Source organism: Benincasa hispida, chromosome 5 (assembly GCF_027475165.1).
Source record: "Benincasa hispida cultivar pf3 chromosome 5, pf3_genome.v1.1, whole genome shotgun sequence".
Taxonomy (NCBI): Eukaryota; Viridiplantae; Streptophyta; class Magnoliopsida; order Cucurbitales; family Cucurbitaceae; genus Benincasa; species Benincasa hispida.
The window spans coordinates 52,881,263-52,953,351 of NC_143482.1; the positions used below are offsets into that span (position 1 = coordinate 52,881,263).

At 31.4% G+C, this 72,089-nt stretch overlaps 4 protein-coding genes and 2 long non-coding RNA genes across 13 annotated transcripts; 2 read left to right on the forward strand and 4 right to left on the reverse strand.

Annotated features, from left to right (window-relative positions):
- The first annotated feature begins 1,905 nt into the window (after window positions 1-1,905).
- On the forward strand, window positions 1,906-5,611 carry LOC120078396 (Cell differentiation, Rcd1-like protein). 7 transcript variants are annotated; one of them, XR_016529794.1, is made up of 9 exons: window positions 1,907-2,295; window positions 3,234-3,327; window positions 3,411-3,500; window positions 3,715-3,757; window positions 3,942-4,048; window positions 4,348-4,443; window positions 4,562-4,752; window positions 4,862-5,078; window positions 5,218-5,611. XR_016529794.1 is itself a non-coding variant. In XM_039032668.2 (9 exons), exons 1-9 carry the CDS (start codon window positions 1,961-1,963, stop codon window positions 5,320-5,322), a joined length of 1,131 nt encoding a protein of 376 aa, XP_038888596.2. In that variant the 5' UTR covers window positions 1,908-1,960; the 3' UTR covers window positions 5,323-5,611. The 7 variants fall into 7 exon arrangements, 5 of the variants coding, with proteins under 5 accessions (XP_090170243.1, XP_038888596.2, XP_038888594.1 ...); XM_039032668.2 differs by having other exon boundaries at window positions 1,908-2,295; window positions 4,862-4,931; XR_016529795.1 differs by having other exon boundaries at window positions 1,978-2,295; window positions 3,256-3,327.
- An 828-nt stretch (window positions 5,612-6,439) lies between these two features.
- LOC120078397 (uncharacterized) lies at window positions 6,440-8,929 on the forward strand. The gene is made up of 3 exons (XM_039032670.2): window positions 6,440-6,881; window positions 7,236-7,259; window positions 8,339-8,929. Exons 1-3 carry the CDS (start codon window positions 6,674-6,676, stop codon window positions 8,683-8,685), a joined length of 579 nt encoding a protein of 192 aa, XP_038888598.1. The 5' UTR covers window positions 6,440-6,673; the 3' UTR covers window positions 8,686-8,929.
- A 1,256-nt stretch (window positions 8,930-10,185) lies between these two features.
- On the reverse strand, window positions 10,186-19,149 carry HPL1 (hydroperoxide lyase 1). Its single transcript, XM_090313812.1, has 3 exons — window positions 18,535-19,149; window positions 13,265-13,646; window positions 10,186-10,966 (listed from the first exon to the last, which is right to left on the reverse strand). Exons 1-3 carry the CDS (start codon window positions 18,949-18,951, stop codon window positions 10,320-10,322), a joined length of 1,446 nt encoding a protein of 481 aa, XP_090169938.1. The 5' UTR covers window positions 18,952-19,149; the 3' UTR covers window positions 10,186-10,319.
- Window positions 19,150-32,405: 13,256 nt separating this feature from the next.
- LOC120078149 (uncharacterized) lies at window positions 32,406-33,479 on the reverse strand. The gene is made up of 4 exons (XR_005481928.2): window positions 33,225-33,479; window positions 32,974-33,042; window positions 32,751-32,881; window positions 32,406-32,665 (listed from the first exon to the last, which is right to left on the reverse strand). It is a non-coding gene; the product is annotated as an uncharacterized LOC120078149 (long non-coding RNA).
- A 445-nt stretch (window positions 33,480-33,924) lies between these two features.
- Window positions 33,925-36,678, reverse strand: LOC150036230 (uncharacterized). Its single transcript, XR_016529900.1, has 3 exons — window positions 36,083-36,678; window positions 34,956-35,217; window positions 33,925-34,200 (listed from the first exon to the last, which is right to left on the reverse strand). It is a non-coding gene; the product is annotated as an uncharacterized LOC150036230 (long non-coding RNA).
- Window positions 36,679-49,309: 12,631 nt separating this feature from the next.
- On the reverse strand, window positions 49,310-52,873 carry LOC120078059 (Ubiquitin fusion degradation UFD1 family protein). Of its 2 annotated transcripts, none has more exons than XM_039032251.2 (3): window positions 52,475-52,873; window positions 49,962-51,263; window positions 49,310-49,841 (listed from the first exon to the last, which is right to left on the reverse strand). In XM_039032251.2, the coding sequence occupies exons 1-3, from the start codon at window positions 52,655-52,657 to the stop codon at window positions 49,614-49,616; spliced, it is 1,713 nt and encodes a 570-aa protein (XP_038888179.1). In that variant the 5' UTR covers window positions 52,658-52,873; the 3' UTR covers window positions 49,310-49,613. The 2 variants fall into 2 exon arrangements, with proteins under 2 accessions (XP_038888179.1, XP_038888180.1); XM_039032252.2 differs by lacking the exon at window positions 52,475-52,873 and adding an exon at window positions 52,105-52,462 and having other exon boundaries at window positions 49,962-51,229.
- Window positions 52,874-72,089: the final 19,216 nt, after the last annotated feature.

Genomic DNA, 72,089 nt, shown 5'->3' on the forward strand with positions numbered 1-72,089 from the left:
AATCTTTACATGTTAAGTTTAATTAAAGTCAAACATCAAAAGTAAGCTTTATTTATTATACTTTGTTGTAGAAATCTTAATTGGAATGTTGCATCTCTTGAAAAATTGAACTTTTTAAAACTTGAATATGCATAATAATTAATAGGAAATAAAGCTCACATCATTATTCTTATTAAGAGGCCAAGTGTAAATAGTATAATTTATATCCTTAAAATTTTATTTGATTTTTCCTTTGCAATATATATATATATATATATTAGGATCTTATCCCAATAAAATGTTGCTGATCAAGTTTTTTTTTCCCTTAAATACAATTTCCCTCAAATTCAGTCTCTACTCCTTGTTTGGGTTATGGTATTACAAGGGGAATATATAATTTACATATAATTCATAATTTTTTGTTTTTTAAGGAGTAACAAAGAACTGAATAAAAAAGTACAAGGTTACATCACGAACCACACACAACGAAAATCACTTAGAGTAAGGAGTCTGTTTTGTGAACAACATAATGAGCCAACTCATTTTGACTAAAAAAAACGTGAGAGAAAGGAACAACACCAAGTTTACCACCTTTTTCTTTTGTCTCAGCAATAAAGAAAGAGACTTAAAAAATATCGTCAGTTTCCTCGTTCAATTACTTGCAACCTCTAGACAATCGGATCCAACAAAAATATTCAAGAAGAAAAGACATGAAATACTTTCAAGTCCAGAGCAAATGGTCATGGCTTCAATATTAAATCAATAGTATCAACAATAAATACAAATTAGAAACAAAATATTAAATGTTAGTAACCAATTAAAATCTTGTCAAGTATATATCTGCCAAATATATATAAGCTTTAAATTATAAAAACATATCATTAAAGCTCTATTCGATAACTATTTCATTTTTTTTAAAATGAAGTCTATTTTCTTACGTTTTCTTACAATGGTTTGCATTTTTATAAGTACACGAGTTGAATTCTTAACCACTTTCAAAAAAGAATAACAAATTTTTTGAAAAGTACTATTTTTTTAGTTTTCAAAATTTGGTTTGATTTTTGAAGATATGGATAAAAAGTAGATAAGAAAACAAGAAATTTAGAGATAAAAGTGATGTGTGTAGCCTTATTTTTAAAAACTAAAAATAAAAAAATAAAAAAAAATTAGCCAATATTTTTTTGGAAAAAATGTTAGTATTACGCAAGTATTAACCATACTGGAAAATTTTAAGTATTACTGAAGTATAGATATTCTATTTATTTATTGTTGTGGGGTCCACCAACATTAAAAAAGATTATTTATAAGAGATCAAAAAAAAATTATTTATAAAGACAAAATTATAGTGTAGATAAAGAGTGTTCATTTTTCATTGTCTCTCGAACTAAATGATCAAATTTTGAATCTCTCATCCCATGTCGAGGACAAGAAAAAAATAAATGATCACTTTGTCCAACTACATTTAAGAATTATTTACAAAAGAAAATTTATGAAAGTCGAAAAACCTAAAATATTTATTTTTATTATTATTATTATTTACAATATGTGAAGTGAGAGAGAATTAAATCTATAATCTCAAGATGGATAATATAAACTTATATTAGATGGATAATATAAACTTATATTAATTGAGTTATATTTATTTTGACTCAAAAAATTAAAATTGTCATTTAATAATAAAAAAATAAAATAAAAGATAACTATAGATAGATATTAGTAGAATTTAAAAAATCGAAAGTATGAATATGAGTATATCTCAATTATTGTTAAGAATATACTCTCTCCTGTTCTATATAGTTAGTTTAAGTTTAAATTTATAGAATATGTGCATGAGTTTTTAAAATGTTAACTATGGGTAAAGAAATTTTTATTATTTAAAATAATTATTTCACATATTAAAAAATAGTGGAGCAATAAATATTTGAGGTTGAATAGCCGGAGAAAACACTGGGTGTGAGGTGACAGTATAAAGGCAAAGAATATGCAGACAACGAGAGAATTAAGCTTCTTCAAAACCAATCTCCACATTTCAATTTCACTTCCTCACTTTCTTCTCTGTTTTCTCAGTTTTCAATTCCCCATTCTCACACTGAATTGCCCAAATTCAAAATCTATACCCATTCCATTCCCCCAATCATGGCCAATCTTCCTGACTCTCTGTTCGGAGAATCGTCGTCTGCAGAACCAACCACCGCGCCGGAACCCGTCATTTCTCATCCTCCTCATACAGACCTATCCAACGTCTCTGTCCATGAACTCATTCTCGCTCTCAATCACGCCCATACTCGTGAACGTGCTTTGCAGCTTCTTTCTCAGGTACCCTTTGCAAATGCCGATAAATGATTGAACACACTGTTATCTATCCGTTTAACTTTTTAGGTTTAAGGGTGATTTAACATGGGTTTAGATCAGGATATCATATTCTAGACTTTTTCTCGCTTTGGGATCAGAGCAAAGAAGAAAGAAAACTCATGAATTCTTAGTCCATTCCTAAAAGCAAAGAGATCATTTTACAGTTGACCCAAAATTTAGGTTCAAAATGAAATTTGCCCCACTTTTTAAAACATATGTTTTCTTTTAACTTTTTGCTTGTGTCATCATTAGCGGAAATGGCCGAAATGACATGATTGTGACATATGTTGGGCTCTCGACTCTTGTTCTCGTTACTGTACATCTTCACAGTCAATCCTTGTTTTGATTCTCACTACTCTTTCTATTTGCTCCCTTTTAATGGAAAAAGCGAGAGCAAAGAGCAAGAGAAAATCAAGAGTAAGGAGCGGAGAAACCTAAACTTGAAGGAGCGAGAGGAGTGAGAGTACCGAGAGCAATATCTCAACCTGCATGCATAAGGTTTCATTTCGGTAATTGCATGCTGCTATAATGTAAGTAGAAGGTAAAAAGAAATATACTTTTGAAAAAATGGGTCAAATAATATTCCAACCTTCTAAAATGGATCATACATACGAAAAGCATAAACACAAAAAATAACTTTTTGAAAGCTAGTTTTTGTGTTTCCAGAACTTGATTTGGTTTTTTTTAAATATTGGTAGAAAGTGTATAACAAAACAAAAAAGCTTGTAAACGTAAGTGGTGTTTATATACTTGATTTTAAAAAACCAAATGGTTATAAAAAGGGCCTAAATTTCTGTCACTGCATTGGTTGTTGCAAAAATGTTGGGAAAGAATTTATTAAACATTAAAATGCAAATGTTGTATTCTATTCTTTCCCCAATGATTCAAACTCTTCAGTGCAGATTTTTCGTTTTTTCTCTTCAGAATAGGAGCATGTGTGACAATTTGGCTGTTCTGATATGGCATTCCTTTGGTACTATGTTTACCCTTCTGAAGGTAACTCTCAATTGTGGCAATGCCTTTATAGAACAATCCCTATCTTCAGACTGATTCTTTTTGGTTGTGCGTTGTAATTGTAGGAAATAATGGAAGTTTACCATTTGCTGTCCAAGCCTGACCTTACAGAAAAAGCTTCAACTAGGGTCTGTCATGCTCTTGCTCTTCTTCAGGTTATGATCTCACCTTTGGTGTTAGATATGAAGTTGAATGAACAAAGATTGTTTTGTTTGTTAGTCATTTTGACTAGTATAAAATTGTGTTTCTCAATTCCTCTTCTGATACATGTCATTTAGAAAATGCACCTTTTCTCCATGGTTGAACTCAAAAATCAATTGTTTCCAATTTTACCTTCCTCTTGTGAAACTGTGTACTTATGTTCTGCAGTGTGTGGCTTCTCACCCAGAAACAAGGATGCCATTTATGAAAGGTAAAATCTCAGCAAAATGTTTTACATCTCTGACTTTATCTGTAGTTCTTCTTCCCTCATGTACGAGGCGTTTTATATTGGAGTTTAGGCAGTAATCAGTGGCTTTTTGAATTAGGTAGCATTGATGGCCTTGAGTTTTGCTGATCTTCCAGGGCTTCTGATTGAATGTATATTTATTTTGCAGCTAAGATTCCACTCTATTTGTACCCTTTTCTTAATACCACCATCAAGGAAAAACCTCATGAATATCTCAGGCTCACAAGCTTAGGAGTAATTGGTGCACTAGTGAAGGTAGTCACTGGTTTCTTTCCCTTACATTTTGTTTTCTGTTCTGGGATGAACATCAACACTTGCTAACAAGTACCACGATGGAATGATTACTTTGAAACAAACTAATGAGTTCAAAGACAAAAATGACGTGCACGCACACTCGCAAAGTTCCATTCCGAAGAAAAAAATTATCATTCAGTTCACATATCAAAATCAAATTCTTTATGTAATATTACATGGTATGCTTTTCTTTGTACCTATGAATTTCGTGAAAAGGTCAAACTGAAGATATGCAATCGTTTGGCCTACTCTTCTTGCAGGTTGATGACAAGGAAGTTATTTACTTCCTACTCAAAACTGAAATAGTTCCATACTGTCTGCGATGCATGGATGTGGGAAAAGGCTTGTCAAAAACTGTGAGTACCGCAAGACATGATCGTTAACCGAGTTTCCTATATTGCTTTCTCAATGATGTCAAGCACCTTTTATTCATTTTATTACAAGGTTGTCACTCATAATCCTAGGATCCTCCAGGTTGCCACGTTTATTGTTCAGAAAATTCTAATGAATGAAGAGGGATTGAGGTACTGCTGTATCATAGCTGATCGATTTTTCGCAATAACTCGTGCCTTGGAAACAATGATGGAAAGACTTTCCGAAGAACCCTCGCAACGGCTGCTAAAACATATTGTTCGCTGCTATCTTAAGCTATCTGAAAGTCCAAGGTTAGCTAAAAGATCCTCTGAAGGCTTTAAAAACTTCATAATTTGATTAGTTTTTTACCATTACCCTTTGTACCACACCATTGATTTTTTGCTTGAATTATCAATAAAGGGCTTGCCTGGGACTTGGGAGACTCCTTCCTCGGATGCTAAATGACAGTGCCTTTACCGACCTCCTCCGTGTATGTTTTGCAACAATAACAAAAGTCCTTCACTACTAAAATAGAAACTACTGCTATTTGTCACCATTTGTTCCCTTGATAATTTCTCAGAAAACAGAACGTGTATTGTTAAATATCAATCTGAGTGCCTCTTATATATCACTGGTGGTATAATTCTGTATTCATTCCTATCATTTAAGGTTCTTCAAGTTGTTGCAATTATAGATATCAATTCCTTAAATCTGATCCTTAGTTTATCACATTCTTTACATCCAGTTCTGGAGCTTATGCAATTATTACTTTGCAGGATGATCCGACTGTCATGAGCTCGTTCAAGCAGTTGCTTCGCAATGTACATGAGAATAGGTTACGAGACAATGAAAGCAAACAAGGCAATCCGAAAACAGGCTGAAGTTATGTGAAAACTTTGCCAATTCTACTGCACAGGATTACATTATATATACATAGCTGATGGCTTTAACAATGAGTCAGTTCTTCCATCTTTCACACATATCTTTACTATGTTTGTAGATCACATGAGTTAATATAAGGGGCCAAATGGTGAGTACATGTTGTAATTTGAACCACTTAAATCATAGTTTTAGGCTTTTTTTTTTCCTTCCACAGGCTTTTGCTATTTATTTTGAATTCTCTCTGTTAATTACAAAATGAAGGGGAATCTCACCTTCACTTTCACAATCTATCTTATTGTCTAATGGAACTTTGTGTTTAATTTGGATTTTAAAAAAAAAAAAAAAAAGAAAAAAGAAAATGGCTAAATGGAATGAAAATATTCTTAGCACATGCAGCCACTTTTTCAAATTATAATACATTTGTAAATAGGCAATTTATTTGGACATATTTGGAATGAGATTGATTTTAAAACAATTAAAATTATTTTGTTAAGTTTAAAATTCCTATCAAACAAGTTTTTTTTATATATATAATTTAAAATTAATTTTAGTGGTATGAAAATTGCATTTAAAAGTATATAAACAAATATAAATTGATAATGAATGATAAAAATATATATTTAAAAGTGATTTTAAAACTGATAAAAAAAATGATAATAGAAATTCAAATATAGGTTACAAATTCTTCAAAATTCATTTGGAATAAATTCAAGATTTAAATCATTGGATGTGATTACCAATTTATTTTTTATTCGTTCGAAATTTAAATTTTAATATATTATCCACCAAAAAAAAAATGCTTCGAATTTTTTTATCATTGTATACCTAAGGACATATGTTTACTCTAATATAATAATCTAATATGGCAACCATATTATGACATCACGACCTCATTAAATAATTTTGAGATTATGTCGGTTAACATATTACTCAATATAGAAAAATTCTTGGTGGAAAAAAAACGGTAACAATACAGACATTTGTGATGTAATATAATCAACACAGTTGAATTGACATGTAAGGTGTTAAAAAAATATCAGGTTCGAATTATTTAAAAAAAAAAAAATTGAAACTATTATGAATAGATTAAATTTAAATTATATGATAAAAAAGAGTAATGTTACGCGGAATTCCAGCAAATCTAAAAAATTTTAAAATGTCATATGATAAAAAAGATTGAGATAAAGATAAAGAGGCATTGTTTTCATAAATTTGTAGAAGAGGGAGTTTAGATTAGATTGCGATATCCAATCAAACTCTGATTCTTCACTCTGTTCGTAAATCTCTCCAATCCCCACTTTTTTATTTCAACTAATTCAATTCACTCTCTGAAAATCTCTCCTTCCTCCGATGGCAATTCAACACAGTTCTTGCAATCCCTCACTCATCAAGTTCGGACTGGCTTTGATTGCCATCTCCATTACCGGTTACATTCTCGGCCCTCCTCTCTATTGGCACTTCAAGGAAGGTTTAGCCGTCGTTAGCCACTCTTCTTCTTCCTCATGCCCTCCTTGTTTCTGCGACTGCCCTTCTCAGCCTGTCATCTCAATTCCCGAAGGTATCTCTTTATTTCTTCTTTCTTATGCTCAGATCCGATTAGATCTCTTCTGGGTTTCCTCTAATTTTGCCCGAGGTTTGTTAATTTTCCCGTTCGCTTGCTTAGATCTCGTTCTGGGTTTTGCGTTTTTGTTGAGTTTCTTCTGTTTTGATGATTCTGCTCCTTGATTCTCGTTATAATGTGGGTTTTGTGTGGTTTTGAGCATTTTGAAATAGCTTCTGTGTATGGGTAATGGGCTAATTGTTTATCTGATCATAAGTGTGAGCTTATTTCTGAATTGAAGTCAAGTATGCTTTTTAATTTTCCTTTTTTGGGTAATTTGTATACTTACTTTGGTTACTGTCTGTTGTGCAGAATTGAGGAACTCTACCTTTGCAGGTTAGTTTCACTTTCTTTCTTAAATGGTTATAATGTTTTTGCTTCATCATTACAATTGAAAAACAACAATTTTCCTAAACTTTGCCATATGGATATCAAAGATCTTAGTATCTTAACCCTTTCATGATCATGAATTAGTTTGCATTATTCTAAGAAAACCATTTGATGATTTTTCCTTCATTTAAAGGTTCTTCAAAAATTTCAGGAAAATATACTTGTCGGGGTAGGCTCTTGCCTCTTAGGTTTTCGTAGGCCGTAAATGATGGTTGTGGAGTTGAAGTGGAAAGATCTTTGTTTGAGATAAAACAGCAACATAAATGGATTGAGGAGCATGAATGATCTGTAAATTACTTTTTTAATATGTTTAAATCTCAAGATTCATAAGTGTCTCTGAAACTAGTATGTGATGAACTGATGATAAGTGTGAGGCCAGAATCATGGTGGATTTGGATAGCTCATTGTTTACCATTTATATGAGGTTTCAGGCTCAGCTCTTGTAGACATCATAGCTTTTTGGATTTCTTTCCGCACATTTCAATCTTACTCCAAATGACATTGATGTCACCTTCCGTTCAGTATAGTTAACTGTTAACATAGTCGTAGATAAAAATATGACATGGAAAAAAGATGGATTAGATATTTTTCCTTCGATTGACTGATAAACTTCGACTACTGAACCATATTCTAATAAACACGAATATTGATATGACACGACATGAACACTACGACACACCATTTTTTTAAAATTTAGGACACTTTTATTAAAACATACATTTTGAAAATATATATCATTTTTAAACAAGAAGGAAATTCAAAGTGAACGAGTTTATTCATTTATATACTTAAAGAACATATAAAATTAGTTTAATGTATTTTGCCCTCAAATTTTATTATTTTTGTCATATTTGTGTCGACTTAGTTATGTAACAGTATTTGATGCATGTTTACCAAATATGTTTGTGCCATTTTGACTTTGTACTACTGGTGTCTAACATATCTATTGCTCTACCAAGTATCCGATATGTGCCAGACACGGACAGGCTTGCTTCTTAAATTGTAATTACTCATGCATTTTGCAGATTGTGTTAAGCATGACCCAGAATTGAGTCAAGACACAGAGAAGAACTTTGCAGACCTATTGTTAGAGGAGCTGAAGTTAAAGGAAGCTGAAGCTTTGGAAAATCAGCGGCGTGCTGATGTAGCTCTACTCGAGGCGAAAAAGATGACATCTCAGTATCAAAAAGAAGCAGACAAATGCAATTCTGGGATGGAAACATGTGAAGAAGCAAGAGAGAAAGCTGAAGCAGTATTAACTGCACAAAAGAGACTAACAGCTATGTGGGAGCAAAGGGCTCGCCAAAGGGGATGGAAGGAAGGCACTGCCAAATCTCGTACTCAAAAACAAGGAAATATTCAAACTGCATAAAGAGAGCATCCAAAACAGTAACACTTCCCCCTATTCTGCCTTTTTGTTTTCATATAAATATATATTTTTTCGGGTAGTAACTTAAATTTTACTCGACGTCGCGTCAAATAGATCGAAAGGATTATTACAGGTATGTTTAGCAAATTGAAATGATGATTATTATTGTTAGTTAATCATAAGAAAACGTTCATTAGTTGAAAGCAACTAATGTATTCTTGAAGAAATTGTGTTTACTTATTTGTCATCTTCACTGTCAATTTTTAAGGTCCTCTCTCTGACGACAGAAAATTCTTCTGGATTTGCACAAGTTGGATTTATACAAATATTATTTTGCTTTGCCATTGAACTACCCTGGTTGGGGGATTCATTGTTGAAAATAATGTCTTGGCTGCAATGGTGTAAAACCATGCCATGCCAAGATCATTAGTATACATTCTGCTACTGAGATCGGTACTAATTTGAAAACTACGAGTTCATGTCTCGTTTAGTAATCATTTGATTTTTTGTTTTTGAAATTTATGCTTGTTTTCTTCCAATTTTTTATTCATGGTTTTCATATTTCTTAGTAAACAATTAAATTCTTACCTAATTATCAAAAATAAAAACAAATTTTTTGAAATTCCCTTTTTTTAGTTTTGGCTTTAAATTTGAAAATACTTCTAAAATGTAAACAACTAAAGATAGAAAACCATGGATGAAAGTGATGTTTATAGACTTAATTTTCAAAAAGAAAAAGTAAAAAACCAAATGATTATCAAATAAAACCTTAGTTTTTAAACTTTTAATATTTGTGTCTATTTGGCCTCAATACTATAGATCTTTGAACTTTTAATCTTGTGTCTAATACGTTGATAAAATTTAAGAAGTGTTAATAGGCCCTTAAACATATGATCTTGTGCTTAATAGATCCTTAAATTTGTAATTTTATCTATTAAGTATTTGACCTATCCAATATCTTTTCAAATTCACAAAATTAATAGATACAAAATTGAAGGGTAATTGCCAAGAAATAGTATAAATTTTTTCACTTTTCACAAATAAACCATTTTCTTTCGCTTTCTCATAAATCAAAATAGAAAGAGCTAGATAAATATTCAATTCTCAAAGTTGGGAAAAAGAAGCAAAACAATAACACTTAAAATGAAAAGTTTTGTAAAGTTTTGTATTGGCCTCATGAATATATTTGACCAAAGAGAGTATTACTTGCGAGAAAAAAAAAAAAAAAAAATATTTTAAATGATAAATGTTAAAAATATTTATCATTAATAACAAAATATCATAATCTATTGCAGATAGATACTAATTTTAAATATTTTGGTTCATTTTTTTATATTTGAAAACAGAAAAAAGAAATTATCCAAAATTAAAAGTTCAGATTCTCGTTAATATAAAATTGAAATTTATATATTAAAGATATAATTCATTTTTTTAAAAAAATAAAATATATCAGACAAAATTGAGAGTTAAAAAGTTAGACCATATGCACACAAAAACATAAAATTTAGTTAATCATTGATTTTATTGATTTATTTTACCAAATCTTCCCATTTTGGCTCCTCACAGTCATACATACGAAAGAAGCCAAGAACAAGAAAAGTGCACCACTCTCAATTTACATATATTTTTTTTCATTTTCAATTAGCCCTTTGGAAAGCTGTAATCGAACCGCCCTCCCCTGCAATCGAATCATACCGTCGAAATATGTATGCCACAAACACCACCGCCGTCAGCACCACCAAATCCTTCCCGGCGCACTGCTTGTTATGCTCGCTCGGCATCCCCGTCTGCGGCCCGTTCGACCAAAACAAATAATCTAGCAGCGCCGCCCCTTTCTCCCCCCGGAACCGGTCCGGCTTAAACGCCTCCGGTTCTTCGAACACCTTCGGGTCTCTCATCACCAGCGGCTGATACCCACAAAGCAGCTCCCCTTTCTTGATGTTATATGCTGAATTGTAGGAACTTAGTTTGAAATCCTTTCTGGCTCTCGCATATTGGGTCGGAACCGGCGGGTCGAGCCGGAGTGTCTCGTAGACGACGGAGTAGATGAGGTCCATCTCCTTGACCGACTCGAATGTCAGACCGGACCCGGATTTTGCCCTGACTTCCTCGAGGATTCTCTGTTGTAAACCGGTTTTGTCGTTGAGTATCCGGTCGAGTAGAACCGGGAATAAGAGACTGAAACCACCGTACGCGTTGAATCCCATGGTGAAGATGAGATTGTGAATGGCTTCATCCTTCGTCAACCCGAACTCGGAAACGCCTCGCTGAACCACTTCTTCCCCTGTCACGAAAACAAGAAGGGGTAAATTCTATGGTAGGGTTGGCAAAATTTCCCTTCAAGGTGGGGAATTTCCGATTTGACTGGGGATGGGGTCAAATCAGGAAAATTTTTTGAGGCTCGTCTAGGGACGGGGACGATATCCCACCCCAACCTCGACCCCAATTTGATATATCTATATTTTTAATATTTTATAAGTATATATTTATAATATATAAAATAACTTATTTATCCGTATATTTATATTGTATAGACTTATAGTGTTGTGGATGCCAATATTAAATATCTAAATTCTAAATCTAAACCCAAAAGTCAAACCCAAATTTTAATCAAATTTTAAATAAAATTTTTATTAAAAAAATGGGAATCCCCGGAATTAGTAGGGGATTTCTCGCGGTAAATGGAGAATGGGGCCCCGCGGGACCCATTTCCCTGACAGGGGCGGGGATGGGAGAGAATTTCCCCCACAGGACTGGGGTCGGGGGACGCTCCCTCACCCCGGCCCGCCCCGACCCCATTGCCAACCCTATTCTAGGGCTTGGACATGGATAACCCACACTCTAAAACTCAGGTAGTTTGACTTACCAAAATGGATTATTATGTACGCGGGTTGTGATCTCGCTCTAGGTACTCTCGTTCCTTAGGGTGTAGATTTTCTCACTCTTATCTCTCTATTTCCTCCTACAACTTGTTCTCCCTCTCCTTTTAGACTCTCTACTCTCACTCTTACCTCTTTATTTTCACTTTTTGTATTAAAAGAGAGTAAACAAAAGTCAAGAGACTGAAAATGAGGGAGAGAGGAGCAAGATTTGAAAGCCTAGTATGCACGTACAATAAGATTATTTCGGTAATTTATATTGGTGATACCAGTAAAAGGTAAATAAAAAAAAATAAAAATAAAAACCTTAGGAGACATTTGGGGCAATGAGTTAATTATTATAGTTGGATTATGATAGTTTTTGTTTGGGTGTAAATTATTTTAGTTTGGTTTATAATAGTATGTGTTTGAGATGTAAACTATTTTAGTTTGAGAAATAAATAGTAAGCACGGTAGCAAATAATAAAAAAAATGATGAATGTAAAATAGTAAAAACTATAATAAATAGTAAATAGTAAATACTATAATAAATGGGGTTTTGAAATAGTGTTACTGTAGCTAATTGGAAGTTTTAAAATAGTTTTACCAGAGTTCATTATTTTTTTTATGATAACCCTTAACCCAAATGCCCCCTTACATTTTATGAAGTGAGGTAAATTTCATTTTGGGCCCAAATTTTGGAGCAGTGGTACAATTATCTCCAATTCTAGGTTTAATCCTTCCACTTCTAAATTTATATTTGTTAGACCTCTCAATTTTAGAAATGTCTAATAAGCTTTTGAACTTTCAATCTTCTCCTTAATAGATCCTTAAAACTTCAAAGAATATATAATGTCCTTAAAATTAATGTTAAATTATAAATTTAACCCTAAAGTTTGAAGAATGTTAGAATTAATTTTTTATAATTTATAATTAGAATCTAGTCCCTATGGTATGATAAAGTCCTCCTAAACTATCACTAAATTGTTTTTTATGGTAGTGACAATTTATGCGATCTTTATCAAACCATAGAAACTATTTATAAGATTTAACAAAATTATAAAGATTAAATTTACTTGGCCATTTATTAAAAAAAAATATCCCTATATTTTAAAATATTGTAATGTTTTTGTTGATCTTTAATCAACATTTCAAAACAATCCTTAGTGTGAATTAGAATTTTGAACAAAAAATACGGATTTGGATTGGTGGAGCAACAACCTTAAGAACAAAAATTTGGTTCACCAGCGAGATTATTTTCTTTATATATTTTAGCTTTTATATATATATATAAAATTCATTAACCAATCGAAATTCAATTAAACTTATAATTAACTTTTAATTTAAATTCTATTTTGGTTCCTGAACCTGAGTCTTATTCTATTTTATTCTCTAGACTTTTAAAAACATATGTTTTAGTCTCTAAATTTTTAAAAAAATTTATTTTGGTCCTTATTGTTAAAATTATATCTTTTTAGATAATAAATGAAATTGCATATATCATAAGTTGAGTAAGATGAAAGTGAACTAAAATATTCAGTAAAAAATTGTTTTACCACTTAATTCAAAATTGAAATCTTAAATTTTTTTAAACTTTAATAATAAGTATGGACGTAAATAGATGAAAATAAGATTTGATTTTAAAAAGTAGGATTAGAAAGACGGGTTCGTTGAAATGAAAGGGTTAATTAATTAGGAGTGATTGAGAGGGAGAGGGAGAGTACCTTCTTTTTGGACGAAATCATAGAGTCTTTGGTAGCGGGAGGCAATGGGGAAGAAGGGTAATCGGAACGAGTGGAGGAATATTTCTTCGAGGGGCTGTAGAACGCCGATGTGGATGGTGGGGCCAAGCTGGAGGCCCAGCCAGATTATGACGTCCATGTAGCCTGATTTCGCCACTTCCGGTGATTTTGCAGTGTCGGCTCCGGCGAGGGTTTTGGAGAAGAAATTGAAAAGTGCTGGTTGGAGAAAGTTTCGAAAGCTGGATTTTTTGTTCTTTGCCATTTCTGATTCAATGCCGTCCCACATCGTCGACAGGTTCGATTCCAACGCCGGTATCCAAATCCTCGAGCTCCGCCGCAGAATATCCGTAATGAAGTTCTTTATCTGCATTTGAATTCAATTCCGATGAGAAATTTTTAAACTTCCCACTTTGTCAAAAATCATGATTGAATTTTAATTACAAGTTGTTCCATATGTTTTATAATAGAGTTTTTCTACTACTAGTAGAATATTGCATTAAGGATCACAACGTCTTTTGTAGTTTATATCAAAGAGCAGTTCCTTGCAGGAGGCTGCAGACCCTCAACGTAGCACAAGCTTTATGCCACCTTTTGAGATTTATTTTCTAAAAAAAAAAATCAGAATTGGTCGTCACTGCCCTCCACGTCCCACTTTCTTCGTTTCCCACTCTGTTTTCGATGCTAATCTTTCCCAAAATTTTCTATCATGGGTTTAGTCCAACTCTCCATTATGTTCTTCATTTTTCATGTTGCGAATTGGGGATTTGAAAAGAAAGAAAGGAGCAAATGAAGTTGAGGGAAAGCCCCTGTGAGGAGTTTGTTGTGGCATTGGCTCTTATTGGAACGAAGAGCATTCCGGCGAGTTTCGCAGCGGTTTTCGATGGACTTGATGGGAATGTCATCACGGCTTCCATGATCCCAATCTGCCCTCGCCGGAGTTCTTCATAACTGGACCAACTGGGGCAAGAGGTGGAGATAGATTTCATGTTTAAAGGACCCCCAAAACATTTTTTTTGCAGGGGGTTCGCCGGCGAAATGACAGCGGATTGAAAAGCTAATTTCACATTGAATTCTGTTTTTTTCTTTGAGGAAAAAAAAAGTAAAGCTCTTATTGTGCCATAATGGAGGGTGTGCAGATATAGGCGCAGACCCTCTTGAAGCAAAGTTTTGTTCAATAAAAAATGATAGATTTGAAAAGTTACTGTATAACTCTATGTTTTCATTGACAAAGAAGGAAAAAAAAAAGGACTGGTTAATCACTAAACCTTAGGAAACTATTAGAAAATAAAAACCAAAATTCTAATATGGAGAAAATATATCTTTTTAATTGAGTTATTTTCAAATGGGCAATAAAGAAAAAAAAAATACATTCCATAACTTTGAATTTGATAGCACGTTATTTTAAGGAGGGTGTGGTAGCATTTTGGTACACTAGTTTTCGTTTTAAAACTGTGAAAAAAAAATGCTTTTATTTGGTCCGTGCATGTGACATTTCATATTAAGAAAAGTATACTTTTGTTAATTTTTTCAAAATAGAACATTTTTTTTCTCTCTTCTTTATGAAATATCATCAAAATGATATAAACTTTATGTCTTTATTTGAGCCATGACTAAGTGTAGCTAATCTGTTGCTCCTTCACTCTTATACACACAAAGAAAAACAATATTTCTTAAAAATTAAAGTGTCATGTGTCATATTCCTACTGGATGCACAAAAGATGGGTGTAGTCCCATTGCACCCAAATTTTTTACTCTTTATTTTGAAACCACCAAAATGTTTGTACCATTGAAAATAGTTATCATAGTATATACTATTGATCTTCTCCTTATCCTAAGAATATGAAACTTTGATCACATTCCTAACATCCTCTTATTTTCTCTCGTCCCATCCATGGCTGCCACCATCACCTCCTCGTCTTTCCTTTTCTTCTCTTTTCTCCTTCCTTTTTTCTTATTCCGTTACCTCTTCCTCATTCCTTCTCCAATCTTCCCCACATTTATTTTTTAGGGAAAAAAATTTTAAAACCCAAAATTTCATTGTCACTTGCGCCTCCCTTGGTTCAAATCAAGAAGTATGGGCGAGTAACGGCAACATATGACGGTAGAGTAAGAGAGAAGAAAAATATAATCAAATATTAAATATTATTTTTTAATAAAGAAAATGTCACATCAACTTTTCATTAACTGATTAACATAAAATTGAGAATTATTTTCAAATAAAAAATAAATAAACCAACTTATTTACAAAAATAATAAAATGTATTTTGTCTATCAATGATAGACCGCAATAATGATAGAAATCTATCAACTATCATTGTCTATCCCAAGATAGGACGAAAACTAAAGCATGTATCAAATCATCCATTTTAAATTCAAGTTTGAAAACTTAAAAACTAAAATAATAGAATCAAAATTGTATTTTTTTTTCAATGAAAAATTATTTAAACTTTATTCTAGAAGAATAGAATCTAACCAATTAATATATGGATATAATTGAAAAGTTAAATGATATGAATGAGAGGCAGTAGCATTTATTAAGTGGGAACTCAGATGAAGGATTTGAAATTACTCGTTTCATTCTCAAAAACAAACAAAAGCATGAAAAATATATTTCCAATCAATTATTTCAAGAACAGACAAAGAACTGCAGTTCTTGCATTCCCAACCACTTCTAAATGTTTAAAATGAATATAAAACAGATCTCACCAAATAGATTTTTATTTGTTTATTTATTATTTTTCCTTGAGATGCGATCAATAGATATTTACATCCAAAACTCCAAAACCACAAATATATTGTATCAACCATTTATCTTCTAAAAAGAATATAGATTTTATAGAAAAAAAAATCAACCATAAAGAAGCAATGTGGACTAAAAATCTGAAAAATTAAAAGTAAAGCGGACTAGAATTTGGAATTAAAGGAAGTTGAAAGTCGTATTTACCATTGGACTAGCTACTAATATTAATACTATGATAAAGAGAATAAAGTTGAAGAGAGTTTGAATCCTAAACCTATATTAAATCTATGGATATATGTGGCACAGTCCTGATTAATAATTACTAGCCTCTAATAATTTGTTCATGTTATTTTATCTCTTTTGTTATATATATAAAAGGAAATCCGAATTACTTATTGCTATATGAAAGAGTGCCTTATTTTAGGGAATCTTGATTATTGATTAAAGAAGATTAAATAAAAATGAAAAGAATCAAAACCCAGATCAATAATGAGGTCCTATCGTATGGGACAAGAAAATGACATTTGTAAGTAAACGTACAGAAAAGGTTCAATTGCCAATAGTTTCTGAACATCTTTCTATAAAGGTAAAAAGTTGAAATCAATTGCTTCAAAAAGAAAAAGAAAAACTGAATTTTAAACCTTGAATGAGAAGATGAAGAAGGGGCCGACCACTCCAATTCCAAAGCATTGAATGAGAAAAACAAAATACTAATTGTAATAATAAAAGTTGAAATAGGTCCAATACTTTTTGAGATTTGATTTTATTAAAATGCGCTAAATAATAATAAAAATTAAGTTAAAATATCATTTTGATGTCTATAATTTTAAATGTATAATTTCAGTCTTCTATTTTTATAAATCTTAAATTTAGTCTATTAAAATTAATTACATCAAAGAGTTATGTTTTTAAAATTAATAGTAAAAATGTTAATAAATAACAATAAGTTTTTTAGGAAAAAAAACAATAAACAAGTAGTATTAATTAAATTTAAGGTTTTTTTTTTAAGTAAGACTAAATTGGATATTTGAAATTATATGGACAAATATTGAATAAACTTCAAAATATATGAACCAAAATAATATTTTAATCTAAAAATTATCATGCAAGGATATATAGAATAAAATATAAATATGTTTTCGATTTTTTTTTGTGAAAATATTAATTGATAACAAAAAGTTTCTTTTAAAAAAAATAATGATAAACTAGTATTATACAGTAAATCTAATATTTATTCAAAGTATATGACTAAAATTTGATGAATTGAAAAAACATGGAATCAAAATGATATTTTAACGAAAAAAAAAAAAATGATAGCACCTTGTCAATAAACAATCAACAAAAATGGAAACTAGAATAATTTAGGCTCATTTAGGTCACCTTTCGTTTTTTTTGTTTTTTATTTTTAAAAATTAAGTTTATTTTCTATCATTTTTTTATCATGATTTGCATCTATCTAAATACAATGGTTGAGTTCTAAACCAAATTCTAAAAATAAAAACAAGTTTTTAGAAGCTACTCTTTTAGATTTCTAAATTTGGCTTAGTTTTTTAAACAATTAGTAAAAAGTAATAACAAATGAAGGAATTTAGATATAAAAATAATGTGACTTAATTTTCAAAAACAAAAAATAAAAAAATCAATGTTCTATTCGGTAATCATTTGGTTTTTTTTTTTTTTTTTTTTTTGCCTAGATATTACTTCCACCCTCAAATTCTTTCTTTGTTATTTACTTTTAATCAATGGTTTAAAAAACCAAACCAAAATTTGAAAAATAAACAAAATAGCTTTTAATTTTTATTTTTTTTTTGAATTTGACTAATAATTCAATTATCGTACTTAAGAAAGATGAAATGAAAAAGAAATATGCGTAATTTTTAAAAAATCAAACACAAAAAATAAAATGGTTACCAACAAAAAGGAACTTTAGTTTTTTTAAGTTGCAATATTTCTCTTGATATTTTGAAAATGTTTTCCAAACTATCGTTAGAAATATATTGTTTTTAATATTTCAAATAAAAATTGAGACCGAAAACATCGTGGCACATATCTAAAAGGTGTGACTAATAAAATGTGTGACTCACTAAATTTGTTTTTTTGGTTTGGTTTTTTTGGTTTGTTTTTTTTTAAAAAAAAAAATGACTAAATTTGTATTCTAGTCTCTCCACTTTCAAATTTCAGCTCTCCTAAAAAATTTTAAAATATTTTTATTTCAAATATAGCATAAATATTTATGAATATTGAAGATAATATTAATAAATAAAAATACTTTAAGAACAGATGGCGAGTTAGTGATGCTTTTTATAAATTAATTAACTTCTTTTTGTCTGGAAAAAAAAATAAAATTAAAAAAGCTGGCTTACACGTGACTTCTTCTTAGCGCGGATCAGAGTGAAAAATGGGGGGAAATCCCCAAACCGAAGATGCCAATCGGAACCCTAATTAACTTTTCAAGAATAGAAAATGCGAATCATCATTGACCTAAGAATCGAAGAAATTTTCCAGATCGTACCTTCGAGTGTTGAGATTCCGACGTATCCAAATATGCACAGACTCTCATATTTCCGGTGAAACTGGTGCTCGGCATGAAATCGCCGACCAGAACATTCTTCTTCTCCACGATTTCCATGTCGAATAGATGCGCAAACAACTTGCAATCCAGAACCGCAATTACTCTCGGATCGGTGAAGAAGAAAGGGAAAGACGGAGGAACATTCGTTCTGAAAACTGTGCTTCGATTCTTCTCCATCCGAGACCTGAAGAACTTATCCGGTCCTTGAAACCAGTAGTAATCAAGCCGGTCACCGATGGATCCTAACAGCGGCAAACCGTAGTTGCCGGGGATATTTCTGAGCGGTAAAGTCACCGGAGGCGGCGAAATCGATGAAGGCAGGGAAGGCATTCCGCCGGAGGTCATGGTGACGTGCATCTATTTCAGATTTGTCGGAGCTTGAACGGTGGATTTTATAGGTGAGTGAGGTTGCTTGAACCTTTCCGGTAGAATGAAGAAGGGAACATTTATTAGACGAGATTTGTCAAGTGGTGTGATTACAGAGGGAGAGTGACGTGGCTGTTGCTCATTTGCTTAACATTAATGATTACAAAATTGTGGATAAATATACTTTTCAACCAAACAAACTTAAAATTGTTTTTTAAAAAGAGAGAAAAATATGGCAAAAAAGAAAAAGAAAAAGAAAAAACCAGGATTTGGATCCATAAATTTTAAAATATCACATTTTTTATTTTTGAATTTAATTTCAATTTAGTCTCTAGATTTCAAATGGTACAAGTTTATGTTTGAGATTTGAGTTTTGTTTCAATTTAGTTTCTAAATTTCATGATTTATATTATATAACATCATTTTTTTTCATTAAATACTCATTTTCAATCTTTTAGTATTAATGTCTATTAATTAATTTAAAAGAATTACAATGATTATAGTTAATTAAGTTTTTACTATTTTTTATCACTATCAAAATCAATTTTAAATTCTCTATGCTAAATATTAAAGTGAATATTCAGTAAAAAAATATGAGATTAAAAATATAAAATATTGAAACCTAATAACCAAATTGACACAAAACTCAAATATCTCAAAGGTTGAATTGTAACATTTTGAAACATTAAAAGCTAAATTGGACTCAAATTCAAAATTATAGACTAAAAATATAATATTTTAAATGTAGATATAAAATAGAAACTAAAGCCAAAATCTTGAAGTCCAAGAATTATCTTTCCTACCAAGAAAACTATAACTTATAAGCTTCTTTGTATGTGAATAGTTTATTTCTTATAAAATAAAATGGTAATTGCAACTTTAATAAATAAATAAATTGCAAATTGGGCACGTGTCCCTAGGTTTTGTTTTTTTGCAAACATGGCAAAAAAACTTCCACCTAAAAATTTGATTGTTACTTAATTGTTATGTGATTGTGATTGCTATCTGTTATATGTGATTGTCACACCTGCAGTTACAACAAATTTGAAGTCATGACTTTAGTTTCTTAAAATATATTTGTCATACAATGTAATTTTCCAAAATAAAATAAAGATCTTTTCTTTTTGAGGAATGAGATGAAATGAATTGAAGTTCAAAGAATTTTATGAAAAGTTAGTTCAAAATGAACCGGATCGAATTGTCCATCCAAACTTATTATTAATTAAAATAAATGTGTTGTTCTCGTCAGCCGTGCATGGGTAAATCCAAACTTTATTTTTAGATTTACTCGCTGAATATACTTCAGGCGGATAACTTAGATTATGTTTTGAAAACTGTAAACTATTTTCAGATTTTATGATCTAAATTGTGCAAATTCTTAAAACAATACTTTTATGTTTTCATTGTATCTAGATTTTGAATTTAAATTTTAAAATACATAATTATATTAAGTAGAGATAAAAACATTTGGAAGTACAATATTTCACGCAGTTTATTATATATATATATATATATAAATCCTATTTTGGTTTTTGAACTTTGAATCTTATTCTATCTTGGTCACTGAATTTTCAAAAAGTTTATTCTAGTCCCCCAACTTCTAAAAAGTGCCTACTTTGGTCCATTCTCTTAAAATTTTGTTAACTCTTAAATATAATGATGAGGTGACTTGTATTTGTGGATGACTATGCTGTCAAATAAATTAGTCCCACTAAAAAAATCGAGTTTCAATTTTGAATTAGGTGGTAAAGAGGTTTTCTATAAGAGATCTCAAAAGTCATTATCCGTTTAAGATTTTGGCCATTCACTATTTTAGTCTGTTTGTTATTGACATTTTATTTTTCTTCATCTTGTTCAACCTACGTTAGATGCAATTTCATCTTGAAAAGATTTCATCCTTATAGAGTCAACAAAATCTTAACAACAAGGATCAAAATAAACATTTTTTAAAAATTTAGGGACTAAAACAGATGTTATTGAAAGTTTTGGGATCAAAATAGAGCATGTTTCAAAGTTAAAGAACCAAAATAAAATTTAAACTAAAAATATAATATGGATTATTAAGTGCATTATAAATTTTATGATATTATAAAATAATTATGATATAATTTTTTAAACATAAATCATATTCATAGATAAATTAACTATAGTTTATTGTCAACTAAATATTAGTGGGTAAGTATAAATAGTTCCATGATTTATAAATTTGTAGTATCAAATACGTTTTAAACAATTGTTTAAATTATAATCCAATTTTTTTAATATGCTACCAAACACATTATTGAAAACATTAAATAAAACTTTATTTTTATTGAATCATTTGTTTTCAAATTTATGTTTTAAATTTCTCTTCCAAATGGGCCATATTTTTTTAAAAAAAAGATCAACCATAAAACCTCATAAATATGATCAACTAACTAAATTTATAATTTGAATTAAAATCTTGTTGTCAAATCGAGTCTAGCTCAATTTGCAGTATGTACTAATGATTAAGAGGCAGTTATAAATCTTGTCAGAAGACTGTATGTTAGCGGGAGTATACTTTGAGAAAGTTATTAACCTATATTTAAAATGGTATCAATAGGTCATTAGATTTGTATATCATTATGCATTTTATTTTCAATGAAACTCTAGTCGTGTTTTACATTCTTTCTCTCTGTTTATCTATCCCTAAATTTAATGTTCACGATAAAATTGAACCACAAACCTCTTAGTCGTTGACACATATTTATAAGCTAATTAAGTTATGTTTATTTTTTTAAGTACAAGATTGATTAAGGATATATTCGATTTAACTAATATTTAATTTTGAAAATAGATCATTTTTTTAAAAAAAAAATTGAAGCGTTTGACACAAAATAGTTTTTGAAACACTTTCAAGATGTATTTTAAACGATTTTTATCAAAAAGATTTAAATAAAAATGATTTTTTTTAAAAAAAATATTTTTTTCTCTAATCGATCTAAACATAACCTAATATTGAGATTGTTATGGATGATTTTGGACCAAAAATAAATATACAAAAAAAAAAGGAAAAAGAAATTGAATTGAGATCATGACAAGACATGTTGAACCAAGCGAAGGGAGTGGGTCTTTGGGCCAACCTTTCCCAAGGTCACAACCACAGCTCGAAGGCCAACCACCTCCTCAGCCCCTAGCCTCAATCTCGCATTTCGAGGTTGAAGAGCCTAATTAACCTATGGGACATGAATTGGGCTTTTGGGCCAACCCATGCTTGGGTTCATCCTCATCCTCAAGATCGAGGAGTCAAATCATCGGTATGTTCAACATGCCTTCAATCTAGTAAAATTGAAGATTATCTTATTAGATTGTGAGATAACCAGATTCCTATAAGAGACATGAGAACACCTAAATCAACACCAATAATAAATATATCATCATAATGCTTAACTTGAATCTTATCCTCAAATTCACAAGCTTCCACATTTTTTCACTCTCTGATTAAATATCAGAATGTGTATGACAAACACCACATCTGTGTTCAGATTTTCGCTCTTTTTTTCTTTCAAGTAAATTCATTATTGGTATCACGTGAAAATCATCTTCAACTTATTTTTTTCTTCTTCGTTCAATAATTATTGCTAGGTTTCAAATTCAAGATTGATTCATAATTACAATGAAAAATTATCTCTATTATCCAATTTTATCAACAAGTGCATGTGAAAAAATCAAATATCAAGTTTAAAACATGGCTTTTTTTTTCCCCTCTTTTAGTTTTTACCACGATATTCACTCAATTGAATACCCATGCTATATTTTACTCAATTGAATACTATCCTATATTTTATATATTTTTATCACAATATGAAATTTCCATGGTTACATCTTTAGAAAAATATTAAAATATTATTTTGTTATATTTATTTTAACATTAGATTATAGAAATAAAAATATTTCTTGTATAAATTCATAATATGTATATATAGAGATGTCTACAGGACGAGAACAGGAAATACTACAATGTTTTTAAGAGTAATAAACCATTAAAAAATATGTGCATATATTGAAATATAAAAATATTGAGACAAAAATTAGAAAATAATTGTTGAAGTATTACAAAATAAACTAATTAAAATAAGTTTACATTGACCTTATTATAAATTCATAAAACGTTTAATCAATGGGAGAAATTTTTTCCCGTTCCTTCGTTCATTTTCTGTCCAATAGGAGATTTATTGTCTTTTTTCATAGGAATTCGGATAGAACTTCCATCCTAGAGAGTAAATAGACATCTCTATGTACATGTTAAATTTTATATTTTGGATTTTTTTTTTTTTTTTTTTTGGCCTTTTACGAATACCAACAAATTAAACTGTGTGAACACAATAATGGAAATTGGAAGTGTTCTTGATATTTTTAGAGGGGAAACCCTTTCTAAATGAATTTGTGCCCACTTGTTTAAATATCCATGGTATATTAAATATGAACACAAATAAATACTTTTAATATATATATTACATATTTTTATCCGTCTTTATTTATATCAATTTATTTTTAGATTTATTTTTATTTTTATTTTTTGATCTAATTTTAATTATTTCCCACCTTTTTTATACTAATTTTTACATCTTTTTAACTTTAATTTTAGTTTGGATAAAAAAAAAACCAATTTAGTTAGGGTAAAAAAAATGTAGAAAAATTTTGAATTTGATTTTAGTTACCTAATAGTTGTCCTTCCATTTTGAACTCAGACTATGTTTGGTAAAATCTTAAATTGAAAATGAAATCCATTAAAAGAAAATAGTCAAATGTGAAATTGGTTGTGGATTTTATAATCCCCTTTTATCTCCTAACAAACCCTAAACGCCAAAATCCTCATTCTCTTCAAAAAAAAAAAAAAATCTAGAATCCAACACACAAGAAAGCCTCTAACTTAGTTGAAGATGTATTGGTAAGACTTTGGTCACAAGGGTCCATATTTCAAACAACAAGAAAGTTTAGTGTTTTGAATTTCAACTTTTTTACTTTTTCCTTTTTTCTTTAAACTCCCTTACAACAAAACTAACTAAAGAGTTAAATATTTGTTTATTATTCTTGTCTTTATTCTTCATTTTCGTTTCTATTACAATTAATTTTTTATTGTCTCGTGAGTTTTTCTTTTATTTATTTATACATATTGTTTTGCATATTGTTTTTTTTTATTTTCTTTTGCTCATTGTTTGCTTTTACTTTTCTTTTCTTTTTCTTGTGAGTTTATTTTTAGTAACAAAATAAGAGAGAAAAAAATAAATTAGTTTAGTGTGCTTAGTGGGAAAGAAGAAGGAGTAAAACAAAATAAATGAAAAAAAGAACATATTACAAAATATTCAATTTGGTTGGTATTATCATTTTTTCTTTATTATTTCTTTCCTTTGTTGATTTATTCTTAAAACTTTATTCCTTCTATATTTATCTTTATTTTACGTTTATAATTAACATTTTAATTTAATTTTTTTCATTATAGTATTGATAATTGGTTCTTCAGTATTTTTCCATTTTTTATTTGTATATTTGAATATTATATTTTTCTTCCAGTTTTGTGGTCAATTTAATATATTTTTGTTAATAGTCGTTAATATTTTTAATTAATTTTTTTTAAATATCTGACGATGGATTCTAGAAATATTTGGGAGTCCAATTTTTTAGAATACTCCCAAATATTTCTAGAATCTCGAAGTGAGGAAGTAGATTCTTTGAAGTCCGAGATCGATCTCCAATATGCTTTATTAAAATTTTAATATCTTTGTAAATATAATTGTTCATTCATTTTATTGCTTTAAATGCATTGTTAAATTGTATATTTTGCCAACGTAACTTTATATATTTAAATTAATGTTGTTTTTTTAGTAAAATTTCTCTAACATTTTCATCACTTTTATGTTTATCTTCCAATCTTTGAAATTAATTTTTTTTGAGTTTTATTAAATGAGTTTTAATCTCTTTTCTTAAATATTTGTTTCAAAGATGTTTTAAAATTACCTACAATGAAATCTAGGAAATTTTAGAGTATGATATGATTATTTAAAAACATTTTGAGGTGAGAAAATGAATTTTTGGGAGTCCGAGATCGATCTTCAATATATTTTTTTTATTAAAATCTTAATATGCTCTTTTATATTACTTATTAATTATGATGCTTCTTTAATTATGTTTTTTGCTTATATATGTTCATATTAAATTAATTTTGTTCTCTAATTAATATTTTTCTAAGACTTAAATTTTATGTAAAACTCTTTTTAAGTCATATAAAAAATTTATTTAAATTATACTTTTTGTATGTTGAACATTTAAAAATTAATATATTATCTCAAAACGTAGAATTTTTTTTAAATAATGTTTTTTTAATAAATAATGATAAAAATAGGGTTGGGGAGAAATATTTTAAAAAATAGGTGTTTTGGAAAAGTATTGACAGATTTAGGGTAGTGAAATCGTGTACCTGATATACGATTTCCATGTGGTAGACTCGTGTACCGGGTACACGAGTCCATTTAATCTAGTCAGCTGACGTGGTTGACCATTTAATCCGTGACAGACTCAATCTCGCTCTCTCTTACAATCTCGCTCTCGTTCACAATCTCACTCTTTCTGAATATCTCTCTCTTACAATCTCGCTCTCAATCTCGCTCTCTCTTACAATCTCGCTCTCTCTCACAATTTCACTCGCTCTCTCAATCTCACTCTCTCTTACAATCTTGCTCTCTCAATCTCACTCTCTTTTGCAATCTTGTTCTCAATCCCGCTCTCTCTTACAATCTCGCTCTCTCTTACAATCTCGCTCTCTCAATCTCGCTCTCTCTCATAATCTCGTTCTCTCTCAACATCTCACTCTCTCAATCTTTGAACCTTGAACCATATAATGTTCTAAGCTCAATTATGCATGTTCTGATAAAATTCTGATGTTGAACCTAATTTTTATACTTTCAAAAGAACTATAACAAACAAAAAAATAATACAAATATAAACATAAACTCATTATGCAAACCTTATAAAACTCAAAAGAACTATTAATTATAAAACTCATAAGTGAACTCGTGTACCGGGTACACGAGTTCGCTTGACCGGTCAATCAGTTAGCTAACGTGGTCAGCTGAATGGATTAAATGAACTCATGTACCTGGTACACGAGTCTGCCACATGGAAATCGTGTACCGGGGTACACGATTTCACTACCCTAAATCTGTCAATACTTTTTCAAAACACCTATTTTTAAAATATTTTCTCCCAACCTTATTTTTGTCATTATTTATTAAAAAAAATCCAAAATGTATTCTAATAATTTATTTTTGTAAGATCACGTTTTTCCTAAAAACACTCAGAATCTAAAAGATTTGGGAGTTCAATTTCCTAGAATTCTTGAGGTGAGCATCTTTCAAAGTTCGAGATTTGATAAAAAAAAATATGAATTTAATTAACGTTTTTTAAAAAATATTTTTATGATAACATTATTCCTATAACAGATTTTGAGAACTCGTAATAATTTCTCAATTTATTATGAGTTGAGGAATTTTTCTCAATTCTAATATAGTCAAATTGATGGAAATTATTCCACTTATTTTATGAATAATTACTTCAAATATTGGGGTAATGAGGGGCAAAATAAGACAATTATTTTAAAACATTTTTTTTTAAAATGAATAATTTTAAAGAATATTAACAACTCAATATTTGAATTTTGACCGTTGTTTTCTAAATAGATGTGGTGGATGTTAATACCTTTCCTATACACAAATGACTCGTGAACTCAAGTCTAGTTTTTTATAAACAATATTTTTTAAAATTAAAAACTATTTATTTTACTTCGATGTCCAATCACACCGTAAAAAAGATTGACGATGACTCATTTTTATTTTCTTTTAAAATTACTCCATTTTATGACGTCAATCGTTCTGCATCATCTCAGGTACGTTGACATAATATATATTTAAGAAGGCTTTTCAATCTAAAAAAATGGTGGGATTTCTTATTTGTGTTGAGATATTGATGTTTTATTTTTTATTATTTTTGATAAATTAGGGTGAATTTAATATTAACCTCTTTTCTAAAAAGGTGTGAGATGTTATCTTATGTATAATCAAATGTATCTTAAACATTATAATAATAAAGAAAACATTGGTAGGTCAAATGATTGCCTAATAATAATAACTAGCAAGGGCATAAGTTAATTTGATAAATAAATAAACAAAACATCAAATTGAGCCTAGTTTATCAATAATTATTATATATGTACACTACTATTAAGATTGAAAATTTAAATTTCCATACTCAACTTTGTTGTAATAAGACAAGTAAATAAAAACAAGGGTTCTTAAAAAAAAATAAAACAGATAAATTCACTTTATCGATTTGCATACATAAGAAATCTTATTAAATCGTTTCATGATATAGACAATCGTTATAAATTTAAAATACATCGATTAAATTAAAAAGTGAAAGTTCAAAGCTTAAATTGTTATACACTAAAGTTTAGAGACGTAAGTTGTCAAAAAAAAAAAAAAATACTTTTGTAAAATTTTGCCTTTTAGATTAGGTTGGAATTGACTATCCCAATATGAAATTGATAACGAAAGATCTTTCAAACTTAACAATCTTGGATATGTTGCTTCCCTTCATGCTGGTGTTTGGTTATGTGTCTAAATCATACTCTGAATCTACAGGATTAATTAAAATGATAAATGTTAAGATTTTAATTTAAGAAAAATTCGATAGAAACATTGATAAAATATAAATTTGCATGGAGTTTTTCCCTACATCGATTTCAAATTACTTTGTACTTGCTAACAATAGTTTACTTTTATTGTAAATTTATTCTAAATGGAAAAGATCAACTATTTCAAATCGTACCAATTAACTTAATCTTAACGGACAAATTTAAAGAAAAATAATGTTGTATCCAATTTGAATTGGTTGATTTTGATTGATTCCGATTTACTTTCTTTGTTTTTACTTTTAACAACTCAAGTAAGAATTTCAAATTTTCTAAGAAACAAAATCTTAGGCAAAAAAAAGTAAATAAAATTGAACCATGCCAAAATGTAACGACTCGACTCCTTAAGACTTAAACTAGGTTGTTACTATAGACCTTCCATGCATGGAATTCAAATCCACATCTTTTCGTAACTTAGTAAAAACCTAATGAATGATGAAAAATAATTAATTTTATTAAAAACTAAATAATTTAAATTTAAATAGCAGGATACACATAAAAGCCATAAAAACAAAACTAGAAAACTTCCTTAAAAGTAAAGCGCAAATTCCAAATCCTTGAGTTCATATACCAAAACTAGAAATCAAAAACATAAAAATTCTAAAAACATGAGCGGAAGTATATGATTGGTTCTAGTGGCTCGATCCCATATTCCGCTTGTCATTCGTCGACATGCTCTTACTCTTACCTGAAAATAAACCTGAGAAAGAATGAGTATAAAATACTCAATAAGTAACCTCACTAACAGGGTCAGACTAAGCATTTATGTCCAATAAATGCTACATGAATTGAAACTCTATACTAGTGGGACCTAAAGATTTCTCTATTAACTGGCTCACTCTTTTACCTTTCCCTTAGACGTGCGTCACTTTCACACACATCAGGTCTGATGTATATCTCTTTCATATACATTAAACCCTCTAGGAATGCATCCCCAGATCTTCTCTATAAATACAGGGATGTGCACCTCTTTCTTACACATGGTTATGTATACACCTCTTTCATATACATATAACCCATTGAGCGTGCACCTCTTTCGTACACCTCAGCCCCCTCTAGGTATGTATCATTTTCGTACATACAAGTTCTAGTACATCTCTTTCATGCACTAGTGTCCCTAGAAATGCATCATTTTCATGCACTCAAATAAATCAAATATTGAAAAGGAAAAGATATCGCATCCAAGATCATAATACATGTAACATTTACCTATTCATGAGTTCCATAAAATCTTGTAAATAATATCACGCAGATCAATATAGACAAGCATGCGTAATCTTGTAAAAAAAAAAATGAATCGATCCTAGTACATCTCTTTCATGCTCTAGACTCCTTAAAACATTCACATAATGGATCATTCATAATTTTATGGTAAATCACACGACATACATTCATAGATCCAAAACTAAATCTCATGAAAACATGTACATCAACATATATCTAATTTTCGTTTAGCGCTATGGAATTTCAGTGGTAGTCACTTATCTCATAGTTTAGACCCAAGCTCAATCGTTCTCTTAACATACCTCGTAAAAATTCTAAATCATGTTCATACATATAACATGTTTCGAACATATTATTACATGCTCATATATTCTTTCTAAACAGTTCGTTCAATCTTAGAACCAACAAAATTATCCTTATTTTAATCACCTGGTACAAAAGCAGTTTCAGTAGTAAGATTACTTACTTCAATATGAAATTGAAATAATAATTCTGTAGTCGAGCAAACTCTCAAATCCAACTTCACAGCCTTTAGTCTAATCTTAGGGCATGAAGAAAATTCATTTTAGTCTTCAAGCCCAATTTCATACATAAAACAATTTTAGAAGCCAACAAATTTTTTACCCAACTAGCACTTTAATCTTAAATCACCTCCAAACCCAAGTTAAAATAAAAACAATCACCCAATTTAAATTCAATTTTCGATATTATTAACAAATAATAATAATAATAATAATAAAATAATTAAAAAAATAAAAATTAATTTGACATAAAATTCAAATTTTCCTTCAAACAACTAAATTTTAAAATTAACAAAAATATCTTTAATTATTGAAAAATATTGAATTTAATTTACGAACGCTCATGTTAAAATTTAAATTTAGACCCAAAAGAAAAACTACCCAACATGCAAAATTTAAATTCAAACATTGTGGTTAAAATACAATGAATATTCCAAAATATTAATTTTTTTTTTTTTTTAAAAAAAAAAAAAAAAAAAAACCATTTGAATTGCATCTGTCTGTCATATGCGATAACATTAATTGCTTCATGACAAAAAGTAGAATCCAAATTATGGGGTTTAAGATGGACCACATTAAATAAAGATTTTTAAATTCACAGAGGCAACTTTCATTATTAGTTGACCTTAAATTGATTAATCCAAACAATAATGACAATAATAACAACAATAATTATTATATGTTTTGCTTTTGATCGGTCACAATTCGGCCTTTTGAAACATATGGTAAAATTTGTTAAAATTTGATCTTTATTATAAAAAATTATTGAGAAACATCATTGTCATGAGTATTCATTAAAAAATATATAATTTATTCTATAAAGTTTTATTGGTAATAATTTAGTCTTGTGTTACAATTCAATCTTGAACTTTGCTATACTATTTAGTTATGTAATTCAAAATTTATAATATTTTAATCGCTATAGTGAAATATTATTAAGATTTATTAGGATGTCTCATCTATGTAATTCAATCAAGTGATTAGGAACGAAATATGTTTATAAATTGTTAAGGTAAAAGCGTTACATAACAAAAATTGATAGAATTTTTAATCATTTTTTCCACGTGATAGTGATTAAATTGTTATAAATATTAAAGTACATTGACTAAACTTTACGTTACATACTAAATATAGTACTAAATTGCTATAAAGTTAACTGTATATAGAATGAATTATAACAAATTAAAATTTAGAGACATACTATTGTTTAATTTTCATGATAGTTTAAGAGTCAAAAGTATTTTTATCCATAAAAATATGTGAAGGTAAAATATCACGCATGTTGTGAAATTGAGGAACACAACGAGAACACGGATATGAAGAAAATAAAATATAATAATAAAAAAATAAAATAACTAAAATCATGAAATGACTAAAATTATACAATTGGATAATAGAAAATCTAGTGGAATTTGAAATGGATTTCTTACCAATGGGCATCTATTTATTAATATAATATTCATAATACTCTTCCTTAGATGCCCATATGTATATAAAATATGCTTCGTTAAAATTATTATTAGGAAAAATCCAATGGGACAAAACCCTAGTGAAAGAAAAATAATACATATTTCATATAATATATACTCCTAAAAGTATACAATCATATTTACTCCCCCTCATGAAAACATCACTTAAGATCTTTGAATTGCCGTATTCCAATGTTGTGCACTAATTTTTCAAAAGTAGCGGTTAGTAATGCCTTTGTATATAAGTCTGTCAGGTTACCCTTTGAACAAATTTGTTGTTCAGTGATGTCATCATTTTCTTCAAGAACGTGAGTGTAGAAAATTTTCTGTGAAATATACTTTGTTATATCTCCTTTAATATATCATCTTTTGATTTAGGCTATACAAGCTGTGTTGTCTTCGTATAATATTGTTGGAGAGTTTTTATTTGAAGACAAGTCATATGTTTCACAAATGTGCTGAGTCATTGATCTTAGCCATACACATTCTCGACTAGCCTCGCGAATTGCAAGAATTTTAGCATGATTTGAGGAAGTGGCCGTTATGGTATGTTTTACCGATCGCCATGATATAGCAGTTCTTCCACATGTGAACATATAATCTGTTTGAGATCTAGTTTTGTGTGGATAAGATAAATATCCAGAATCTGCATAACCAACTAGATCAAAATTTGATTTATTTGAATAAAACAAACTCATATCGAGTGTTCCTTGGAAATAACGAAGTATATGCTTAATTTAGTTCCAATGTTTTCTTGTTAGAAAATAACTATATCTTGCTAATAAATTTACTGAAAATGCAATATTTAGTCTTGTATTATTAGCAAGCTACATAAGGGCACCAATTGCACTAAGATATGGTACTTCAAGACAAAGAAATTCTTCATTATCTTCTCGAGGTTGAAATATATCTTTTTTTATATCTAATGAACGGACTTCCATTGGAATATTTAATAGATATGCTTTGTCCACATAAAATCTTTTCAAAAATTTTCATGTATAAGTTAACTGATGAATAAATATTTCATCTGCTAAATACTTAATTTACAAACTAAGACAAAATTTTGTTTTTCCAAGATATTTCATCTCAAATTATTTCTTAAGATATTTTATTGCATTTGAAAAATCTTCCGGAGTTCCAATTATATTCAAGTCATCAACATATAAAATTATAATAGAAAATCATGATTTTGATTTCTTTATAAAAACACACAGACATATTGGATTATTTTGATATCATTCTTTCAATAAATATTCACTCAGGCGATTGTACCACATCTGTCGGACTTTAATATTGGTTTTAAACCGACATTAAAGACCTTTAGTGAAATTTCCAACCGACATTAAAGACCTTCAATGAAATTTCCACTTTAATGTCGGTTGCAACCGATATTAAAGTCTCTGTTTTTTTTTTAAATTATTAACCAATATTGAAGCCCGAATCTGTCCGTTTTTTTTAAATTCCGTTGTTGAATCCATTTTTTTCATTTTTTTGGTCAAAAAGTATAACGTGACAGACACATCATCATTGAACGTTGTGGCTATGACATATTATTCATGTATGGATTGTAAATCTATTGCATTTAATCCACAAATTCTACTATAAAATTATAATTTAAAAGGCTGTACAATAATTCAGGCCTTGAAAACACAAATTACAAATAATACAAATATTATGAGATTACTGTCTCTCTCCACTTGGTAAGTATGGATCCCTTCATAATTCTTCTTGAATCAACCCCCTAGCTTCAACAGTATCTGGTTATAGGCATCTTTGTCTGACCACTGTTGTTCAAATGATCACAAACAAAAAAGGTTTAAGATAAAGGATTGAAAGTGAAAATGTGATAAGAATTCATATTCAACTAACCGTGTTTATTGGGAATGTGCATAAATGGTATATTCAAGGCAAAATTCTTGTAGTGAATGTGTTGGATTTAAAGTTCCCCAAGAAAAAGTATAAAAAGGTTGCGATACCAAATATTTACTCCTTTATTGCATCTGCAAAACAAGAAAACTCAATAGTTGAATAAACGAGAGAAGCTTCTTTTTCACCTGTGCTTAAAACTGCAAGCATTCAAAAATGCACTTACCAGGAACAATTTTCACCTGAACCCTTGCTGTTGCAAGAAATCCATCTCCTCCCCACCCATTCCAAACACCTAAAAAACACACAAACAAAAAAGGTTTAAGACAAAGGATTGAAAGTGAAAATGTTATCAGAATTCATATTCAACTAACCATGTTTATTGGTAATGTACATAAAACCCCCACATTTTCTCAAGAAAACATATCACAAGAAGCAGTGGAGAAGCAAAATCAAGTAACGTCGCAGATAGTTTACCTCAGGAGTATGTGGGCTAATTTCAAGAGGGACCCACTCATCTGGGACTTTCATAAATCTTTCGAAGTCCTCAAACATGTTAACTGTGAAAATATGAGCTCTATCCAGCTTGTACCCATCAGTCTTCTCTTTAGCAAGCTCTGCCTCCTACAATATGACTGAAATTAAATGAACATCTCTCACAAGAACAGTGGTTTTTCCTGTAGTAGCATTATACTTCAAAACTCTCCCAGTGTTCTCAGCAGAAAAAACTACCTGCAAGAAGTTCCTGCACAAGAAATATAGGTATAAAAACTCTTAGAAGATTTCTACTCTTTGGCCTTAGAAATTAGAATTAAGAGACAAGCAGAAAGAAAACTAAAAAAAATCACAAAGGCCAAAGAGTCCTTTGAATGGTCTTGGAATTAGTCTAGTTAATCTAGATTTTGAACCAAATTACTGAATGTCATAACAACTTGATATTTTGGTTTATAAGAATAGAATACAATGTTTTCTTGAATAAGAACAACACCACAAGTTTTATAGAGAACATAAAGGAGATCTTCCATTCCCCTACTCCTTGTTGATCAACAAGTTTTACTTTTGATTTTCACATAACCCTCATCTATAAAGTGGTGAGCAACAAGAAAACCACCATAATATTATTAGGAAGCATCTATGGTCTTTTGATAATTAGCAAGAGAAAATCACAATAGCTTACCTTCGGTGTTATTTGGTGCTGCTATCTGTGAAGTACACATACCCTTCTTCATCAAGGTCTAGATCATTGGTGAACTTGAATGACACTCCTGCTGCTTCAGTTGAAAGAGATGTTGCCAGACCTCCTTCCGGTTCGACTTTTATCAGCCTGAAGTATGCATCTGCAATATATAAATCGCCTGTCTTCTTGTCAAACCGGAGACCCAAAGGGCGGCTACATATATGTTCATTCTTATAATAACTTAAAATTGATGGCTTAGGATCACATATCTCTAACCTGAAACCATATGGAAACAAATTAGAATGTATCGGCAATATTTAAAAACAAATACCTAGAACAAGGAAATGATAGATAAGTAATTATAAAACATCAAAATCAGAGATGCTACAAACAAATTTTGGCATGTAACAATACAGATCTATTTATCACATTTCGATGATACTATTAAAGGGAAAATTATCAGACATAACCCTCAGGGATGGATCTCGGTCGGAAAGGACCGAGAAAAACTAGACCAACTAACAGAATGCTAATTGTGAAAGATGAAAACATTTGAGGGATATTTATAACTATTCCCCCTTACTAAAAGTCTCCAAAAAGGATTTATTTAACATAACCTAAGATCATTTTCGTCTTGATGAGATGATCTTCCACGGCATATATATCTTCCACGACAAATCATTAACGTAACCTCAAATCTTCCACGGCAAGATTTGAGAGTGTAGCGTGCGGCGGCAGTCGATGAGATGGTGTCACGTATAATTTGTGTGAAAATACATTGTTCACCATTAAAATTTCCCAACTTCTCTGTCAAATATTTGTTTCCGCAATGGTAGAAACCCAACAGAAAGAAGGAGAAAAAAAAAACCTCAAGCTTCACTCCTAAACATCCGCACAACATACAAATAAAAACCATTAATCAGTACCCTTCAAACTTTAAACATATAAATTTAAGCAAAAAAAAAAAACGGATAATAATATTGATGCACTAATATACGTCAAAGCAAAAAATGAGACAAGAAAAATCTCACCCTTTCCCTCTTCATTTCCACAACTCTTCCATGGGGATGCCACGCTCCTGCGTGACGTCTCTAAACTGTTTCATCTCCTGCACGGCGACCACCGTTGCCCCTGGCATTGTTGAGGGCATTGTTACTTCCAAGTTGCTTCCCTAATGCATTCTCAACACCTGCCATTTCGAAGACAATTCTAACTGCTCCACCAGCAATCACACCAGTACCAGGAGAAGCAGGTCTTAGCATTACTTTTGCTGCTCCATAATCTCCCTCCGACCTACAATTTTCCACACTCTCCTTAGCCAATATTTACAATAACACACCGCAACCCAAGATATGAATATGACTAAAATATTATTCACTGGCATTCATAATTTGAAGGTTCCTTGTTTAGCTTCTCGTTTCCTGGAATCTGCTATACTTTTAAGTCTTTACATTTGCGTCTAAAAAGGGAAAGCATTCTGTATGTCTGTAGTTGTCCAGATGCTTAGTAGGTACTAATTCTTTCAGCCATAGAAAGAACACTAGAAGATCAATCGTAACAACAAGTTCTTTACAGTCTAATTTTAGCATACTTTAGACATAACAGTGAAATATACCAAGCCATCTACAATAGACGATTAAAAACATCATGAAGATTCAGCCACAGAAGCAGCAAACACCTCCAATGACCAACTTGCAATGAGGATTCAAAGTTCAGACTGGCTACAGACCACAGGATTCGTATTAACTAACTTAAAACAGACAAAGCCAATTTAGTGTTGAAGCAAGGATTAGAGTACTCAGCAGACAGTGAAGTAAAACATTCCTATAAATCAAAATACTCATCCAATTCTTCCTTAAATCCCATTGCAGATGTGGGATTGAACCATACAGTATCCACCTTTGAAATGGTAATGCTTGCCTTATCAACACATTGGGTTTAAGTCCCATCTTCCTAGTTGAATCTATTCCCGTTATCAGCAAACCAAAGGCTTATTATCTGTTTTTTTATTGCTTAAATTTATTATCATAAATAGTACATTATTATTATCTGTTTGACGGCTGGGCTTAAATTTATAATCTTCCTAATTGAATCAATATTCAATTACAAAAAAAACAGATTTCTTAATAAAACCATGAATGGACGGCTGGGCTTGTACCTTCAACAATGGAACGAACGGTTGGGCTTCGACAGAATGGATGGTGGATCTCGTAGAAGAAGACGACTAGATCTACTATGCCTACGCGTGAAGAACGCCAGATCTGCTATGGCTATGCGTGAAGTAAATCTGTAAATTTGTAAATCTGCTAGGCTATGCGTGAAGTAAATCTGTAAATCTGTAAATCTGCTATGGCTACGCTAGATCCTGTGAGCTTCGACACAACCTTTTATTCTCCATGTGAGTTCCTCTGGTGAGCTTTAAGATCGGGTTCTCTATACCCAACCCGAGTTCCTCTGGTGAGCTTAACGCTCCTTTGTTCCAGATCCGGTCCAGACCTTCACCTGCGCAGAATCACCCGCCAGTCCAGTCAAGCCTTTCAGCTCCGAAATTCCAGATCCGGTCAACGCCTGTGTAGCATCTGATTAATGAAAAAAATGAAAAAAAATGGTGGATCCAGATCTACTATGGTGGATCCAGATTTCCTATGGATGATCGGTGATGACAGATTGAAGTGGAAGTCGACGAAAGGGAGGGTTTTTCAGGAGAAGAGAGGGAAATGAAAAAAATGGGGGGAAGTCGGATGTTTAATGTTTAATGTTTTTTAAAAACGGATCTTTAATATTGGTTTTAAACCGACATTAAAGATTACCTACAATGTCGGTTTAAAACCGACATTAAAGATCCGTTTTTTTTTAAAAAAACAAAACTGACATTATGCATCCGATTTCACTTTTTCCAACCGACATTAAAGGTCAAAATTCTTGTAGTGATCATTCCCAAAAATTTGATATATATGATTCAGGTACCTTAAATCCTTTTGAGATCTTCATATAAATATTTTTATTAAGAGATCCATATGTTAGTATTGGTATCCTAAATCTCTTGTATTCTCATGGTTTGTAAACTTTGTATAAACAAATTGTTATTAATAAAATAATTGTTATTTTATAAGCATACACTCAATCCAATAAACTAAAGATCCTAAGTTATTTTATGTAATTTAAACAAGTACGTTGAAACATACAGATGGATCTTGTTTAAATAATAATCTAAATGGTCTATAGTTGATGGATAAGGTTGGATACCTTATCCTTGTGACGCTACGGATACAACCCGCTTTATAGGTTTTACAAGTGTTGTAAAGTGCTACAAATGAAGCAGGGGTATCCTATACAAAGAGTTTGTATAAGACCGAACCACGAAGTGATTATTCTCATTATATAATGCTATTAATAATAGAGACTTACATTTCACAAAGATGACCATAGGTGACATAACCTGAATCTTGAGTGAGTTGTGAATCCTGCTCATGAATGCACTCCTTTGATTTGTATGGGTGAGAGTAGCCAAATTGCCAACTCAATAAGCTTACCATTTTGGGAATTCGTCTGATTGGGAAATTGGGAACACAGCTACACAAGACGAAATTCACTTATTCCCTAATGTCGGGATAAGTAGATAAATTGGTCCCTTAAAGACTGATTTCGAGGCTTCAACAATATGGCCACACCCTATTCTGGCCGAGAAGGACTTGGTCATAGTTGGACTATGACTTGTTGTTCATTAGAGAAATCAGTGGTACTTAAGGAGTTAAATGTAACTATAGGGGCAAAACGATAATTTTGGCTCAGTTGTGATTGGTTATATCCAATGGATACAGAAATATATATGTAGTTCGAAGAGTGCAACTCTCGGTTTTTAGTGGAATAACCAACAATTAATGGAAAATGAGTAATTTAATTAAAGAGTTTAATTAATTATCCAAGTATCATTGGAGCTCCAATCTACACGTCCATAAGATCCCCTCTGTAGCTCAACAAGAATTTAATTGAGAATTAATTTTGGATTAATTTGAAATGTTCAAATTATTTGAGGGAATTAATTATATATGATATAATTAATTAAATTAATTATATATGTGATATAATTAATATAATATATTTGATAAATTATAATATAAAGTATTTTGAGGGGAATTAAATATTTGAACATGATTCAAATATTAATTGTATGGATGAGATTCATATAATTGAATTTAATATAAATATGATTTATATTAAATGCCATGCATTGTTGAGAGAAAATAAAACTATACGTTATATTATATTTGATACAATCTAAAACTATAGGTTATTTATTATATTTGATATAACATATAGTGTGTGTATATATATATATATATAATAAAATGGTTATTATATATGTATATACTATTCAACTAAATTAAATTAATTTTATTTTATTTTTTATTTTAATTAGAGGGGGGAGTTGTAACTCTCTCCCCCTAACTTCTCGCAAGTTACGCGAGATGGGCAAAGTGTGTGGATGTTGGATTATCTTCTTCTACAGAGAGTGGATCTTAGTTCTTTTTTAGTTCTCCGAAAACTCTCTGCAAAATTACAGGTTCTCCTCTTCCTCTTCTTCTCTCTTCCAAATTTAAGGTAGAGCCCACAACTCCCATCAATCCTCATCCCTAGAGAATACATGAGGCTTCTCTTTTGGTGGTGTCCTTTTTGGAAAAAGAGTAGTGATCTATTCGAGAGAGTTCCTGAAGAATTTGTTCTTCAAAGGTATTTGTTTCCTTTCCCTTTTCTCTAAATAAGCATGCTGTAGAGTTTAGATTAGAATGCATAATATGGTTTCTTTTAATTATGTAATTTCACAAATTCTGTAAAAAATGAAATTGGGATTGATCCCAGCATTCCGCTGCGAAAACATTCGTTGGTTTTCCCTTCACCATATAAATATGCTATGATTACAGCCATAAGATGCATATCCAGACTTTTATACAGTCAAGCCAATTAAATATCTTGATGTAATTGCATCCACTATCGGAGAATATGTCTCCTTAAAATCAATACCAGGTCTTTGTGCAACTAGTTTTGTTTTGTATCTTGTGACCTCATTATTTTCATTTCTTTTCCTCACAAATATCCATCTGTATTCCACAACACCTTCTGGTGTTCGAACGACTGGTCCAAAAACCTAACGTTTTGAATGTGAATTTAATTATGCCTCAATTGTTGCTTTCCACTAAAGTCAATCATTTCTATGTCGACATTCTGATTTTGGTTCATGATCCTCAATTTTAGATAATATCAAGAGCAATATTATACGCAAATATGTTGTTAATAATTACATTAGTTCTATTCCATTTTTTTCCTGTCATGAAATAGTTTATTGAAATATCATTATTGTGTTTAGGTATTTCACCTTCCTCACTAGTCATGTCAAGGATTTCTTTATGGGTATTTACATCCTCAGTCAAGTCTTCTTGACTATTAATTATTTTTCTTTTTTGAGGATTTTTATCTTTAGAACCCATTGGTCTACCACGCTTCTGGCGTGTTCTAGACTCATTAGTGACAACTTATTGTGTTGGGATATCAATTTTCGATGGAACATTTGTAGCTAGTATATGTGATTTAGTTTTTTTTTTTTTTTTTTTTTTTTTTTTTTATATGCATCATCTGATAGTTGATTTGCTATATTTTGCAAATGAATTATTTTTTGAACTTAAATTCACATTGATCTGTATAAGGATCTAAATGAGACAATAACGATACATTTCAATTTCTTTTTCCAACTTCTTAATCTCCTAATGTTGGAAAATTTGTCTCATTAAAATGACAATCAGCAAATCATGCAGTAAATACATCTGTCAAGAGTTCAAGATATTTGATAATTGTTGGGGAATCATATCCAATATATATTCCCAGCCTCTTTTAAATACTCATCTTAGTGTGTTGTGGTGGAGCAATTGGAACATATACTGCACATCCAAAAATTTTCAGATGAGAAATATTTGGCTCATGACCATAAACTAATTGTAATCGTGAGTACTTATGATAAGCTACTGGCCTAATGCATACAAGTGACGCTTCATGCAAAATAACATGTCCCCATACAGATGAATGAAGCTTAACTCTCATAAGTAATGGTCTTGAAATTAATTGCAAACGTTTTATGAATGATTCTACTAAACCATTTTGTGTATGAACATGAGTTACGAGATGTTCAACACTTATCTCAATTGACATACAATATTTATCAAAAGCTTGGGATATAAATTCACCCGCATTATCAAGACGAATGGTCTTAATTATATAATCAAGAAATTGTATTCTTAACTTAATTATTTGAGTAAGTAATCTGATTCAGTCTTCACTTTAGCTAGTTATAGTCTAATTATTAATTTGTTTTGAAAGCAAACATCACATGATATTTTTTTAGATTGAAGAATCTTTTGGTTCTTCAATGGGTGTTCATTTGAACTCTCTATGATTTTTCTCATCATTATAGATCCTAGATGACCCAATCGGTCATGTCAAATTATAAATATGTCTGGATTCATGACCTTCAGGTTCATTATTGCATATGTTTCAATTACTCGTATATCAATATGGTACAATCCAGAAGATAAAGCAGATAATTTTTCCAATATATGTTTTTCATTTGAGATAGTGGATATGATATATAGATATTCCACATTATTCTTACTATCAGTCTCAATATGATAACCATTGCAACGTATATCTTTAAAACTTAGAATATTTCTCTTTGATTGACTAGAGAACAATGCATTGTCAATTGTAAATTTTGTTCCTCGAGGCAAAATAATATTTTTTTTCCAAAACCTTCAATCAAATTTGCAGAACCTGATATTATATTTACTTTTGCTTTCAGCATTGTTAATTTGGAAAAGTATTTTTTATTTGTAAGTATTGTATGTGTAGTTGCACCGTTTGCCAGACATATATCTTCTTTGCTCATTTTTTAAACATTCAACATATGAAAATGATCTATGTTTCTTCATTAAAAGAAAATAATTACAATAAGAAAAACAACTCTTAAAATATACAAAAGTTACTAAAAAAAATATATATATAAAGATGGATAAAAGAAAACAACAACATTAAGTATAGATATTCTCAAAGTCAAAAGAAACACTTGATGTGCCACCAACTATGCTAATCTTCTCTTCAGGAGATTCAAAGAAGTCCATCACATCTAAATCTGTCATATAGGATAGGTCAAATATGTCATTATCTTGGTATGCAAAGTTTTTTTCTCTTTTTCCTTCAGAGAGGCTTGATAGAGGTCAACTAAGTATTTTGACGTACGACAGGTACATGACCAATGTTCAGTCATTCCGCATCGAAAGTATTTATTTTCAACACTCTTTGAACTTTTATCTTGTGGAGTTTTTCCTTTGTGATCATCATTTTGTATAGTTCTTTTAAAATTTAAATGATTAGAACGACCAATACAAAAATAATAATTATTTCTTCCTCTGCCACGGTCACGACCTCGACCGTGACCATGACCTCGATCACGATTATTATTAAAATTCATAGCATTCACTTCAGGAAATGGTGTCGTTTCGGTTGGTCAAGATTCATGATTTTTCATCAATAACTTGCTATTTTGTTCGGCCTCAAGAAGATACGAAATTAATTCAGAATATTGTTTAAAACTTTTCTCTCGATATTGCTGCTGCAGGAGTATATTCGAGACATGAAATATAGAGCATCAGTAATTTTTTCTCCACTTAACAACAATTTTGAACTAATTTTAAATAATGCAGAATTATAATCACTTACTGATTTAAAATCTTGTAGCCTTAAATACGTCCACTCATAACGAGCTTTAGGAAGAATAACTGTCCTTTGATGATCATACCTTTCTTTCAAATTTTTCCACAAGATACGAGATCTTTTATTGTAAGATATTTCATTTTTAATCCCCCTCGTGGAGATGATGACGAAGGAAAATCATAGCATTTGTTTTGTCCTGACTGGATGTCGGATTTCCTTATTTAATTGTTTCTTTCAAGTTCATAGCATCCAGGTGAATTTCGACATCGACACCCATGAAAAATAATTATTATCAAATGTCAAAGGCTTCGAATTCTAATTTTGTAAGGTTTTTCATGGCAACACTATCACAAAATATTGTATTTATATTAGAAATTTAATATGTACTAAATATGAAAAATAAAATTTAATTTATTAATTATAACGAAGAGGGAAAACCGACATACATTTAGGACCTACCTTTAGTGGAGAAAACGATAGGAGCTTATGTTGATAATGTGTTGTGAAATTGAGGAGCAAACGAGAATTCGAATATGGAGAAAATATAATATAATAATAATAAAATATAATTAAAATAACTAAAATCATGAAATAACTAAAATTATAAAATTGGATAATAGAAAATCTAGTGGAATTTGAAGTGGATTTCTTACCAATGGGTGTGTCATTTTAAGATCCACCAAATACCACTATTTATAGGCAAAGTGGCAAATAAGATGTGGACTTACATGGACACCAAGCATGGATAACTACAAAGACACATGGACAATATGAAGGGTGACATATGACTTTTGGGACACTAAGCAATGAACATCTATTTATTATTATAATATTTAGAATAACGTACAAATTTTATCCACGAGTAAAAAAAAGACTTTGCTATTAATACCCTATTTGATAATAATTTTGTTATAGAGTTGGTTTTTTTTAAATACTAAATTATGTAAAAAAAAAAAAAAAAAAAGAACATAACATGTGCCTGAACTTTGTCTTATCAAAATTTTCAAAAATACCCTTAAACTTTCAAAACTACTCTTATCATTAACTTTGGATGAAACCGTTAGTTTTTCGTTTCAAAAATACCTTTCAACTTTCAAAAGTATAAAAAAAAGACTTAAGATATAAAAATAAAATAAAAAATGCCCTTACTTTAATATATGACAAAAAATCGTTAATACCTCGTTACAAAAATAACTCTAAAATTAAAAAGAAAAAAATTTAAAATGTTTCCATCATTAATATAGTGATCAAATTGTTCGAAGTTTTCTTGAGTTCGAAAAGAACTAATTTTATAACGGATTATACAGGCCCTGTTTGGTAATCATTTCATTTTTTGTTTTTTGGTTTTAAAAATTAAGTCTATTTCCTTCCCATTTCCTGTTGTGCATCTTTCTCAAGTACAATGATTAAATTTTTAGCCAAATATCCAAATTCTAAAAAACAATTTTTTAAAAGCTAATTCTTTTAGTTTTCAAATATTGGCTTGATTTTTTAAATTATTGGTAAAAAGTAGATAACTAAAAAATAAATTTGGAGGTGGAAGTAATGTTTATAAGTTTAATTTTCAAAAAACAAAAACAAAAAATCAAATGGTTATTAAACGAGGTCATAGATATCTTCATTTTGTTTTTCAAATAAAACTCTCATTTTTCTCATATTTATCCAATTCTTACACTAATTTTTTCAGCAATCAAAATAAAAACAAAAACTTTAAGTTAAAACATATCACAAAATTAAAAAATCAAGATACCATAAACATACAAGAACGATAAATAGTCAAATATAAAAATAAAATGGTTTAAATCCTATTTTGATCCCTGAACTTTGAGTCTTATTCTATTTTTGTCCTTGAACTTTTTAAAACGTCAATTTTAGTCCCTGAACTTTTAGAAAGTATTTATTTTGGTCTCTATTATTAAGATTATATTAACTCTTTAAAGATGAAATATGTTTAAGGATCAAATTGCATCTAACATGGGTTGAGCGTGATGAAGATGAAGTAAAATATAAGTAACAACGTGTCAAAATGGGGAACAAACAAAATCTTGGACACAAAATGACTTTCAAAATTTATGAAAAATCACTTTACCACCTAATTGAAAATTGAATCTCTAGATTTTTTAGCATAGCTTAACTTATTTGGCAACCTAGTTATCCAAAATATAAGTCATCTCATCATTATGTTAGTTAACAGAATGTTGATTGTAGGGACCAAAGTTAGCACTTTTTAAAAGTCTAAGGACTAGAATAAACACTCGTGAGATTTAAGGATCTAAATAGAACAAGAATCAAGTTCAAAGACCAAAATAGGATTTAAACTAAAATAAAATATATTTAGCTATTGAAGCATGTGCCACTATCAACATACAACTTTATTAACACATTTAAATCCTAAAATTAATTAGTGCTTCCATTATTTTTCTTCTTATTATAGTCTATATACTTTAGCTGATTTGGCAATTTTATTTACTTTATTTTTTTTAAGATAAACAAATGTCAAAAGAGTAAATAAAAGTGGAAGTAAGATGAAATTGAAAAAGAGAGGAAAAAAGAGGAAAAATAGATAAGTAAGTTGATATCATCCATTTCTATTCATATACTAACAAAAATAATATTTTAATTAAAAATTTAAAGGTACTTTTTCCTTTTTTAAAAGTTTAAGAGTATTTTTTAATTTTCTTTTAAGTTCTAGAGTATTTTTGAAAATTTTGAAAGTTCAAGTATATTTTTAACCAAAAAAAAAAAAAAAAAAACCAATTTCTATCCAAAACTAACAATAGCTGTATTTTTTAACTCTTTTTTTGGAAACTTTACTTTTGAAACTTGGGGCTTTGACATAAAATGCCTTAAAATGGGGAATATATTATATTAATGTCTTGAACATTTCATTCTTTTTTTTTTACAAAAAAGACCTATTGGATTTTGTTTTTCTACAAATGTGTTATTTACAATTTAGTCCTTGGTCCCACACACAAATATATATATATATATATAACCGTGACTCTCTCTCCTCCATGCACAAGCTTAGGGCATCACGCCCATTAATGTTTCTTTTTAAAACAGAAAAGTTATTGACTCTTCCCTCTTTTTTCTCCTTTCTCCTTCCTCCTCACTCTCTTTTCTCTTTCCTCCTTCCTCTCTTTTCTCCTTCTAGCGATTTCACACCCCTCCGCTGCCATCGTTCACCCGTTGGATTCGATCGACCGCTAGCGTCGCAGTTTACCAGTCCACTGTTTGCCCGTTAGATTCGACCGTCGTTCGCCAGTCTGCCTCGCACCATTCATCCTCGCTCATCAATCATTCGCTCGTCAGAATCAACTATTAGTCCTCATTCATCAACCATTTTCCATCATCAACGACTTCTGATCGCCGACCGCGGGTCGTCGAGGTAACCCGCTAATCGTCTTCTCGTTAATTCTCTCTTCCATTCGCGGTTTGCTCCCTTTGTTTGTGTTGCGCACCAAGATTCAGCCGCCTATACAGATCCATGGCAGCCATGGCTGAAAAAGAATAAGAGATGAATATGGATGGTTATGTGTTATAAACCCCCATATGAAGATGGATAGATGACGATGAACTTTGTTTATGCCACCTATACAGATCTACCACACCAAGACTGGGGAGAACTTTTTTTTTTTTTAAAACCCTAAATATATATGTTATAAACCTTCAAGGGAATATGCATTCCTTTACTTGATATATGTGAATTATATACTATTGTATATACCATTGTTTATTTGATATATACTATGATTTATGTTTGAATATTAAGTCAATATGTGATTTATATTTTGTGCGATAACTGATAAAAAATTCAATCAAACAATATATACTCTTAATTTTGTATATTGTAATATCTACTGATCTTAATTTTGTATATGTTCCAAGATATATTGACAATGTTTAAGGTATTTGTTAGAATATAAAAATTAATTGAGAGTTTTTTTTTTTTTAAAAAAAGATTTTATTGTATTGTGATATATACAAATTTTGATGTGTTGGGATTTCTGATTACTTAAATGAATATATATATTGTAAATGAAATTTATGATATATACTGCGATTTATGTCAAACATTAAGCTAATATTATTTATTTATCATGATATATTTCATATACTAGATTATACGGTGATTTATGTTAAGCATTGAATCAATCTCTAATTTATATATTGTGGTATATTTCATATATTTGGTTAGAATATTTTCAAATACCTAATAAAATATTCTGAGGTATACTTTAAATATTCATGAATTCACAAAAAAAAAAAGTAAAACCAATGAAAATAAAAAATAAAACTTCATTAAATGTATTTTCTCTCTCCAATTAAATTAAATAAAGTGAAAATTCTCAACAAATAAATGCATTTTCTCTCCCCATTTAAAAATATGAAAAAATCATATTCAATACATCTTCTTCTGTCTATAATAAATGTAGTTTCTTTCTTCATCATTAAGAAAGTTTAGACTTTTGAAATGCATGGAAATCAAATTGTTGACTTTTGACTTTTGAAAGTCAAAAAGTGAAATTTGTTGACTTTGGACTTTGAGAGTCAAACTTTGACCAAGTTAGTGGAGAAATTCCATATACATCAACAGTAAGGAGTTTAATGTATGTCATGTTGTGTACTCATCCCAGCATATGCTATGCAATTGGAATTGTCAACAGATATCAGTCCAATCCTGGATATGATCATTGGACTGCTGTTAAAAACATCCTCAAGTATCTTTGGCTAATGAGGGAGTATATGCTCATGCATGGTGCTAAGGATCTGATCCTTACTGGATACACTGATTTTGACTTTCAAACCGATATAGATTCTAGGAAATCTACTTCGGGGTCAGTATTCACTCTGAACACAGGAGCTATAGTGTGGAGGAGTATGAAGTAAAGTTGTATTGCTAACTCCACCATAAAAGCTGAGTATGTACACTGAGGAGACGTGATTGTCATGCAGATTGCCTCTAAAGATAACTTGGCTGATCCATTTACAAAGACCCTCTCGGCTAAAGTGTTCGAGGGTCACCTAGTGGGACTAGGATTGCGAAATAGATAGAACAGGGTAAGTGGGAGAAGTACTAAGTCTCTAATGCCCTAGTTTATTGTATTTATTCTTTCATTACTCAACATTGTATATATATTTGTATATATATGTAAAAGCCACTGGAATTTTAGTCTAAGTGGGAATTTGTTGGGTTGTATGTCCTAAAACTCGCAGTTTGTAATGTGAAACATATTCTATTATCAATAAAGATGTTATTGACGTTTATTCAATAAAACTATTGTTAAATATGTGAATTGCACTTGTAAAGTCTAAATCCAATAAACTAAAGATCCATGGCTATTTTTTGAATACATGAACTTTATGGAGAGACATAAGAGTGGATCAAGTTCAATAAATAGCCAAAACTGTCTATAGTATATGAATAAGGTTACATACCTTATTCTAGTATCACTACTGGATGCGACTCACTCTGTAGTTGTTACAATTTGTTGTAAAGTGCTACGAACAAAGTGATCCTGATTCGTTCTTGTATTGACATGAGGAGTGAAGACGTCATATGCAATGATTTGCATAAGATTGGACCAAGAATTAAGTCACTCTTACTTTATAATGTTGTTTACTGTTTAAGACTAATTATTTCAAAGCGATTACCTAGGTAACTTGACCTTAATCTTGAGTTGACTATGAACTCTTGTTTATTCGGGATTATCCTTAGATTTACATGGTGAGGGTTGGCTCAATAGCACCAGCTCAATAAGCCTCTCATTTTAGAGGTAAGACCGGGTAGATAGTTGGGGACATAAGGTGCAAGACGAAATTCACTCCTACCCGCTTTTAAGGATAGTAGTTAATTAGGTTAAGAGTTTAGCCAGTTAATCGCGGATCGTTGGAGCCCATGATCTATAGGTCCATGAGGTCCCCCTACTAGCTCATATGGGACTAAACCTTAGATCAATGTGATGAACGAATTTGAAGTATTCAAATTCGATTTTTGGAGCAAAGCGTTAAATATATACGATATATTTAACCTAATGTTTAATTATTAATTAAACATAAAGAGAGAAAGTAAGAGATATTTAAATAAGATTTAAATATCAAGATTATGAATAGGGATTCATATAAATTGGGATAAATGTTGGATTTAGTATTAAATTAAATTAATTAAATTGTTTAATTAATTATTTAATATTAATTTAATTTTAAAATTGATTATTATGATTAATTTTGAAATTAAATAAAATTGGTCAAAATTGTATTAAAAGTCTTATTGTTGACTAGGTCAAAAATGCAATAGAAGTCAAATTGTTGACTTTTGATTTTTGATAGTTAATAAGTCAAATGTGTTGACTTTGGACTTTAAGAATCAAACTTTGACCAAGTAGAAAGATGGAAATGTCAACTTTTGCATAATTAAGTGTTGTCTTCATTTGAAGGCACTTGTCCCACTACAGCCCACTTTGAGTTAATGGATTTTCGAGTGTCAAATTCTCATCAAACTCAAAATTACATGTTTACATGTAATAATCTTTAAAAGGGAGTATTTATTGTTTTTGAAGAACTCTTGGCCATAATGAGTTTTGATGAGATTATGTGATAATCTCATTTTTTTTTTCTCTCAAAGCTTTAGCATTTTTCCTCTCCAAATTAGTCATTCACCGGATCCTAACATCCTGGATTGGAGCTAATTTGGAGAAGATTCAAAAACTACAAAAGTTGTATTCTATTTTCCTTTTTCTTGTTTTATTGCATACATGCTTATCTTTGTAATTAATCTAATTAGAGTACTTTAGATCGCCTAAAGAGGATGTTTTGTGTAAAAATCTCTATAAACTTTTAAAGTTCAAAAATAGCTTTTACACAAAGTATGAAATTTAGAAGTGTTTTGTATAATTTTATCATTTATTTTTTATAAAATTAAGGCCTCACTAGGGTAACCTGAACGATTTCCTTTAAAAAAAATTTTTTAATTTTTTTTTAACATTTTCTAAATTTTTTTCAAATAAAGAAAAATAAACCAACTTATTTATAAATATAATAAAATGTCACTTGAGTGATATAAATCTTAGATAAAAGTCTATCATAATCTATCGCGACCTACCACTAATAAATACTAATATTTTGATATATTTAAAAAAAAATAATAATTTTATCGTTTAAAACATTTTTTTCCTCGCATTCCCTCCCTTCCCTTACTTCCCCTTTCATTCCCTTTCTCATACATCTCCTTCATCTCCATCCTCACAATATCTGTCCTTTTCTCTTCTTTTTCTTTTTGTCTCTCTCTCCTTCCATTCCGCTCTTTCCACTTCCTCTTTACTTCTTCTCTTGGCACGTCGAAATTCGATAGAAAGACCAAAATGATAAACTGAAAATCTAAAATTAAACATATTTTCTCCCATCAATGTTTAAAAGCCAAGAATCTAAATGCAACCTAATCCAAATCTCAAATCCATAGATCTACCATAGTTTTGCTAACCATGAACATGAATTTATCAAATATTTATTACTAGTAGACACAACAGTTGACATGATGTTTTTCTTCATTGAGAATGACAGTGTTTAAGTGTTTTAACATCCACGTTTTATATTCCAATCTAATCAAATTAGATTGAATTTCTTTGCATTTTTCTTCAACGGTTTCATTTGATTATTCAAACTTGCATCTTGCCGAGTTACAACCATAACTGTACATTAAATTCCAAGCACTATTATACAATAATTTCATGATATCAATAACAATCTCTAAATTCTTCGCTGGGGTCAAATGTACAAAGAATAATAATTAAACTCAATGGAACCATTGCAACACATAATATCTTTTAACTCACCAATTTATTTGACGGTTTCGATTGCATCGCTGATAATCTTCGGCCACTATAACAATATGTCACACAGCTCCTGACTCCTGTGGGCTGCTACAGCAGAAATCAGCTCTTTTGATGAACAGCAATTTGATGAATGTCCATCTCCTTCAACATCACTGAACGTCCACAAGAATCACATGATGCTGTTCTAGATCCACAAATGCTTTCATGCTCAGACAGACCTCTCAGTCTATCTCGGATGTCCATAGCAGAACTTCCAGCTTGAACCATGTCACCACAGAACTGACACGTTATAAGGCGTAGTGGGCAAATCGATGCTTGATGTTGTACCTGTCAAAAATACATTGGACATCTCTCAGAATACCATCAAGGAGATCTTAGCACATCAAGACCTTGAGAAATGAAACAAGAAAGATCCATCAGGAGGAGCACAAAAGATTAGTTGCTTACCATCTCTTCTTTCTCAAGGACTAGTCCACAAGCACATTTGAGTGGTACATGGAACACCTTGTTGTGTTTCTCCATCTCGCTTTTCTGAAGAGCTTGTCCACATTTGTCACAATGCACATGGTTCTTTGCCTCTTCGACTCTAAGGACCACGCCACAGTTAGTGTGCTGGCAAACAATGTTGTGTCTGCTGCAATAAGCTTCGTGCAAAGCTATAGTTCGACTGGGTATGTAATGCTTGCAATTCCAACATTCTACGGTATCCTGATCTGTAAATATTGATGAAGAGACTTCTTGTTTGCCTACCTTATGGTCTGTGACATCCTCGATACTCACTGAGATTTGGTACTTCGAAGTTCCCTTAAATCCATACACTCCAATGCTATAAGTACCAGGCCCAAAGTTTTTATCTTTAGAGCTGAGGATTAGGACCTTTGAACCAATATCATGTGAAGACCAAGAATGCTGGTGCTGAGAAGGAAATATGAGGGGATGCTTTGAAATGTAAATGTTTGTATCTCCATCATTAGTCTCCACTTCGAGCTTTACTTCGACTCTAGCATTTCCGGAAGAAATTATTTCCCATATATCATTGTCTATAGAGAACTTGTAATATGAATAACACCCTTCCTCTACCATTCCAGACTCGTGCTTCTTAAAAGTTAGCAGCTTGAGAACGCGTTCATCCGTTGTTCCAGAGGGTGAATCAGGACCAACTATATCAACCTCAATATCTGTTTCTAGAACGGATATACTAGAAGATGGTTTCAACTCAAGAACATTTAACTTGTATGTAAGCTCCCCATAGACAACAGTCAGTATGTCACCTTGAGAAAGGGTGGCATGCTGACGAAGACTTGTCTCAAGGATAGCTTTGTGATTTGGCAAGTCCAAAAAGCCTATACCTTCTGGTTGCAGTTTTGCATAGGTTCCTTTGGGTAGCCACACATAACGTAATTCAACTAATGGCTTTGCTGAAGAGTTGTCCAGAAATAAATTTCGCCAGACATGAGGAGGTAGTTCAACAAAACCTTCTTCTGCAGTAAACTCCAAAACACCTGAATGGGTGGCTCTGCGAGTCTTTTCCTCAGTAACGTCCGAGTCAGAAGGACCTTCTTGATGAACTACTGATAGTTGGAAGTACACAGGTCCCTTATCAAAAGCACCTTGATCAGACAATTCTGTGAAACCAGAAGGGGGCAGCTTGATCTTGTCTCCGTTACCCTGATAAGGTATAGCTTCTAAAATACGGTAGAAGGTAATTCCTCTTCCTGCAAGCATGGTTTCTTCCATTAGTAGATCAGCCTGAAACGTTCAGAGCCTTTGTCAAAACTCAAAAGGGAAAGTGGAAAATGCATGCGTAAAAAACGGATGACAGGCCAAAATTCATAATTTCAACAACATACCTATTATCGATACCAGGTAATGAGCATATGGGAAAATGTCCAAGTTCAACAACAATGAAAATATGGCAAATGCAACTACAGCTTTATATAAGTTTATATAACATATGTTAATCCTCGGGAATTTTCAAATTTTATTGAGTTTTACCAAGCATTCAATATGTATCTTTTAGTTAAGATGTTTAGACGTTCAAAGGGGACAATTTTTCTGCACTCTGAAACCCAAACTTAGACTTTCAAGTTTCAATGAAGGCAAGCCAAACCAAGAATATTTACTTTTCTGGGACTTTTTTAGTTTTCATACAGCTTACAACATCAATATTTCTTTAAAATAACCATTAAGAACTGTGTTCATCTCTTTACCTTCTTCCTATCAACCTATGAAATAGAGTCAGAGATCATTATGTGAAATTAGTTTTTAAGCTAGAAATTAGAGTTCAAATGTCCTGTTTCAAGAAATAACCCTTTCCTTACAGATAACTCTCTATCGTATAACAAAACTTCGGAAGTCAGCTTGCCCCCCTAACTAGCAGATTAGTGTCAACATCATGCCAAGCAAGTTAAGCACAAAAGATGCAACAAAAACACGTCAACATTTAAGTAAATCCTTTTTCCCATTCCACGATTACCAAAAGTTTTCTAAGTTGTGAACGTTAAGGAGGGCGTGTTCTAAATGCTTCCTCCTGAATACATCAACCAAGACACAACCAAAAAGCCAAGAATTTTGAAACACCAAGAAATACCTTCAGCCATTGTGGTTATTGGGCGATTGCGAGTTCATTTCAAAAGACCCAAATACAAGGAAAGAACGACGTTTCCTTGCTTCAATTCCTCCAGACAACAACAAAATCTAATTATAGTTCGAATCAATAGATAATAGAATAACACATTCATCTAAGGATATAGAATGCTTAAAAGTTTGCAGTCTCGATACAGAACAAAATAGCTTCCTCAGCAAGACAAGAAACAAAAGAAAGAAAACAAAAGATCTATCTGTATGCGATCACCATTCACAAGCAAAACATTCCATCAAGACAGGCACATCCAATGCGAGTTCTGCAATTAACTCAATCTCGGGAGAAAAAGAAAAAGGAATTCAGTTATAGAGTGCACCTTAATTTGGGCGTCGGCAGCATCGAGTCGTCTTGAAAGTTGAGCGGCTTCAATGGCTTCTCGTAGCTTTCTGGCCTCTTCTTTAGCTTTCCTTTCCCTCTCCACTTTTCGTCTAGCCATCTCCTTCCTCTCCTTCTGCTCCTTCTCGAGCTTCTCTCTCGCCCTTCTAAGCTCGAAATCCATCTCTTTCAAATCTGAGCCCTCTTAGTAGCTGAAGGAATCTCTCTTTGCTGTGTAAAACTTGAATTCGATCGGAAAAAATGGTGAAATCAAAGATTGTGGGGGTTGGATTTGGAGGTTTGAATGTATATATGAAATTTTCAGGTGAGGAAATGGAGACGAAAGCTTCCGACTTCCAGAAGAAAAACCAATTCGGATTTTTGACAGTCAACTATGGATGGTGGATATGTCGTAATTGGGCTTGGTTCTAGAACCTTCTGGGCCCTTCTTTTCGATTCGATGGCCCGACCCATTTCTCATTTCAAGTCTCAAAACGCTGCGTATCAAGGAGAAATTTCTAAATTTATTAAAGCATTTAAACTAGGGATGACAAAATTCTCCGGGGACAAAACCTCCAACGAAAAATACTCAATTTGATTAGGTAATGGCTATCCGGCTATGTTACCTTATGTTGACGAGAGAAACAACAAATTTTAAAGTTTCATTTGAAAAAATGGCAAAAATGTTTCAAAATTATAAAAATAGCAAAATAACTTTATATCATAGAAAATACTAATTAGTAAATGACAAAATTACCCTAAAACAACAAAATTAAGTACAAACGAAAATGCAAGATACGAATACCACAAAACAAATACACTCCAATATGGTCCTTAATCCTTCCAACGATGGAGGGAGAATATGGTCCTTAATCCTTCCAACGATTGAGGGAGAAAAGCAAAGTTGATTTTACCATGGGAAGGAATTGCAACTTCGGGACGATGTGACTAATGGAAGTATGATTGCCTTTGACACCAAATTTACCATCTTCATTCCATGTGACCATTTTTCTCATAGGATTTTGAAAGCCAACTTTAAACACTATTAATCCGAACATCATTGTTGAAAATTCATCAAGCGAAGAAGATGAGATTTAGGGTTTTTTGTTATCTTCATTTAATAAAATAATAATAATAATAATAATAATAATAATAAACTGAACAAAATATATATTCACACTTTTAAATATTTTTACGTGTTTGTGCATGAAAACTGAAAATATTAAAAATATAAAGAAAAAAAAGATTGAATTAATTTGATTAAAATAATAAAAAAATATTTAGATACAATTGAATTTGTAACAAATATATAAACAAATCAAAAGTTAGTTATTCAAATATAAATTGGAGAGAAAAAAACCGTAAGTTTTTATTTATTTTGATTAAAAAAATTTGATAAGTAATTAGATAAAATCTAATTTGATAATAAAATATAAATTCAAATATAATTTGGGAAGAAAAATAGGGAGTTTGTTTATTTACAATTACACTTATTCATGATTCCATTTTCATAAGCATCAACAATTATTTATAACTTCATCAACCACAAAACCTGAAAAAGAAACCTAACTCGTTGTAGAGGCATAGCAACTCGTAGGCAAGATTACAAAAATGAATACTTATTTGTTTGTCAAAACGTCAAATTAATGATATAATAATATAATAAGATCACAATGAATAAAAGATAATTAACAAATACAAAAAAATGATCAAATTTAAATGAAATATACAGTTTGTTAGATGATAATATGTATGAAATATTACGTAAAATCCTGATTAGAATATTAATAAAAAAAAATTTAATCTGAATTTAAAATAATAAAAATTAATAAAATAATATAAAATCTGAAGATGTATTATAAATTAAAATTCAAACGGTGATAAACAAATTAAATATTAATTAATTTTTAATATTTTTCGAAAAGTGCTTAAATCAAATAAAAACAAATAGCTAATTTGAATCAATTAGGGGAGAAAAATGAGGAAGAGATTGGTTTAGTTTAAATTAGTTCGTGATCTAGTTATCAAAATCTAATTTTAATATTAAAAATAAATTTAAATTCCAAAAGAGGGCAAAAATTACGAAATGGCGGTCATTTTTCAGTTTTGAAATTTACCTTGTTAGATTAAAATATGGTTAATTTGATTATTAATCAAGCTCTCTAATTACATTGTGTTTATATACCGGTTATTAATCAAGTTCTCCACTTACACTATATTTATATCTTGATTATTAATAAAGTTCTACACTAACATTGTATTTAATATTTCAGACATACAAACTAACTAAAGGCAGTCAAGTACTATCAAAATAACAACTAACTTAGTGACTAAATATGAAATAATATGTACAATTGAATCTAATAACATATACAAAACAATTTAAAACTTAAAAAATATGGGAAAATATCTTATTAATTTATTAGAAATATGTATAAAATAATGAAAAATAATTCAAACATTTAATAGATTTGAAATTTGATTAGATAAATGAAATATGATAATACATGGATATTTAAAATATAAATTTGGTAGAAAAATCTGAATATTTAATTCAACTAAGATTAATATGAAAAGTGGTTAAATAGAATCTAAATTAATAATAAAATAGCATCGAACCTTAACTATGTGATCAAAATCAGGAAGAGTGGTTATTTTGAGGAGGAAGACGGTTATTTTTAATTTTTCAAATGAATCGATTATAGGGAAAGTGGAAAACTAAGATATCAGTATTATATAAAACCTCATTGTTTATGATTCTACACTTACCATGTATTTGCAATTTCATCAATAACAAAAGCTACAAATTAGACAAGGGTAAAACATGGATTTGAAAATTTGTGGTCATGTGCCTGTCATATGAGTTGACATAAATCTTATTATTTACCGGTTTTGCCATTTTTTAAAATCAAACCCTAAAATCTGCAATACACTTCAATTTCTCTTCTTGCATGGTCATACCCAAGGCCCAAAATAGCTTTTGATCATAGGACTTATGACCAACTCCTTAGTGGGTCAATCTTTAGGCATTTGGCTTTTGGACTTCATCGACTCCTTAGCGAGTCATTCCTTAGCCCTTTGGCTTTTTTCTATAGGACTTATAAATCAATCCCTTAATAGGTCATTCCTCAAGTCTTTAGCTTTTGGTCATAGGACTTATCCGTTATCGTTGTTCCTTAGAACTTTGACCTTTGACTATAGAACTAATGATCGATCCCTAAGTGAATCATTCCTTATGTATTTCCTTTGGTATAGTTGGTCATTCTTTAGGCCTTTGGCCTTTGATCTTAGGACTTGAGACCTAATTCTTGGACCCAAACTCTCATATGACTTGATTCAAACTCAACCAGTTGGGCCTCTAATCGTTGAAATACTTGGGCTGTGAGCTAAACAATTTCCTACCTCTAACATTTCTACAAATTTGCAGAATTTTCAATGTTTTGAAATTTATTTTAAAAATCTAGAGAACATGGTATACAAGTCCACTTTTAAATAGTAGATGGACCCTTTTTCTCGTAGGAGATATTTATGTTACAATAATATAATAAGATTGTATAAGTGACAATAGGGTTGAATTTATGAGAGAGATAATTATTTTTATGAATTGAGTTATGTTTCCTTCATGCCGGTAATTATCAAATGTTTCTATCATATATGTTAGATTATATTATTCGAATTAGATATAATTCAAAATTCCTTACTTGAATTATGTTTGAAATTAAATAGACAATTTTTTTTTGGTTAGTATAAATATATCATTAGGTTTGTATCTATTATGTAATTTTTAATAGAATGAAACCCTAGTCTCCTTTTTCTCATTAAGTTTGACATTTATAATATGTAAAATAAAATACATTACAATATTTACTAATAAAATTGTAGATTCAATCCAAACACTTTTCATCATTACTTTTATTATATTAAGCTTAGAATAAGTTCTTTGGAATTACTTTTCAAGTGTTTAAATATTTGCAGCGATTCTAAGTAGGCATGACTTAAACAAACAAAAATTTTAAAAGAAAAATCGTGTTAAAAATCATTTTGATTATTGTATCTTCAAACTTATTCAATGTTAGTCTTCTACTTTTAAATGTCTAATTTTTTTACATGTGTTGATATCAAATTTTACCAAGGGAAAGCACACCCTGACCTTCATATGCCATCAACCCTAAATTTGTAATTTAGGGAAGAGGGGATCTGTAAAACAAAGAAAAATGACTCTGATGTCTAAGTTAGTAAGAGAATTTTAGAATGAGAGAAGAAGTCAGAAGTTTAAGTTACCTCACATGGAATTATAATGATATATTTATAGGTTTCGATCTTTCTCATATTCCTTATCTAATTAGAGTTTTTCATCGAACTTTGGATTATGCTCGAATTGAGGCCGATCAATTGGGTCTTCTTGCTTGGGCTGGTCCAAGCTTCTAATCGTACATGGCCTTTTGGGCCTCCGATTGATGGGTCTTCCTTTAGGCTCGACCTTGACTGGGATGAGGCCGACCCATTTATTCGATTCTCAATCCACTTTCTTTTATCTTCCTGATTAATGCTTTTGCCTTTGGTTTTAGAATCCCCTGTAACATTATCCCACTATCAAGTTAGAGTTTACGGTTTTCTTGGCTATTTTTCCTTGAGTTTTAATCCTAAGAACCTATCTTGGGAGTATATTCTCCCTCTTCGGTTTCCTTGCCACCCCATCGCGAAACTCAATTAGAACTTTCTATGGGTTGTTGGGCCTATCAAGCCAAACCCTTTTGAGGTCCAATCGATTTTCCAATGCGCTTCTCCATCTTATGACAAAGTTAGCACCCAGCTATGTCAGGCCCACCTCAAGGATAGGCTCAACAAAAATTTTTGCCTTTTATACCGAAGGTGTACCTTAGGTCATGAGCTGATTTGGAATATTGCTTGGCCAATCTTATTAGGATTCAACCAGCTTCCTGGCCTACCCTTCCAACTCCAGCTATTTTGTTACTAATGGTTGTATTGCTTCCATGCCATCTGTCGTTGGTCTTCAGTTTATTTAGTGTCACGTGTCTATTGGATTTAGTGTCCTAAATCTCGTGGATCTTGTATTTTGTAATTTTTTAAATAAAACTTATTTACTTAATAAAATAAGCATTATTTTATTCGACATTTAGAATGCATTAACTCAATCCAATAAACTAAGATCCATAGTTATTTTATGTAGCTTGAACAGTATGTGGTAGACATACAAGTGGATCATGTTCAAGTAATAACCTAAAAGGTCTGCAATATATAGATAAAGTTGGGTGTCTTATCCTGGTGACATTGCAGATATGACCCACTTTGTAAATGTTACAAGAGTTGTAAGTATTACAAACGATTTGATCCAAATCATTCATGTGGAGACATGTGAGTGGGGTATCCTATACAAAGAGTTTGTATAAGACTGGACCATGAAATGTTTTGTTCTTTCTTTATAACACTGTTAATTGAAGAGACTAACATTTCATAGGATGACCATAGGTAACTTGATCTCAATCCTGAATAGGTTATGAACTTCTGTTTATGAAGACAATCCTTTGATTTATATGGGTGAGAGTAGCCTGTGTCGCCGACTCAAGAAGCCTACCATTTTAGGGATTTGTCTAAGTAGGGGGCTGGAAACATAACTCCACAAGATGAAATTCACACCTTCCCACTTTCAGGAAAAGTAGATGAATTACTCAACTAAGTGTTGACTTTGGGTCTTGAACAAGTGGTCCCTCCCTCTCATTGGCTTGAGAGGGGATTTGTTTATGGTAAGATCATAAACAGGTTGTTCATTAGAGGATCAGTGAGACTTAAGGAGAAAGATGTAACTACAAAGGTAAAATGATAATTTTGACCTAACTGTAATTACAAGCAATTCGTGAAGGATCGACTTGTTGATGACTGGTTATATCTATAGATCCAAAAATATACCTATAGTATAAAGAGTGCAGTTGTGGGTTTTTAGTAAAGTAACCCATAATTAATGAATGTTAGATAAGTTAATTAATGAGTTTAATTAATTCAATTTTGAATCATTGGAGCTTCTAATCTGTAGATCCATTAGATTCCCCTGCTAGCTCACTAAGGGTAAAACGAAGATCATTTTATTTTGGAATAATTTGAATTCTTCCAATTATTTTAGAGATTTTTTTTTATTAATAAGGATTAATATAAAGTATGATGTATAATGATATATTATAGTATATAGTTAATTATAAATATGATTTATAATTAAAACTATATAATATGAGAGAATAATATTTGAATAAGATTTGAATATTAAATTAATATGAATTTGATTCATATTAAAACTATATAGTAGAATTTAATATGAATTGGCTTCATATTAAAACTATAGGCTAAGAGAAAAATATGCATTTTTATAGGATTTAAATGCATGATTAAATAATATGTGATATTTATATTGATTAATTAATAGCTAGTTAGTTAGTTAATTAATTAATTAATATTTATTTAATTATTTATTAAATTAGATATGATTTCATATATATTTATTAATTAAATTAATTAATTAATTTTAAATTTAAAAAATAACTCCCTTACAGTTATGCAGGGGAGTGGAGAGTGGGTGTGAGGAGGTTATTTTCCCCTCACGATGGATTCTACTTTTTATCGCAGAAATATAGAAAAATATCATTGGTGTTGTTCTTATCTCTTTGCTTTCTCTCAATCTCTCAATGAAAAACCTTCTCTCAAATTTTTTTTCCTGTCGATCTGGATCCCACCATCCGTGATCCTACAAAGAGACATAGCAAGGAAGCCCTAATGGTAGTGTCCATTCAAGTTCCTGAAGGTTCATGTAGAGGATTTTCTTGAAGAAATTGGACTTCAAAGGTAAAATTTTTTGTGCTATAGAAAATTAAATGCTTAACCTTACTTTCTCTGTAAAATCAATTATGTGATTCTCTCAATCCTAATTCAAAGACACGATGTTAAAATGCTTCTGCATTGGAATTCAATATCGCCCCCTCTTTGGATGGCTATGGATTGAGGCCAACTAGTTTAGTTGCCTTTCAATCAACATCATTAGATTTGAACTCTCCTTTTTTTAGCCTATTACATTGCCTTTCACAATGCTCAAGAAAATCTCATTGTTCTTGCATGCCCTTATGTTTTTTTTAGCAAAAACAAGCCATTCTTTTTTCCTTGAATTGTCATGTCATGTCCTTTCTTGCTTCCCATTTTTTTCATTGTTGTATCATATCACTTTGAAAAATAGATCCTTAAGTCGTCTTGTTGGTTTTAAGGGGAATCTCTCAAGCCTATTGTTTCCTCATCATAAAGTCACTTCCTTTCTCATCCTTGGCCTCGATCCTCTATATTATCACTTTTAGCCCCATTCATTTGTTTCAAAACTCTTCTCGATTTTGATCGCCTTGGGGTGGATCTTCTTTTCCTTACATCTTTTTTTTTCATTTATATCTTGCTGGTTGAAATTTTCTTTCTTATGACTAATGATAATGACTATAGCTTCAATATACTTGATGATTTTTATGACTACTCTGATGGAGATCATTCAAAGTTTTCTTATCATGAGGCCACTCTTGAGGCCGAGGGGTTTGAATTGGGGGGTGAAGTTTGTTCTTTTAACTTACCATCTTATGTCACGAACCTCATTTGGATAGATTGAGGCTTGACTATTGTATTCCATAAAACATTCATGTAGGATCTATATGTTGGGGTTGATGCCCTAAAGTCTCGTGTCCTGTAGTTTGTAAACAGTTTGTACAAACGCCTGTGTTGTATAATATATGATATTTTACTTCACATCTTGATTTTGCTCAGTTGTTTGTTTTATTTGCTTTACCATAAACCAATAAACCTAAAATCCCTGGTTATCTGGATGTAACTTAACCATGTATGTGGTGACATACAAGTGGATCATGTCTTAAGTGATAACCAAAATGGTCTGTAGTATATGGATATAGGAGGGAAACCTTATCCTGGTAATGCTAAAGATGCGGCCCGCTTTGTGGAATGGTCACAAGTGTTGTGACTTGTCATAGATGGTCTGATTTTGATCATTCGTGTAGGGGACATGCGAGCGGGGGCGTTCTATACAAAGAGTTTGTATAAGACCTGACCACGAAGTGTTAACGTCTCGTTATATAACACCGTTCATGGCAGAGACTTCACTTCACTAGGATGACCATAGGTAACATGACATCAGTCCTGATTGAGTTGGGAACTCCTACCATTGAGGGCGGTCCTGATTTGTATGGATGCGAGTGGCCAGGTCACTGACTCAAACCTACCATTTTGGGGATTCGTCTAATTTGGGAGCAAGGAACTCAGCTACACAAGATGAAATTCACTCCTTCCCCGAAGCAGGGGCAAGTAGATAGATAGCTCCCTTAAGGACTGATTCCAGGACTTGAACGATGTGGCGCCACACACCTTCTCTTGACCCGAGAGGTGTTCACACATAGTTGGACTATGTTGTATTGTTCATTAGAAGAATCAGTGGTACTTAAGGAATGAGATGTAACTACTGAGGCAAAACGGTAAATTGGCCTAGTTGTACTTACGAGCATCTGTGAAGGGTCGTCGTACTTATGATTGATTATATCATAGAAATATATCTGTGGTAAGAAGAGTTCAAATGTTGGTCTTTAGTGGAATGCCTGACAGTTAACGGATGGTGGATCTCATGGCTAAAGAGTTTAGTCAACTATTCATGTACTGTTGGAGCTTCGAGCCATAGGTCCATAAGGTCCCCTAGGTAGCTTGGATAAAATCGAGAATCAGTTTTTGGGTCAGTTTGAAATATTCAAATTGACACGAGGGATTTTGATTATATATGATATAATTGACTAAATGTATGAGATACATTATTTTGGAGAAAATTAGATATAAATATGATTTATATCAAGTAAAGGAGAAATTACTATAGTAGATATATGATATCAAACTATAGGTTAAAAATATAATATGATTATATTCATTTATTAATTAATTGGTTAATTATGTGATAATTGGCCGGAAACTTCTCCTCAATCGTGCGTTAGTGGGAAAATCTCATTCGGTTATTGTAACTGAAGAATAAAATGAAAATTGGTTTCATTTTGCAAAAAGTTCAAAAAGAGTTCGGAAAAAATCGCTCAAGGTGTGGAAACGTATCGATTGCTTAGCTGAGAGCCTATATGATAGCGCCCTATCGCTTAAATGATTGCACACCCTATGTCTAAACGATCACATGCATTCTCTAAATGATTGCTCAACTATTTTAAACGATCGCTTAGCGTGCCAAGTTTTCTAAACGATTGCTTACTAATTACTAAACGATTGCTTAGTAAAACCTATACGATCGTGTAGCTTTCTCTGAACGATAAGCATTCGCTATACGATAGCCTTCTCCAACTTGTTTATCGTTCTACACGATCATCCCCTTCCTCCTTCCTCTACCAATTCCCCACTCTTTGGAATCTCACTCCGAGAATACCAAGGGCTCTAAGTGGTGGTGTTGTCTCCGCTTCTACTGTGCGTGCATTGTCGTTCATGTAGACGATCGTGTTGCTGGTAGCCGACTATTTGTTGGGCGATAAAGAACGTAGAGGGTTGCTTCCACTGGGTTGAGTTCGAAGTGAAAATAGTCTTCAACTGGTACGTGAACTCAATCTCTTGTATTTTATTTGTGAAAGCATGCCGTTAATTAGTGTTAAATTGCATACTTATGTGTTAGAATGTGTGTGTGGTAATTTAGTCACAATGAAATAGGAAAGATCCGAACGCGCTCATGAATACTATTCTTGAAGAGTTCCTTCACTATATAGAAACCCTAGAGGGGGTGAATAGAGTTTATTGAAACTAATTAAAAAAAAATCTAATATGGGCCAAATTAAACAAATTAACAAAATTAATTTAAACAATAAATTCATGCAAATAAATTCAACCCAAAATAATCAAGAGGTTAATAACATTACTTTAAAGTCCCTAAATTGATTCTAATAACAAGATTGATATTAAATGTAAAAATTTAAAAACTACCAATCAAAATATACAGATATGAACAATTAACTTCAAGAACAAATATTGCAATTAATTTCACGTAATAAACCATAATAGCACATTAATTGAAAGATTAAAGTGGTATATGGATAGAGAAAATTAACATTGGAAATTTTTGTAGTGGTTCTATCAAACTCGACCTACATCCACTTTCCAAGTGCCTCTTGGGATTTTGTATAATGATCTCACCGACTCTTTCCACGGATTAGAGCCTAATTACTACACCGCTTTTTTTGTGGAGTTCAAGAGTCAATCCTTTCCACGGATCATGATCAAATCGTTACAATAGCTCTTTTTACGGATCAAGAGCAACCTTACAAAATGTTTGGAAAAAATTAAAGTACACACTTGAGAAACTCTAAAAAGGAGTGGATTTACAAATTTTGAGCTCACAACAAATCAATCCTACCATACATAAATCTTTATCAAGAATAAGATGAAAAAGAAGAAAATTGAAGCTTGAAGAGAGCAATAATGGAGACTTAATGAATTATGGAGGATTGTAAAAGATGTGAAATTATTATTTTAATTTTGGAGAAGATGAAGAGTTTAAAAATAGAAGGGGTAGGTGAAAACCAAATCTAATTTGGATGTTGGTAAAAGAAAATTGAATGATTGAGATTTAAACTAAACTAGTTGTTAGAGACAAACAAAAATTAATATTTTAATATATATCTTTTAAAATTATTTCTTTTAGAAAATATCCACCACGTGTCAAAACTAGCCATTAGACACAAACATAAAATATATTAAATTCATTTTCTTTTTAAACTCATTTTCTTTTTAAAACCAATCCAAAAATCAAAAGTCCATCATGTGTCGCTCCTCCATTGCTTTAAGTGGCACCGTTCAATCGGTCCATTTTGATGGGAAAAATTTTGCCATGTCATCAGCTTGGGATTTTTTTTGTTAAGTTTCTTTCGGTCATATCTTCTCTAGTTAAACTCCGATATGAGTGCTTCAAATTTCTTTGAAATCGTTGTTCTGAGCTCTACGCAATAAACACTTCAAAACACTAAAAAATGTAATGAATAAAAGTATGTTTGTTATCATCAAAATATTATTTAATTAATTAATTTGAGATTAGGGGCAAAAGGCCAATAATTCATATTAGGGTTCCCAACTTGGATGAGTGTATAGTTGATCCTCCTCCTAGTAAAGTTGCTTTTTACCTAACCATGTTTTAGTTTGGTGTTCATCTCTCCTTGCGTTTCTTTCTTCAAAGTTCATTGGCATTGGTTCAGTTAGCTTTCACTCAGATTGCTCCCAATAGATGGAGTTACTTGTTGGAAGGTTATGCTATTTGGGCTCAGCACGACAATGGATCCCTTTTATCAACGACGAATTTTATGTCTTTTCATAACTTAAGTCGCAATCCGAGGTTTGGCGAGTATTTCTACTATCTGAGTGCCAAAGAGGGAGTTGTAGTACACAAACCTTCTTCTGTAAAAAAAACTGAAAAAAAAATTGGTCTTGGGTCAGTGGGAACTGGCTATTTCTTGACCCAGAAGGCTCCCATTACGTGGTTCTAATAGGGTTTAGGGAATACAATAAGTTGCCATCACCTCCCTTTCCCTTGTTGGAGCCGCCTTTCATGATCTCCACTTCTCTAACCTTGTTGTTTTTCATGTGCAGCACCCAAAACCTATAGAGGATCTTCTGTCACAGCTTCTTTCTTGGATGTTGTTTGTCGTTTTGACGACTCTAGTTGCTTCGGTCCTACTTTGGTTCAGCAGCACATATTATTTTCTCCTGGTCTTACTTCTTCTCACGGTCTGTTATCTCCTTCTGGCTCTCCCCTCGTTCTCGACCTTTTTTTTACTTCCCCCTTTGATTCTCAGAGATACCGCCTCGTAAAGCCTTAAAAACAGAAATCCGACACAAGCAAAACCGGAAAGGGGTTGTAATAGGCAAAACATCTAAGAGGCCACACGATGACATAACCAACAGTACTGATGACGAACTTATCGAGCACCGCTCCAGTCATCTTTCCCTTCATTCCGTTGCTCCAATGAGTCATCGATCACCTCGGTTTCATAGTGAGACTTCTCCTCCAGGTGATTCATGTTCGAAAAATCTGTTGTTCCACTTTCCTTGTGGATACTCTGGGGTGGGTGGCAAAGTTGATTTGCTTGCTCAAAGTTTTACTCTCTAATAAAGTGTGGGGTCGAGGCACTCGTCTCCCCTAACTAGATATGATGACCCCGCTGCTACTATTTCTTGAACTCTGAATGACCTTTGTGGTGTGCGTTGTTGTATTTCACTCTATCTTTTTCTCTCTCTTTTATTTTTCTTTGGTCGACCTCGGCCTATGCTTGGGTCAGGTCACCACTTTAGTTTGTTAACTTTGAATGGTATCCTTTATCTTCCTTCCTCAATATTTTTCCTATATTGCTACTTTGACAATGAGCATGGCTAACCGTATCAATGATGAAGTCTCACGTACCCTGTGAAAAGTTAACTCAGGCTCAATCCAACATCACTCGCCTCAACCGTTTTATTTCCAACTCTCAAACAGATCTTTAATCTTTTAAAGCCGATGTGTTAACTCTTTAGGGAAAACTTGAGAGGGTTGAATCCCTTCTTTTTAATATTGCATACCTTGAACAGAAATTTATGAAAACTAAACCCTATACAAAAATGCAGGATTCTTATATGGAAGACGGTGTGGTCTTTAGTAAAGAAAGGGTTTATTTCATCATTCTAAGATGAACTTTGTCTATTTGACTCAGGATTTTGAAACTTTGCGCAAGGACCCCTATGCTTTTCACTCTCTTGATGAGAATGTTGATGTCGACACTTGAAGTCTCTTAACTACTGTGCTTCCCTACTTGTTGATTTTACCTTTATTTTGTATTTTTGTTATTTCCCTGGATATTGTATCTTTCCCTTTCGGGGTCGTTTGGTTCATAGGAATAAGAGATGAGAATGGAAAATGATATTTTATCACCATGTTTGTTACAAGTTTTCAACCTTGAGAGTGAGAATATCTTATTCCAAAGTATTTTATATTCCCACCCATTGAGGTTTTTCATAACCACCTAAATAGGTGGGTTTTCTCCATTTCTAATGGTTTCTTTCTCTCTTACTTTTTATCTTTTTATTTTATTTGTTTTACTTCTTTCTTGATATTGTTTAGTTTATTTAGTTTTTATAAATATGTTTAAATTAAATTTATAATTGACATATATAATTAATTTTATTAATAATAATGCTAATATAATAATTTATTATGTTATTATGAATTAATATGAAAAACCATAATCTTTTGAAAAAAAAAATATGAATAACCATAATTATATTTCCTTAAATCTTTTTTCATTGGTAATATATGTTGACATCATAAATTAATTATTAAAATTATTAATTTATCTTTAAAAGAATATTAATTAATTAACTAATAATAAAATAAGATAATTTTTTTCCAATTAAACAATCTTGTACACTTGTACTCCTAGTTTTAATCATAATTATAGTTATTCTTTTTAAGATTAAAAACATTATTTGATGATTTAAAATCAATTAGTTTATATCAACTTCTTTTGTATATACATAAGGCTTATGATTAACATTAAAAAATTAGCTAGTTAATTCTTCAATTAACAAAACTACAGAAAAAAAAAAAGAAAGAAAAAATATATTTAAATTAATTATCAATATTTTTTTAATAAAAATTAACAACATAAATGTGCAATATAAAAAATTTAATTGATAATAAATATATTAGACTGGAGGGTGAGTGAGTAAATTTAATTAAATTTTAATGGTTTAAAATTAATTTAATAACTCAATGTAATAAAAATAAAATAATAAAGAAAAATTAATTATTGAAATTATTGATTAATTCTATACATTGTAATTGCATAAAATATAACACATTCTCAAGACATCCTATTCCCATTATTATACATAACCAAACACAGTCATCTTTGATTCTCAGACATCTTATTCCCAAATATCGTATTCTCAAGTATACTTTATTTTCAGACATCCTATTTCTTGTATTTGTTATATGGCCTTGTCAATGAATGAATAGATCTTTACTTCGTTGTTTATCAGTCGGCCTTAACCTCCCTTTTATTTGGACCAACTTCGACTGCCATTTGATTTGGGTCGACATCGGCTTTCCTTTGACTTGGGTCGACCTCGGCTTCCCTATTCATAGGGTCGGCCTTAACTTCCCTTTTATTTTGATCGGCTTTGACTTCCTTTTTTATAGGGTCGACCTTGACCTCCCTTTGACTTGGGTCGACTTCGGCTTCCTTATTCATAGGGTCGGCCTTGGCCTCCTATTTTGCACAATTCTAAGTCAAAACTTCATTAATTGACAGTATTTTGAGATGGTATGGTAGAATATTTGTTAGATATAAAATTGATTCGAATATATTTCTATCATTGGTGAAACATAGATTTCTTCAAAACCATCCATAAAAACTGCTAAATATTGTTATATCTTTATGTCATCACAATAATCTTCAATCCAAATTGTGCTTATATTAAACCATTTTGAGTAGAAATTCTCCGGTGTAAAAAGCTAGAGAATTTCATCCTTCCAAAACCTTTTGCCTCTTTTGCTTCTTTTTTTTCTTTCTAGGGTGTGGTTCAGTAAGTGTGCCAATATATTTCAACTAAGTTGACACACACATAGCATCCTCATTATATCCTTCTTCTAATCATTCATTAATATAACAAAAAGAATAAAGGGGAAGATGAACTTTTCTCCCCTTTTTCCCTAGAGTGTGGTTCAGTAGGTACACCAGTGTATCTCAACTAGGTTGACACACATAACACCCTCATCATATTCCACTGCCAATCATTCATTAATATAACCAAAGGAGCAAAGGAGAAGGTGAACTTCCCCTCATCCTCTTCCCTCCCTCCCCTTTTTTTATGGTGTGGATCAGCAAGTGCACCAGTGTATCCCAACTAGGTTGGTATACATTTAGCACCCTCATCGTATCTCACTCATAATCACTCCCATTGAGTTCTTAATGCTAACTTCATCAAGAGGAAGTTACATCTTGCTCACATCTTCTTTTGTATTTGTCATCGCCATTGCCGCTTGGATATACTACTATGCGTGGTTGTGATGTGATTATTCGGAGTCACTTCATGTTAGCTAGATAATCTAATGGGTTAAGAGGAGTACCTGATTTTACGTTTGCCAAGGGGCCAAGGCTAAACGTCTTCTTTTGGCAATACTCCGAGCCTAAGATGATCTCTTGGGTCAGGACATATGTAAAACTTGCACCATTAGGCACTTGGCAAGGGTCGGCCTCCGCCTCTGCCTCCGCCTCAGTCGAGTGTCTTCTTTTTACTGTATCCTGATCCTAATGTAGGATCGGTATGGCAAGTCTAGAGAGGGATGAATAGGGTTTAATCAAACTAATTTAAAACTTTCTACTAATGTGGGTTCAATAAATTAACAAACTTTTAACTAACAAATAATTTAAACAATAAATTCATGCAAATAAGTTCAACCCAAAATAGAAACTAACCGTTTAAAGCATCCAATTTGATTTTAATAACAAGATTGGTATGAGATATGTAAAGATCAATTTGACTAACCTAAATAAACATTAAGCAATTAATTTAAGGAACAAATATTACAATTAATTTCATGCAATGAAATATAGTAAAAAATTAATTGCAAAATTAAAGTAGGAGAGAGATAGATAAATTAACTCTGGGAATTTTATAGTGGTTCAACACAATCGACCTACGTCCACTTCCCAAGCTCCTCTTGGATACTTCACTAGAAGTCTTTGACTCTTTTCACGACTTAGAGTTGAACTATTATAACGTTCTTTTTTTGGGCGTAAGAAAAAACTTGATCCTTTCCACGGTTGAGGATCAAACTAAAGGACTGTGAGATCCGATGAGGAAGCGGGGATCGGTCCTAATTTTCAATTCTCACAAAAGTTAAAACTATAAAAACCTAGTTATGCATTCTAAAGGAGAAAATTTAATTTTACAGCATGCTTCTTAAAAATCGTAGAGAAGGAATTTAGGGTTTGCTATACTAACCTTTGAATATACAAAATCTTCAGACTTCCTTTCGATCGGTCATAACCCTTTTCGATCATGAACACCCAAAAAACACAGCAACACCAAATCTCAATTTGGTTGGACACCACCAATAGTGAGGCCTCCGTATTCTCCTTAGGGATGAGAAACATAGGAGTGTGTAGGGCTCTGTATAGTTAATTTAAGGAAGAGTGAAAGATTATTTTTTATAGAGATGAATGTTCTAAGAGAATTTTTTTTGGAGAAGTACACTGTTTGAGATCTCCGTCCTACATTACAAGTCAGGAAGAAGAAGATCCTCTTTAACTTCCCATCTCACGGTCAAACGTGAGAAAATCATGGGAGGGAGTTTTAATTAAATTTAAAAAATTAATTTAAATAAAAACCAATTTTAAATTTAACTAATATAATATAAATTATATAATAAGTCACTTATCATATAATATACATTATACTATATGTTTTGTCGAATATAGCATATAACCCATAGTTTATATTATATCAAATAAAACATAACCTATGTTTTGAAATTCTTTCATTAAACCTATGGTATTTAATATGAATCAAATTTATATTAAATTTAACCTATAGTATTTATATGAATCCAATTCATATAATTGATATTCGAATCATATTCAAATATTTATTTCCTCTCAAATAAACTTTATATTATAATGTATCAAATATATTATTCTTATTATATCATATATAATTAATTTAAATTAATTATATCATATATAGTTAATTTCCTTAATTAATTTATGAAGGGATCGAATCCCGAGCAGAAGCATGTGAATGCCTTGCAGTTTTGGTTTAAAAGAAATAATGTCACACCCCCTCCTGAGCTCACCTCTCAAGCCCGAAAAGAGGTGTGAGGATGGCGATACCACTCTTTTGTGATACCTACTGCCCATTTCTTACCTGTTTTTCTTAGTAAACTTACAGCCAAGGAAATATAACAACAACTATGGCTTAACTTATTTCATTACAATCAATATAAAGTTTACAAAACCCTCAAACTCAAGCTTAATTACAGAGACTTTTGATAACAACTTAAATCTGGAAGTGTGATTGTACTGTGGCAGACCTTGACCTTAGCAGCACCCTGAAACTTCTCTCTTTTGCTACCTGAGAAGAAAAACATAAAATAAAATATTGAACTAGAAGCCCAGTGAGTAGTAAAAGGCTTATAGGGTCTCTTTCAACCTTAAGAGACAAATTGCTTAAACAACATATCCACATAACGAGGTTACTACTCAAACCTCAAGCTTGAACGAGTTCGTTCCCTATTTTACCTACACACACGGTAGATAATTAAACATATCTCTTCAATTACTATGTGTACATAGATTCTCCTCTTATGGACTTAGAAACTAGACCCGTCGATCCTCTGACCATCCCATAGAGGTCACTATCACATACTCAGGAACTAGGTCCAACGACCCCTTGACCATCCCGTGCGTTTCTGCCACAGGCTCAGAAACTAGGTCCCTTGACCATCCTTTATTGCATACTCACACCATCTTGATAAGTTATACGTACATCCATAAAAACTCATAAGAAACCTTTAAAGAATACCATTCACAGTTCGTTAGTAGGGATCGTTCTCCAAGTTTCGTGGTTTTCTCTGGTTTCTTCTGGAATCTCGGGCCTGTACTAGCCCATGATAGCTTAGAAACTCATGTTTAGGGCTAAAATAACCTCAGAATAGCTGCTTGGACCTAAACTCAACTCAACAACTCCAACAAACATGAAAACAGGTTTCAGATTGACTCTGGATAGTTGTGGATGCATGGTAGCATTCCTCAACACTTGTTGGACACATGGTTACATCAACAAACCAGTTGGGCGCATGATCCACTCTGTTGGACACATGGCCTGTCTTCTCAACTCAACTTCAAACTCAGTTGGTCGTATGGCATCATGGTCAATTCATGGCACACCCTTATCAATGCATAGCCTTACCCCAAAACCCTAATTCTCAGCCAACTCTCCCCTTTTAAGTCTTCTTTGAAGGAAAATGAGTTATGAGCTAAAATAAAGCTCTCTTAGGGTATTTATAGGCCCTCAAGAGTGTCCTCATCATCCTTCTTATGCCATCAACGCATGACACTTCCCCATTTGAGTATCTTCACTATGTTGAGCCACCATCTACTTCCATGCCACCACCTACTTGCATGCGAGCTTGAGGTGTCTTCACCATGCATAGTCCAATGCATAGCTCCTCCTTGAGATGTTATTTCTGCCTTTTGCATGTTCTACTATGTGCTCATCTCATCCTTGGCTTGACCAAGACTTCACTTGGTTGAGCCATGTACCCCATCTTATTGTCAATCCGACCTTGCTCAAATCAACGCATAATAGCTATGTTAGGCGCATGGTTGCTTTACCAACCACTATTTGCATCCAACAAGCTCCTCCTATGTGACCATATTAGGTTTGGACGTATGTTTCTCTAACTACACTAACAACTTGCCTCCCATTTCATAGCATAGCTTCTTTCTTTGGTTCATAGCTAGGGTATGCGCCCATCCTACTCTTTCCCTTCTAGGTATGCATCCAACTAGGGTACTTGGGCTTCCTTGGTATAAGTCTTTCCTAAGAAGTTGTCTTGTGTTTCCATCTTGCTCCTTATAGCCCCAACATGGAATCTACAAAGTTCCCTATGCACCAACCCTAACCCTATACGTCCAACCTTCCTTTTCTTCCTTCTTCCTTGGTTTTTATCTTCTTCTCAATTCATACCTTTCTTCTTCACACTCAAAGGTATAGCCATGTGTCCTCTTTGCCTTACTTTTTCTCAAGCATGCGCCCACATGGTCATCTATGCGTCCAACACTCCATTCTTTAGGATTTCCTCCACTTGAAGTGTCCCATGTTGTCCAACACTTAGCCAATATCTCTCTCTTGAATATCCTATGCGCCCATCATGCTTTCATATGCACCCATCATGCTTTCACTGCATAGTCTCATTTGTTTGTAGCATAGCTCCCAAGACTCATAGCATAATTTCATAGCATAGCTTCCGACATTCCCTAAACATCTAAACTTTGTCCAAAATCTTCCCTTTGATGCACCTACTATGCGTCCAACATACCATGCTATGAATTACTATGCTATGACCTACTTCTGCTACTACACCATGCGTTAAACTTTAGCCAAGATTCTCCATTCTCTTCTATCCTATAAATCCAACTCTTATTCTCACATCATAGTTTGGACATTTAGCCAAATTTTTTATTCCAAACTATTATGCCTTCAACTCTTAGAAACTTTTCTTCTTTTAAGGTATAGTTTTAGGTACTTAGTTAAACTTTTCCCTTCTAAGGATTGAACTCTGAGCTCTTCTATCCACCTAAGGAATCCTGTGAAAGATCGAATGTTACAAACAAAATACAGCAACAAAAATGGACAATGGATAAATATTCAGATCAACATGCCTGGAAGAAAGAAAAAAAGGGAAGAAGAACATTTTCTTACCGTTGTAGATCCCTTTGTCTTTACCAAAATCCCAAGCTTTTTCTCTGCAACGTATTTCCAACGAACAATGAACACCACCGTAA

Coding starts and splice junctions, on each gene's coding strand:
- LOC120078397 (XM_039032670.2), top strand. CDS start 6,674: ATGGCAATTCAACACAGTTCTTGCAATCCCTCACTCATCAAGTTCGGA. Junction 6,882..7,235: donor TGTCATCTCAATTCCCGAAG/GTATCTCTTTAT, acceptor TCTGTTGTGCAG/AATTGAGGAACTCTACCTTT. Junction 7,260..8,338: donor GAGGAACTCTACCTTTGCAG/GTTAGTTTCACT, acceptor TGCATTTTGCAG/ATTGTGTTAAGCATGACCCA.
- LOC120078059 (XM_039032251.2), bottom strand. CDS start 52,657: ATGGATTTCGAGCTTAGAAGGGCGAGAGAGAAGCTCGAGAAGGAGCAG. Junction 51,264..52,474: donor CTGCCGACGCCCAAATTAAG/GTGCACTCTATA, acceptor TGAACGTTTCAG/GCTGATCTACTAATGGAAGA. Junction 49,842..49,961: donor TCCTTGAGAAAGAAGAGATG/GTAAGCAACTAA, acceptor TATTTTTGACAG/GTACAACATCAAGCATCGAT.
- LOC120078396 (XM_039032668.2), top strand. CDS start 1,961: ATGCAGACAACGAGAGAATTAAGCTTCTTCAAAACCAATCTCCACATT. Junction 4,049..4,347: donor TAATTGGTGCACTAGTGAAG/GTAGTCACTGGT, acceptor CTCTTCTTGCAG/GTTGATGACAAGGAAGTTAT. Junction 4,932..5,217: donor CCTTTACCGACCTCCTCCGT/GTATGTTTTGCA, acceptor ATTACTTTGCAG/GATGATCCGACTGTCATGAG.
- HPL1 (XM_090313812.1), bottom strand. CDS start 18,951: ATGCACGTCACCATGACCTCCGGCGGAATGCCTTCCCTGCCTTCATCG. Junction 13,647..18,534: donor CGGAATCTCAACACTCGAAG/GTACGATCTGGA, acceptor ATTCAAATGCAG/ATAAAGAACTTCATTACGGA. Junction 10,967..13,264: donor TGATTTCGTCCAAAAAGAAG/GTACTCTCCCTC, acceptor TTTTCGTGACAG/GGGAAGAAGTGGTTCAGCGA.